Below are 72,089 nucleotides of genomic sequence, written 5' to 3' on the forward strand. Positions count from 1 at the left end.
ATTTTAAAGTCTTCTTAGCCCAAAATTGAAACACAACTCATCTAAGTGCAAGATTTAATCCTAGCCATCTATTTCCTTCTGATCCAATGGCCATCATCCCTTCCCACTTCCATATAAAATCCCCAATTATAGAAACCCTACCTAAGTTTTTAATTCCTAGACTTAGACTAAAAAATAAAAGAAAACGGCACATCAACCATAAAAGACGATTGGTCTGTTGGTTTTGCTGATTGTTAGTAAATGAACTCCAAATTGAAATCGAAGCTGATTGGTTGCGGATGTTAGTAGTTTTTCAAAGTGAATGTGTTCAAGGTCCTTGAAGAGAGTGAGTTGATTGAGCCTCTCAAAACTTGTCTTGAAATTGCCTGCATGTACAAATCAATTACTGGAGCCAAATTACAACCACCAATCTTGTCCAATTGTAGCTTCTAAAATTGAGCTCTAACTTCGAAATTATCAGTGAACTAAGGTACTTTCCGGCCACGCTCATTACCAGTAAGAAGAATCAATTTTGGCGTGCCTGGTTAAGGGGAAAGCTAGTCATCCCATAGAGGATTTCCATGTTGCTAAGTTCGTCCAGTTGCAAGGACGTGAACTAGGATTTTTTGCTATTTATGATGGGTATTTGGGAGATAGCGTTCCTGCCTATTTACGGAGGCATTTGTTTTCCAATATCTTAAATGAGATCTTAAAGGGCGTGCTTTGTCAGATTGTTGGAGGTTCTAGTTTATCTGAGTTAGATTGGGGTTTCGAGCTCTCCGGTATCGATTCGAGGTTCCGGTTTGTAATTTCGGTGTTTCAGTCACAGAATCGTTGCCTTGTTTAGCTCAATTGATTTGCAATTTTCAGTTTTGTTCACTAATAAAAGATCAATTTCTCAATTTTCGTTCTCATTTCATTTTATTACAATAGCTTGGTCCGTGTGTTGGTTGATTTGTGATTCTACGTTGTTTGGGTAGCATGTTTTATTTTTTTTCATTTAAATTGTTTGAATTAGTTGTATTTCGATTGTGATGCATGTAGTCTTGGGTATTTGAATAAATACTTTTAATTGGGTAGATGAAAATTGAAGTTGTTTCTTTCTTGACAAGAAATAAGAATGGGTCATAAGGTGTGTCTTGAACTATAAAGAATCTAGGCCAAGTAATAGATCATGTTAGCTAGCCCTTGGCCCCAATAATATCTTATTCATAAATTTGGCCTTATAACAATCTCAAAGATTAGGAAAATAATTCAAATGCGTGGCTTGCTTTAGGCGCGCTAGTTAATAATTTACCTTCCTAAACTCGGGTGTGCATTTCATGCGACCCAAATCCAAATCTCAACAACGTTAACTAAAATGTGTCGTGGACCGCGGGTGCATTTCATGTGGTGTGGTTCAAGATGTATTTTAGATAACGTTGAATCTTCCTAAAATTAATTAAAAGCTGTTAATAAGTTAAAAATGTACCATAGGCTAAAACATGTATTAAAATCAGATAATAGGCCAATTATAACAGTTGAGCGACCTGCTAAAACCACGGAACTCGGGAATGCCTAACACCTTCTCCTGGGTTAACAGAATTCCTTACCCGGATTTCTGTGTTCGCGGACTGTAAAACAGAGTCAATCTTTTCCTCGATTCGGGATTCTAAACCAGTGACTTGGGACACCATAAATTATCCCAAGTGGCGACTCTGAATTTTTAATAAAATGATCCCTTTTCGATTGTCACTTTAAGTTGGAAAAAACTCCCTTATATACTCCCTTCCGGGGTGTAGTGAAAAAGGAGGTGTGACAGTAACGAAAATTAATGACATCCCTCTGAAAATGAGGGAAGTTCTTTCCCATCATTTGATAGAAAATTTTTCTTATCCATCAACCAAACACCATAAAATGATTTTGTTGTACCAAACAGATCCTTAGTTGCATTGAAATTATATGAAGGAATAACTAGGATGAAAATGTTGCTGATTAATTTGCATGTAAATGGAAATGAGTTGGAGAAAAAGAAAGAAAAGAGAAAAGGTGAAAATGTAGTCTCACTTGGAAAAGTAAAGCATCAGGTACTTATCTGTGTAATAACTGAGACATGATTCTTAAAGGAACTAATTTGGTTCCCTTAGAATAGAACTACTCATAAAGATTCTATGAATCTAATAGTATCTGATCCTTCTGTTATTTTTCTTTTTCTTTTGTTGCTGTTAATTAAGTACATAGACTTAAATAGTGGTCCTAAGTGATATATAAGTCTTGCTTCCTTTTCACTGTTCTTGACCCGAGAGTCCTAAGGAAGGAGTAATATCTGCGTACACATTACCCTCCCCAGACTTGACTGGGTTTGAGAGTTCAGTTTAATGACTAGGGCTACTGTTACTTGCACTCAGGTGACCTCTCACCGGGCTGACCATCAGCTGCAGGTGTTGAGGCACACAAGACGGCCTACAGGTTTGATCGAACCCAGTAGTTTTTATTCAATCAGTGTATTTGAATTCATGAAATATGTATAAATATTAAATCTAGAACCCAGTCATTAACACTTGAAGTCGTGGTCCCAAAATCCAGAACCCATAGGGTTGAAATCCTGGCTCCGCCTTCCACTCCTCAGGTAGAAGAGGAATAAGTAAGCATGTCAAAGGTTTATAGAGGAGATGAAGTAAACTTGAGCAAACAAAACAAAAACGAACCATGGATTATACCTTGCGCACAGCAGATGACTGCAGTAATGTTTGAAACAAAAAAGAGGAAAATGGTTAGCACTAACGGATAACCCCAGTAAACCATGAAACTTGCATGTGGAATAATCTTATCTCGAATAGTTGACCTGCATAAATTATAAGCATATGGATCTTCAACTAAAATGGGCATATGGATATTTAACAACTAAAATGGACATATAATTGACATTTTAGTTTGTTTATATTCTGAATGTGCAACATCCACATCCAAGAATTGCTTGACTTACCCCAATATCATAAGTCTTGTTCCAACAGCCTATACAAGAAAAGAAAATGAGTTACAAACCACTTTAAACTGTACATTTGTGTGTGTTTGGTTACTGTTAGAGCATTTCATACAGCATCTTCGTCAATATCCTCTTCGTCATCGAGGTGGACTAAACAAGTTGAAGAAACTTTCACATCCTTCTGTTTTAGTGATCGATAGGTTTGGAGTTCTTTGGCTTCTTCTTCAGAATCTTTTGTACATGTCAAGCATTTACCTGGATACCATTCAATCAAAATTCAGAGAGATAAGAAGCCATGGTGGCAAATAGTATTGTGAATGGCACTACATGTTTCCTAGTAACTACCATTTACCCAAACAGATACAGATGGTGGAGGGGATAATTACCACACACTTGACCAAAACCTACACATCCATTAGATTCTACAATTTGTGCTTTCATTTAGTACAATCAACGACTAAATGACAAAGAAACTCTTATAAATAAAAGGTTAGGGAGCGGAGGCAAAAAAATTTAGAAAGCCCCATTCTTTTCATTTTTAATCAACTTCTCCGCAATTAAACAGATGGGTTGACCTCGTACAAACAAGCTCCAAAATCTGTTTTTTGAACCATATAAATGAATTTAAATGTCTAATAGGATAACAGTTATCACAATCATTAACAAGAACCATGTTTGGCAAGAGGCACACAATTGCGGCAAAAACTAGACAACTTCATTAAAACAGCAAAAACAAAATGATTATATGCAACAGTCAAAATGTAGCCTAGTTGTTCGATTACAAACCCTCCCAACCCATTATTTCCTCTCTTTTTTCCCCTTAGTAATCAAAAGCCAGCAGCTTCATCATCTTGTGTTCCATTTTTTTTTCGTACTTATTCAGATGTTCTTCTTTATAATGGAAAAAATCCCCGAGGATCAATAGCACATGGTTTGAAATTCGATAGATAACACGCCAGCCCTCCTTGTTCAGAGTTGACAACCATCTATCTGCAGTTTGCTCCCTTCTGAACAACCATATTTAAGCATATTAAACCTGTACATCAGTCTCATTTCTTTATCCAGCAACATAAAGACATCTTTACAAGATTCTCCGACAAAGCAACAATTTAATACTTGCCATTATACTAGTGCCAGACTTTCAAACTCTATATCTGACTAAGAAATATAATGGTTTTAGCTCATATCAGTACACTCAGCCCATGTAGGGGACAAAAAGTATCATGTATGATTTTAACTCCAAAAACATCCATGCTTTTTGGAAAGATGGATATTATTCCTAGTTCCTACTACCAATGTAAGATATTCATCATCAGACTATCCTGCAACTTTTACTAGCTTTTCTACACCATCCATTTATTACCATCAGAAGGCAAAATGAGAAAGCAAAGGATGATACATGATCACATAGTTTCTAGAGACCACTGACAACAGCATCTTTAACGATGATATGTCCTTGGATATCAAGTTTTAACCCCAGCAATCAAGAGCAACAAACAGATATTAGCTCTGTAATTATCACATATCAACAGATCACTATTGGAACAAACATTAGCTATTCAAGTTGAAGTTGTATAAAATATAACTAGTCGGGTTCTAAGCTTTGTCATCTCCATCAACTTCAGAACTAACTTTTGGATCAGCAATTTTGACACTTTCCGGTGCCATGACACGTCCAGTCATAGGATGAACTGGACAAGTGTCCCGTGGACCACCTTTTTGTCCCATAGCTAGCATAGGTGGAGGAGGTAATACGCCTGCTCGGAAAAGAAGACGTTCAACCAGTTCTGACGGCTGTGCACCAACGGATAACCAATATCTACAGAACAGCAAAGATTAGGTAAACAATACATGATTGTGTCATCTTAATAGCTATCTGATGATCAGAGAGTATAAGAATCAACAAGGTCTTGCAGCAACTAAAAGCAAAGTCAAGAGTATAACCATTTCATTTGAGCACTATTTTCCTTTTGGACCTTTGCAAGAGTAGCAAAATTAAGAAAGTTCATGAGACAGCAGCACAGTGCTACTGTAATTTCTACAAATTGGAAGAAATAGGTCCTACAAATATCAGCTATAATTTTACTCCCTGCTCGACCCAGCCAAAATGAAGTCTTCGACCAAAATAAAAGGTTTAAAAAAGAGATAGATAAACTAACAAGCGTTATTTCTTAATCTGTCTTTATGCGTTGCTGATAATTAGCCTTTCAAAATCGCAGCCACACGCTCCTAATTCCCCAGACAAAGTGTACAAACACATATCAACTTGTTGCACAAATGAACCATTCTATCATGTTTATGGTCCATGTCCCCAGTAACAGAATAAACAACAGAGGATCTTTGATTATACAAAACACTTCACTCACATATGTCTCTCTCCCTCAGCAGCAGGACAAGTTCTACATGATTATTGTCAGTTAAAGTACACAATGCAGCAAACCATTTATTCCCATCATTATTTGTTAATGGAAAACATCATTCCTAAAACTTAAAAGAACACAAATCCTCTCTGTTGGTAGCAAAAAATCTCACGAACTTCTAAGACAGCAAACTGTTAACGAATTCCCAGATGAGTTAGCATATTGTTCTATCCACTTGTTACACTCTCAACAAAAGGTAGACATTAAAATATCTCATAAGAAAATTATAACCCAAGTACTCATAATTATAAGTTTCTTTTATAAGTAAATAACTTCTTACATGAAACATCTAAGGGGATGCAACAAATATACAACAAAGTATATAAACCACCGCCCACCAGAAAAAAAGTGGCCACTTTACAGTGGTCTAATGCTTCTGATCCCTAACATTAACTATGCTCGCATAGTCAAGTGAATCTTAATTGCACCGTTTTCCTTGTCTCTTCGCCATCATAGTTAGCATTGGTCCACAACCTCCTTAGATTCAGTTGCATCTTCATACAATTACCTGGATAACTCGATTCAAACAGCTTGGTTGTTCCCTCATACATACCTTCAATAGTCGCCCCAAAAATTACCCAAATTCTTTAAATTGCTTCCTTGTATATATCAGCATTAGTCACCTTAGAAATTCCCCAAACACTTTAAATTGATCCATTCAATCAGACATCCCCTCTTACACACTCACGTCATTGTTAGCAGCTCATGAGAAATTTTTGTACATGTTTTGCTACTGATCCAGGGATTTGATTTCTGCTTCATGCATCTTACAGCAATCTTTTTTGGCCAGCGTATTCAGTCATTTCATATGAGATGATATTCTTTTTGAAGGATTGCCGACCAGATGAACAGAAATTTAAAGTTACAAGTTAGCAAAATTAATTTTAAATTTATTTACCACACCCTTAGGCTAGTAGTCTTTTAAATTTATGTAGTTAGGGATAGTTTGTCCCTGTAGACTCTCATGTCAAACTTTTGGACTTTGTCAGCTTTTATCCTTAGCATAGGCCTCATTGCAACAGAGCTAACAAACTCTCACTTTTGTACTTCTGCTATCATGCATCTACTTGATGCCATTTATAATACCACTTACTTCATCAAAACAAGTTAGCAAAATCTGTTTTACGTGACTACAATGTTATTCTTGATCCTACAGCTATAAACTAGTCTTAACTATTCGCATTCATAGCCATTAAAAATTTTCAATGATCCTGTAGATCAAACAAGCTTTACCTAACTAGAAAAGCTATACTCGAGCTTCCACATTTTGCATAAGCAGCTGAATTATCACTTTAAGTAGTCTTACAATGTTCTTTGTCAGACAGCAAAAGGTAAAAACATGATACGTGAACTGAATATTTATCAATATATGATTGTCTAGTATCTACTATACCTATTAATTTTATCCATCTTATCTGAACTTTAACAAGAGACCAGAAAATGAAAATAAAACATCTCTAAGTTATAAATGGAAATCATCCTGTTGGGAATGATAACAAAAACAACACCTTCTGGAAATGTACTTACTTCACCCGGTCAAAATTAAGACCCATCCGTTTGCCACCATCTTGACCTGTACAAATGAAAATTGTACAAGATATTCATCAGCACCTCAAAAAAATATTACTTCCTGATTATAAAATACTTTTTTTTTAATGAAGTAAGATGTTAAATTGCTAGCATCAAGAAGATGCAATGAGGACAAAAGTGAGACGTTAGCTCCATTACAGCATGTTCCAAACTAAGATCAGGGAGCTAACAAAAAATATAGTAAAATACTACTATATGTCCCCTACCAGCCTAAATCGAACACAGTTCCTTGATAACTCCAAACTCTTAATTCAACATTAACCAACTGAGGTTTCTTGTCAACAAAACCTTTACACTACACAAGGATAAGAACCCAAAATCAATCAGTTAAAGGAATAGAAAATCAAGCTGAAAGATGACAATTTAAAAATGGGTTAATCCAAACAAAGTGAAATTACTAACGCTTATTATGTCACAACAATAACAAATACAGTAGTACTTAACAACTTCCTATTGAAGAATAAGGTGGGCTGCTGCTTAACCTGGTCTAATTAAGCTCACATGAGGTTTTGGGAGATAGGGTTTACCTGGGAGAGGATTGTAGTAACCGAGGACTTCCAAGTGCTTGCCATCTCGGGGAGATCTGCTATCCGCCGCCATTACTCTGTAAAATGGTTTGTTTTTGCATCCAAACCTCGACAACCGCAATCTTACCACCATTTTTCTCTACCTCTTCTTAGCTCCAAATGTGCCGGCTGAGTTTTTTTGTAAACAGGGAATGCAAATTGTGAGAGACTAGGGTAAGAGACTACGGCTCGTTACTGTATACATAGGTAAACATCACTTCACTCACTATTACATACTCCTCGCTCCCAATTTATATGTGATTTTGTTTTGATAAAATGCATAAAGACTCCATTTAACTTATAGTGGAAAATCACTTACCCACATAAACTTTACGAGTTCTAACACTCCACTACTATTTAACAAATTGTATTTATTTATTCCCTCCTAAACCCTACCCCAACTATAATAACTTGAGTGAGAAACACGCATTTTTATTGTGAGGCCACGTAATTAAATTGTTCAGTAAATAAATATAACACCTTCAAAGACTCTCATTCACCCTGTTAGTAAAAAATTCCCAAATTGAAGAACCCTAATGCCCCACCTTCAAAGATTCGATTTGCCTCGCCAAAATCGATTTGCCTGACCAAAATCGAAGGGACCTGTTACAAAATCCTTCGATTTCGTTGTTCCTTAGGGTTTCATTTGTTCTCAATTGTTTCATTTGACGATTTGGTGGAAGACCCGTTCGAAGTTGAAGGTCTTTGAAGAATCAAGTTCAAACGTTATCTCTGTTTTAGTTTGGAGGTAAATACATCAATCCTAGCCTTTTCTATTGTCAAAATGTTATCTATGTTTTAGTTTGTTTAATATCATTCGTATCTAGGGTTTTGAACTTGCTTCAAATTTCTTCACCGTAACGTTTTCAATGTAAAATCGAGTAACAGAAATACAATTTTTAAGGTGTAATAATAACCAAATTTCAGTTTTTTCTTGTTGCATGTATTGTGACTTCTTATGTCGGGGTCTAATAGTAACTATTAATCCTTAATTAGTTTATCTTCTACTATATTCAGGTATTTCAATGTCTTTTGTACTTGTTACACTGAGGTTTTTTCATGGTGGAAAAATCTCCATGGATAAGTTACATTACTTTTCAGTGGAGGATTATGTTGGTGGGATAATTATTGATTTTGTTGATGTCAATATTGATATGTTCTCATATTTTGAGTTTTTAGGTTATGTGAAAGAGTTTGGGTACAATAGTTCTTCTGTTGTTATTTATATTAGACCACCTAATTGTCCTGATTTGGTAGTAATTAAGGTTGATAGGGACCTTATGAGTATTTGTGAAAAGTTAAAAAGTGGGAATATTTTGGAGGTATATGTAGATCACATGGTTGATGATGCTATAATGGTCCCCCCTCTATTAGAATATGTCAGCCAAGTGGGAGGGTGATAGTAATGTTATTTTTTAGAAAGAATCTAGTCAAGATTTGGGGGGCTGTGAGGGTTTGGAAACTTCTGAAAAAGTATCCAATGCTGCTGAAAATAGTGGTACCTACAGCTGTTACTACTGATGATAGTTCAAAGCTCAAACTCCTCATCTGAATCAAACTCATCTGAATTTAGTAGCAGCACTGATAATAACTCAGATTCAGAGCATGAGGAGTTGTTTGAAGAAGGAGAAGCTGATTATGGCAGTGATACACATGAGGAATACAGGGCATTTAGGGCAGAGAGAAGGACTGTAGAGAGGAGGAAGAGGAAAGAAAGTGCTCCTGAACAAGAAAATGTTAAACTAGGTAAGAGAGGGCCAGATGCGGGGTATGATGTATATGAATCTAGGAAGAAGAAGAGTTTAGAAGGTAAGATAGGTGGTGATGAGCCTTATTACCACTCAGATGAAGCTGCTAGTTTTGAGACAGATCCAAATGATGTTGATGATGAAGGGAGGTTCAACAGAAAGTTAAAGCTAGAAGAAGAAAGACTAAAAGAAGAGTAATCTTTGACAAAACTTGCAAGAAAATAGTTTGGTAAACTGGACTTGCATTTGCAAGTGTGAGAGATTTCAGAGAAGCTGTAACTAAATATGTTGTTCAACAAAAGGTTTCTATAGAAAAGTATGTAAATGAACCTACAAGGGTGAGGGTTAAGTGCAAGAAGGCATCTTGTCCTTGGCTTCTAGTTGCTAGTTATGATTCTAAGACTAAGGATTTTGTAGTCAAGAACTACAATCCAGTTCACAAATGTGACCTACTAACAGAAACAAGCTATGTAATTCGAAGTTCTTGGCCAAAAGGTTCAATGAGAGGATAAAAAAACAACCTAATATTAGAATATTCAAGTTTCAAGAGTTGATTAGAAAGAAATTGGGATTATATGTTGGGAGAACAGTTTGTAGGAGGACAAAAAATATTGTGTTGAATGAGATAATGGGTGATCATAAACTGGAGTATGGCAGGATATTAGATTATAGGGATGCGTTGCTTAGATATAATCCAGGGAGTACATGTGTAATGAAGTTTAGTGAAGAAACTTTTGAAGGTGGGAAGAAAATATTTATTGGGTTCTACATTTGTTTTGATGCAATGAAGAAGTTATACTTAGCTGGTTGTAGGTCATGCATTGGATTGGATGGATGTTTTCTAAAAGGGGTATGTAGAGGCCAACTACTTGTAGTAGTTTGCAAAGATGAAAATAATCAGATGCTTCCACTTGCTTGGGCTGTTGTTGAGATTGAAAATATTCACACTTGGAGGTGGTTTGTCAACCTGTTAAAGGGTGATCTTCAGCTTGGAGATGGTACAAATCTGACCATAATAACAGACATGCAAAAGGTAAGCACTTGTAGTTTATTGTTATTTTCCTATTACTATTTCACTTAAAACAAACTACCATTGTTCATTTTGCAGGGGCTTGAGAATGCTATAGCAGATCTGCTTCCAAATTCTGAGCATAGGATATGTGTGCAAGGCACATCCTAGCTAACTGGTCTAAGAAATGGAGTGTCATAGAGAGAAGGAACTGCTTCTGGAGGTGTGCAAGGTCTACCTATGAGTGGGAGTTGAAGAAAAATCTGGATGAAATGAAGAAATTGGAGAATAAGATAGTTGATGAAGTGTTGTACTACAACATTAAAAGATGGAGTAAGGTGTATTTCAACACATTGTACAAGTGTGATAGTGTTGACAATAATATGACAGAATGTTTCAATGCTTGGATTTTGGCAGCAAGGCAGAAAACTATAGTGACAATGCTTGAAGAAATATGGGTGAAGATGATGAACAGAATAGGTTAGCTCAGACAGTTTGGAAACACTTGGATTACTGATTTTTCACCAATGGCCATGAAAGTCTTAGAAGAGAACACATAAAGGTCAATGAAATGTAACATTTTCTAGAATGGTGAGTTTGGATTTGAAGTGAAGCAAGGATCAGGTGCAAGTGAAGTGAAGCATCTAGTGGACATCAACAGGCAAACATGCACCTGTAGAGCTTGACTGTTAAAAGGCATACCATGTGCTCATGCAGTTGCTACTCTGCATTATAAAAATCTGGAGCCTTTGAACTATATTTCTCACTGGTACAGTAATGCCACTTACATGAAAACATACAGTTACTTTCTTCAGCCTGTCTTGGGTATGAATATGTGGCCAGAGTCACAAAACCCAATTGTTATACCACCTCATGTCAAGAAGATGCCAGAAAAGCCAAAGAAGGTTAGAAGAAAAGATCCAGGTGAAAATAAGATAAGAGAGTGGAGTGGAAATGACATGTAGCAATTGTCATAACAAGGGTCATAACAAGAGGGGTTGTCATAAAGCTGCTGGAAGTAATATTGTTGCTACTTCAGTAAGTTCTGTGCCTGCAAGTGTTGGTAGTTCAAAGCCACCAAAGCAAAGTACTGGAAGAGGAAGGGGTAGGCCAAAAGGTTCTAAAGAAAAGGTGAAGTTCTTCCCTTTAATGTCTTTTTTTTTTTAAATAATTACCAGATTCTTACTTTTGATTGGTTGATGTAGGATGTTGGTACTAGCACTGATGTAAGAACACAATATAAGAAGCCAATGATGGTTGGAATGGGAGTTTTACACACTCAAAGTGGCTTCAAAATTCAAAATGTAAGTCTAACACAACCTCTCATATTTAGGCGAATTCATTGTCTGATTTTCTGTTGGATCTTGGCAGCATGGAATGTCACCTACAAACTTTAAGAATGTGAGGTCTTCGGCAGAAGTAACTGGACATCTAGTCCATCAACCAGTGTAAAATGGAAAGGTAAAGAAGCTATGACATCAAGGCAGCTTCAACAATTGAGAGGCAAGAAACTCATTCAAACAAGGTCTAGGGCTGCTAAGTTGAGCCAGGAAAGCACCACTACAAATCAACCCAATTGATGAAGATATTGTTTTGTTGATGACTGTATTGCAATAGACTGCATTATGCTAAAATTTTAAGCAGCTATAGACTGCAATTCTATATTATGATAAGGATTTTTAGGTAGCTAGAGACTGCATTTTGCATTTTGTTACATTTGGTATATGTTTTGTTGCTGCTACAATGACAACAAACAGCTGTTTTGTCAACTCATTTTTGTGACTTTTATTATGTTTGTTTCGTTTAGGTCAATGAGACCAAATATGTGTTTCAATATAGTTTATGCATCTGCCATATTAAATCTTTTGTGTGTCTATTGTTGATTGCCAAGTTCTGAAGTTTATGCAGTTTACTTCACAATGTAAAAACAACGCTTCATTAGAAACAACAATTGATAAGCAACAACTATATACATATTGAGATGAGAAAACTACAAAAGGCTTACATTCAAATGAAAGGTCTATTGCAAACATACAAAATAAAACCTACAAGCAACAACTACATACATATTGAGATGACAAAACTAGATTCACAATGGCAACCTCATTGCATCTTCTTTCAATGACATTCATGGATACCTACAAGCAACAAGTATAATACACATCCCCAATATAATGAACCAAAGTACATTTTCCCTAGCTTTTGACTTAGCCAATTTACTCTTCCACTTCTTTTCCTTCTCTTTCATCTTCTTCATATCAACTTACAATTTCACCTTGGGTTCTGAGGGGTCCAAGCTGTTAACAAAGGCAGCACATAGCCATGGTTGCATCGAATTTCTCCACTTGACTCATTTTCTTCCTCTTCCGTGCAAAGCCTTATCAAATTCAAGCCTTTTGAAGGCATTGCAACAACTACAACACAAACAGCCAATACAAAGTCAGATAATTTGCATTTGCTTTCAAAGATCAGATAATTGAATTTTAGGAGAAAGACATAACAATAATAAAAGAAAGAAATTAGTGTTCTTAAGAATAAGAAAGATTAACCTTTGCCTTCAAAGATTAAAACTTCAAAGGGCAATACAATTTGATGGAATTTCAGAAGAAGAAGAAGAAGAAGAAGAAAAAGAAGAAGAAGAAGAAATTAGGGTTCTTCAATTGGGTTTGGTAAAATATTGGGGAAGAGGGGATTTTACCATTGATTGGGGGTTATATTAAGGTTAAAAATTTATTTTTTTCTTTTTTTGTGTGGGTATTTTCAACGATTAAAAGAGAGTAAAGACGCGCTCAATTCGGTTGTCTAAGACGTGCGGTTGGCCAGGCCTTAGGAGGGAGTAAATAAATACAATTCTTTAAATAATAGTGGGGTGTTAGGACACCCGTAAAGTTTAGGTGTGTAAATGATTTTCCAGGACAAGTTGAACGGGTCTTTATGCATTTTCTCTTTTCTTTTTAATCTATATATAAAACAAGGAGTATAATTTTATGTTTAAAAAAAATTAGTTTTACACTTCTTATTATCTTTAATGAAATGATTTTAGCCAAATAAATATTTATAATTCTTTTAAATTATAGGTTTCAAACGTTTTTCTTCTTCTTAAATTTCATGATTTTTTAGCATATGTTGGGCTGCTCATAGAAACATTTTTTTTATTGGAATTAGTTAAGTAGCAACTTTTATAGCTAGTTAAAAGTAATAGTACTATATACTTTAACTTCAATTCACGATCATTATGATTAAATTATTTGATTTGGTGTTAATATTGAGTGCAAATACGATTATTTTAGGAATACTATGGTAGGAGTTGGAGTAGGAAGAGCTTGCAGAATTTTTAGTTTCGTATGCTGTGTGTATTAAGGGATGAGCAAGCAGTTTTCTAACTTAAATAAATTACCTAGTCGTGCTAAAATGTTGATAAGTTGCTCATTCCAAATTTTAGGTTTCACCTTAAGCTCGATTGTTAGAAACTGCTTCAACTTCAATTGCTCATTATGGATTTGCTGAAGTTCATAAACTAGAAGAAGCAACCAAAGGAGAAAACCTAGCACCTTACCGGATCATTTTACCTCTTGACATTTCGACAGATAACTCTTAGCATTGTAGGCTCCAACTGTTTTGAGCTGCTCATAGAAGCATTTTTTCTTTGAAGTATCCAAATAAGATGGGGTATGTTATAAAATAATGACTTTAAAATAAATGAATCAAAGACATTATAGAAAAAAAGAGTAATAATTATTCAATTTGAAATTGATGTATATAATGAACTGAATTTATTCTTTTTACATAGAAGAAAAGAAGATGTTGTGTAAGCTGCCATTACAAGCTGCTGTGTAAACTGCTACTGCAAGCTGCTGTGTAAGCTGCTACTGCAAGTTGCTATAGATAATCTTTTACAGGGGGTAATATTTATCCATAATGGAGTACTGAAATGATAAGCTTTTTCAAGAGGCTTATTTCCAATGGAGTACTAAATTGATAAACATATTTAGGGCGGAGTTCAATATGGATAAACTCCTTCAGGAAGTTTATTTACAGCAAAGTATTAAATGGACATCCACAATACAATATATTTATAACAGGGTAGTCCTTAAACAATTTTACTTAATCCCACATTCATTTATCTCAGAGTTCACATAATTGAATCATCCTTCAAGCAATAGCAGAGGTATCAAATTTAAAAAAAAAAAAAATAAGAAAAGAAGTCAAGGAAATTATATATACATAAAGGATAGGTAATAAATAGTATATTATATTATCACACGTTAAACTATATTATGAGTTATAGTATTGGTGAAAGTAAACATAAACTATTTTAAAAGTAAAAGCAAAAAAAGAAAAAGAGTTACAGGCAGGTCTATACGTTTTGGACCATATTTTGAGAAGATGAGGGTTGAAAGAGCAGGGAGGAGTATATTTGGAATGAAAATGATTGTCGGATTGTATCTTCTGTCTTCTTTTCCTTGGTAGTATAGGACCTTAGGTTAGTTTGCACAAAGAGGAATTTTGACTAAGTGCATTTTCAACCTTTACTTCATTTTTTATCTCTAAAATAGGGATTTGCTCATTTTAGGGATAATTTATTTCAACCATTCCCTTATTTTTTTTCCCAAACTTTTTTATATTCTTCTCTCTCTTCTATATTATATTATTATCTTTCATTTTAATTTCTATTAAACAAATTCCATGTTTTATTTTTATTAATTTGTAATTTCCATTAAAACAATTCCATAAAATTTTAAATAATATAATTTGTAAGCAATTATTATAGATTAACTAATTATTCAAATAAAAGTGAAATCATTGACATACATAGCTCCCTACTAAGTTATTATGTTATTTACCGTATTTTCAATTTTTATGTATTTTAATTTAATGTATTTTCAATTTTAATGTATTTTAATTTAATGTATTTTCAATCTTCACTTTTCAATTTTAGCAACATCTGATATTTTATATTCGCACCTTTCAATTTTAGCAACATCTAATATTTTATATTTGTACCATTCATTTTTTGAGATAATTATATATTTTTGGTACAATTATAACTTATAATAAAATTAACTTACAATTTTACATAAAAATAATAAATGCACAAAAATTAATTTATCAAAATTATACACCAAAGTTAAGATGTAAAATTAATATTATAAAGATATTACATAAACACAATTAGGTATATATAAAGTGATAAATTAAAAGATTAAATAATAAAATAATAATAATAAAGTGATGAATAGTAATGAGAGAGATGAATAGTGTATCCTCATATATGAGAGAACACTATTCATCCCCCATTTTTGGGACAAAAATGGGGGAGAGTTGGAGCTAAATTTCCCCAAAAATTGCTCCCATTATGGAAAATGGGGGTAAGGTTGGAGATGGCCTAAAATACTTAATTAAAATTTTTTTTTGTTGAAATTGATTATCATAGGGATATGGATATGTGATTAGCAACAGTAACGATAAACGTAGCAATCTGTCATGATCCAAAATTCAGGAGTCGTGATGACATCTAACCTAACCCGTTAGGTAAGCCAACTGATAGCTATCTAATTTCAATAATATTAATAAGACAATTAAACCAAGGAATTCTCTGAATCTTATACATTTCTCAACGACTGGTAGTACAAATCATGAGCTTCTAAGATTAGAATTTATAAAGCTGGTATGAAATAAATACATCATCTGTTTGAAATGTACATAAACAGATTTGTATGAATCTAAGGCTACCATGAACAATAGGTAGCTACAATCGGAACGCATGTACATCTTCCAATCTGGCAACCATCGAGCACAACAACAACAACAGCCAACATCTGTACGCAATATGCAGAAGTGTAGTATCAGTACAACTGAACCCATGTACTGAGTAAGTAACAAATCTAACCTTAGGTTGAAAGTAGTGACGAGCTGGAACATAGGTCGGGTCTAATACCAATAACTAATAACAGTTCATAATAACGTAGAGCATATAAATAAGGAAGTAATTCAGAGATAAGAATGCTTAGCTTTTTCACAGTTTTCCGAAAATAGTTCCGCTTTTTAAGAATATCAGTGAAAACTCAAATCCTCTACCGAAATCGTTGTAAAATATGAGATAGTTTGAAGACTGTAATTTATCTAAAAAATCCTTTTCACAATAAATAAGATGTTTTATTTTTTTCCAGATAGCAAGTGTGAAATACCTCTCTATGACCACATATCAATGTGTGTAAAAATTCACGAATGACGTGATACCGTACAGCATGAGGAAAATGCATCTCTATGTATGTATGTCATATATGCATGCCAATGCCATGTATCCCAGAGATGAATCATGTACCCACGCTCTCAGAGTACTCAATCTCACTATTTCACTCTTTCCACTTATCACGCTCAACCACTCATTACTGTATATGGCCCATACGACTTAGGAAAATTCATCCCGGAACATATACAACACTGACTATAAGTCATCCAGTACCGAGAAAAAAAGGCCAATCCAACCCTGTGGAGAAATCCATCTCCAAGTATCAAGTACTTCGAACAAATCCATGTCCAGAGAAATCCATCCCTCAATAATATCATCCGCGCTCACTAAGGGTGTGTACATACTCCGGAGGGGCTCCTGCAGCCCAAGCGCTATCATAATTATCAATATAATCACTATGACGTGCAACCCGATCCCATAACTGTCACTCATAATTAGGCTCTCGGCCTCACTCAGTCATCACTCTCTCCAGTCTCACCCACAGGCTCACAATGTCATGAAGACTAACCCGGAATAATGATATGATGTGCCAATAAATAATAACTGAGACTGAGATATGATATAAATGCATGAATATGATTGAGTACGAAATATTAATGGAAACCAGAGAGATGACAGCAAGAAATGACCACTATGGTTCCTAACAATATCAGTATAAAACCTAAACATGATATCTAGCATGATTGACAGCTCAGTTACTTAATCATATGGTGAAAACATAGCTATCAACAAAATAGGGCCATTAAATAGTGCTATGAAAACAACGGAATCCCAATTCACAGGGTGCACGCCCACACTCTCGTCACCTAGTATGTGCATCACCTCATCATCAATCACATAGCATGTAATTCGGGGTTTCATACTCTCAGCACCAAGTTTAGAAGAGTTACTTACCTCGATCAAGCCAATTCCAATACCGAGCAAGCCAATCGATGTTCCAAAAATGCCATCACGTGCATAGCAACCTCCGAACGACTCAAAACTAGCCAAAAGCAACTCAAATATATCAATTAAAGCCCAAGGGAACAATTCTAAATGATAAAGATCGAATCCTAAATCAAATCCCAGATCCGGCCAATAATACACCCGGGCCCGTACCTCAAAATCCAAAAAAACTCACAAAATTCTATAACTCATTCAATTACGAGTCCACCATACTTGTTTCACTCAAATCCGACTCCAAATCGGTGTTCAAAACTCAAAAATTTAAATTATGAAACTTTAGGCCAAAATCCTCAATTTCCTCTTTAAAACTCATCAACCAAAAGCTAAAATCGATGATAGATTCATGGAATATAATCAACTGAGTAGAGAACACTTACCCCAATTCATATGGTAAAAATTGCTCCAAGAATCGCCTCAATCCGAGCTCCATAGCTCCAAAAATGCAAAAATGGCCGAAACCCTCGAAATAGAGTATTATATAATCTGTCCGGCCTCCTCTTTCGCGAACGCGGTAGAAGCCTCGCATTCGTGAAGCTCAATTCCACACTGCTTCACCTTACACTACGATTTCATGGTCGAACCATCGCGAACCCGATGAAGAACACTGCCAGCCCCTCCGCTCAACACTACGCGACCGCATAACCATGTACCCGGACGCAAAGAACACAGCATCAACACAATGTGAATGCGACTGAGGAAAACCGAACGCAAAGAACAAACCTCTGCACTGGCCTAATTACCCTCCGCGAATGCGATACTCCATCCGCGATCGTGAAGCATAGCTGAAACACCAGAAAAGCAGCAAAACATAGTAGCGCTAACTAAAGGAAAAATAGCCCGAAATCAATCCGAAACACGCCCGAGCCCCTCGGGACCCCATCCAAGCATACCAACAAGTTTAATAACATAACACGGACCTACTCGAGGCCTCAAAACACACATAACAATATTAAAACGATGAAACACACCTTAATTCAAAATCTATGAACTTGAAACTTCGAACTTCCACAACCGATACTGAAACCTATCAAATCACGTCCGGTTGACCTCATATTTTGCACACAAGTCACATTTGACATTACGGACCTACTCCAACTTCTGGAATCAAAATTCGACCCCGATATCAAAAAGTCCACTCCCGGTCAAACTTTTCAAAATTCCAACTTTCGCCGTTTCAAGCCAAACTTTACTACGGACCTCCAAATCACAATCTCGACGCGCTTTTAAGTCCAAAATCACTCAACGGAGCTAATGGAACCATCAGAAATCCAATCCGAGGTCAATTACTAAAAATTCAAATTTGGTCAAACTTTTCCAATTTAAAACTTCTAGTTGAGAATCATTCTTCTAAATCAATTCCGAATAACCTGAAAACCAAAATCGACGATTCACATAAGTCATAATACATCATATAGAGCTTCTCATGCCCTCAAACAACCGAGCGAAGTGCAAATGCTCAAAATAACCGGTCGGGTCGTTACATCCTCCCCCATTTAAACACACGTTCGTCCTCGAACGTGCCAAGGGTTGTTCACTACAAGAAAGTTTAGAATTGGCAACAATCTTTTTACAACAACAATAATATTGTTGCAAAATATAATAAATGGCAACAACTTCATTTAGTTGTTGCTATATCATAGAATTTTTACCCATAATTTTTTTTGTTAGCAAAAGTTTTAATATTGTTGCCATATTTAACAAATAATATAATAAATTTTAAATATATATAAATCAGCAACGACTTTTTACCAACAATATTATAGTTGTTGGCTAAGTTTACTAAATGGCAACAATGAAATTAGATTGTTGCTGTATCATATAATTTTTAACTTAGGAGTAATATAATAAATATAAAATATAAAGATAATTGGCAACAATAAATATAAGTTGTTGCTAAACACAAAACTTTCTCTGCAACCCCTTTTAGTTGTGGCCTAAAATTTAGTAAATTTTACGCCAAAATAGTTTTTCGCCAAAACAAACGTGCCAAAATAGTTTTCCCCGTTCTATTACTTTTTCGGTTTTCCCCAAATTCTTAGTTTCCACTGCAACTAGGTTTTCTCTTTTCATTATTTTGCTAAACTAAGATCTTGCATCTGGTGTTCAATTCTTCGATCTCTTCCACTGTGTTCAACCTCAGAATCTGGTGAGTTCTCGCTTTTGAATTCATTTCTACTCAATGTCTGGTACTTTGAGCTTTTGATTTAGTTTAATGTGTATTCTTCTTCTTAATTTGCGATACCTATGGAATCTATTCTATTTTTTTTTCTTTTTATGATACAACTCAAAATTTTTGGACTAAAAAAAAGATGAGAATTGGAGAAGATATGATTTTTGAGAAGAGGGTTTTTATACCTCAAACTGAAGTTTCTCTTGCTGCTATTTGTCGCGCCCCCTTTTTTCCCTTCTTGACGGGAAAAGTCCAGGTTTCGACATTCATCAGGGGAGATAACTCGTTTCCTTTTGGGAATTGGGTATTTGAAGAGTCGTCACCTAACAGATTATGGTGTGTTAGGGCACCTAGATCAATTAACTCATGAACTAGTTTGCATTACCAGAGATTTGGATAAGGACTCGAATAACCTTGAGGGGAAGGTGTTAGGCGCCCCTCGGGGTCCACAACGGTGGGTCCTGGCCGAACATAAACTATGTGAATTAGTCATTTTAATAAATAAACAGTTTTAACACACACTCGCAAATAAAGGCATGTTTTTGACATGTATGATTCAAGTAATGAAAGTAAGGGAAAAGGGTTTGAACAATTTGCACATATGTAAAGAAAGTAAACTCATTTAAACACCGGGAGTTGGGAAAAAGGGTCCTAGGTTGGTTAGCCTACAGGATCATACCCACACAATGCCTTGTAATCACTCCTCAATGAGGGGATACACGTGACATTAGCGCGTAGTCATCATATCCTTACTACCCAATTCCCTCCCCTTGGTCACAACCTAAAGCGTTCTAGCAATCTTAAAAGATACCCTATGCGTGCACTACCTGTCCCTTCCTTGTGGCCCTGGAGGTATTTAGGACCTCTAATTTAGGTAGTTCTAGACCATCCTAAGGTATTTAAAGGATAAAATCTACGGGTCAACCAAAACAACTAGGACTACATTTAAAGAGGGAACAATTAAAGGCTCACATTACCTCCACAAACCGAACAAGTAAGTGCACGTCTCAAACAACAGTTTCAAGTATTTAAGAGAAAACTTTAGAGCATGATATCTAGGTGAGCAGAGAATGGGCAGTACTGAATTTGGACCAAAGTGTCGAAGACCTATTCAGCTTGCCTACTGATTTTAGACCCATTGATTATGAGCAGTCACAGATAACAAGATGCAATTTTATTGTTTGCAGAATTTTAATCGCCCTACAAGCTTGCCTAAACGTATAACAGTAATGTCCTATGAGCATGATATCTATTATTGACCAGGAATGCAGTAAAACAGTAAACGATTTTTAAACGGACAATATGAGATCCTATAGGCATGCTTTCTAGCAATATTAATTAAGGCAGCATTTGAAAACTTATTAAGGAAGCGGACAAATTAGTAAATTAAACTGATTCAGAATAAACTAACATGAATTAAACTGTTTTTCTAACTAAACTGGTTTTAAGTCCTATAGGCATGATTTCTAGTTCAACATAAGGTGAAACAAACATCATTCATTTAACCAAAGTGAAACCCCTATAGGGATAATTTTTATCAGAGCTGATTTTAACCCTATAAGTATGATCTCTATTATTAAAGCCAGTTTAGATCCTATAGGCATGACTTCTAATTGTGTGGAAGTAAAGCAACCAGAACTTATTTTAAACCGAAGCAGATCCTATAGGCATGTTATCTAACAAACACATTTGAATCAATAAAGACCTTATAGGCATGGTATCTACCCAATTTTACACACAATATACAACTACCCTCCCTTTTTTCACTAATCACCCCACTGTTTGTTTACAATTAATTATTACAGACTAATGAATTGAAAAATACATAAATAGACAGAAAATTAATTTATAGGGAGCTTGAGGTAGTCCCAAATGATTTCCAAGCCTCCAGTAGTCTCAAATGCCAAAGTTCCATAGCCAAATTCATGCCTAGGTGTGTCAGAGTTCCCTAAGGACCTTAAGGATCCTGGGCAGTGCTCACACCTAGACCCTTCTCAAATAATAACTGAATTAGGTGTAGTGTGGAAATGCCAGCCCTGACATGCCAGAGTTCAAAGAGATCTTAAGGGTCTCAAGGCAGTACACATATTAGAGGGACAAGACCTAGTATTCTAAGAGTAAGTGGAAGTGCATAATGGTTTGAAAGAGTTTAATAGATAATATAAAGAAAGGTCTTAAGATTGAAAAGAATTTCTGAAAAAAAACAGTGCTGATTTTGGTGATAAAACAGTTTGAGGAAAGTGTAAAGAAATAATTTGCAATCAGAGCACAAGTCATAGAACAAAACAAGCTTTAGGAACAACTTTCACACAAGGGAAGAGGGGTTGGGAACATAGAGAATACACCTCAATGGAACACACAAACAACAAGATAAATAGAGTTTGAAGCGTTCTATAGAACTAGTAGGTTAGGTAGAATGCATCAAAGATTACAGTAGAAGCATGTTGAAGCCATTCTAGGGAGAGTAATTAACTTAACAAGAGTGAGGCAGAACAGACAAAGACTTAGATGGCATGCTAAACAAATATTAACAAATGAAGGCATGCTAATTATATAGAAGCAAAGTTTAGGAAAAATAGTAGTTAGTCAAACAGGCCTAGTTACATATGTAGATCTGTCAAACAAGACAGCAAGCAAGCAAGTATAGTGGAAACATGTTGATCATAGATTTGAGCTGGGTGAGCAGTAAACAGAAGCAAGAATGGACATCAGGTCATATGAACTAAAGTAGTACATAAACACATAGGTTTTGATTCTTAAAAATTAATCAGAAGTATACCTAGATAAAGAAAGAAAACACAAGGTGTGAGCAAGGTGTTGTGCAATTCCCAGCCTTGGCTTGCAGCCGACTAGAATAACAGAGATCACAAGTAGAAAAGAGAGCAAAGAGAGTAGAGAGAGAGCCTTTTAGAGTGTAAAGTGATAGTTTCTGAAATATTGTTCGTGTCCAGCAGTTAAAATAAGAGGGATTTTATATAGTAATCAAGAGTTAAACAAAATAAGGTAAGGGATCAATTAAGTAGCAATTAGAAAAATTCATGGAATCAATCACATGTAAAATCAGTAAGTCTTCCCTTGAATCAAGGGATAATCAATCAACGGTAAGAGCATGACAGATATTTTAAGGAAGGAAATCAAGTAAGGCAATTAGGGGTGAATGAACAGGGGTCCAATTAAGGAAATAGTTAGCACGAATCAGTAAATAACAAATAAGGTAAGAGGAAACTAATTAAGGCAAGAAGTTGAATTAAACTGAGTATAGTAATGAGAATCAAGGACTTTGTTAGGGAAAAGGGCTCAATTTAAACTGAAAATAAGAACTTCAGAATAATCAAGGTTTTAACTAAGGAGAAAATCACGTAAAGAGTCAGCAAATATCGCAGACAACTTAAATAAAGCAAGAAAAGAATAGTCAGAATAAACATAGATATATATAATAAGTAGAAAAGTTGAACCAAGAACTTAGTAGAGGTATATTAGGATAAGAAAATCACGAGACATCTAAATGGCTAAAGAGAAATCACAAGAACCAAGGCAAGAAAAAAGGCAGTACACAAGTAACTCAGAAACCAAACAAAGGAGTCGAAAAAATTAGGGCTTTTAGTGTAAACGAGTTAAAGTTAGAGAAAACCTAACAAAATCGGTTAAAACATATAAAAAACAGAAGATTAAACACCCAAATCATCAAATGTTTTGGAAAAAGAAATTTCAGAAACCCTAGTATAGAGAAAGATGAAAAATAATTAAAATATCAGACAATTCTTGTAAAGAATCAAAAGGTTATTATAAAACTCATATTAAATAGGTTCAAACCATCTCAGATCTGTACAGATCTAAGAAGTTTAGAATGAAGAAATTAGGGTTTCTTGAAGAACAATCACATAGATGAAGAAGCAAGCTTAGAAACCCCTAGATTCATGACGATATTGGGAGATCTTACTTGGAACCAAACCGAAACAGTCTGAAACAGGCGAGAAAGGGCCAGAGATGAAAGCGTACTGACCCTGATCCCTCGAGGACCTTAGAGATGGCAAGACCAGCGTGAGGGAGGCCATTAGAGGCCTGGTGGTGGTGGTGGGGAAACACCATGAAAGGCAGCAGATGACCGGCGATGTGGGTAAATTAGGGTTAGGGTTTGAGAGCTTTTGAGAGGAAAGGGATTTCAGGGCGGCGGTTGGTGAGAAATGAGAGGGTTTGGGGGGTCGTTTGGGACTAAAAAAAGGAAGGGGCCAATTGTGGCCGTTGATCTCTATGATCAACGACTGAGATTAAATGAGATTGGGGCCGGGTAGGGCGTTTAGTTTTGGGCTGGGTAGGTTTAGGTTGAGATTGGGCTGGGTATTGGGTCAAAATTAAGGCCAAAATTGAAATAAAATCATGCCAGGTTTTTAATACCCATTTTTAATTAATAAAATAATTTGTAAAATGACAAATAAAATAGTAAAATATTATTTATGCATAAAAAATGAGTAACAATAATTATTCAACACTGTAAAAATATAAATTTTTTTTTGCATGAATATGAAAATTATAAGTATATATGGGCTATTATTGCAAATGTACAATTCTAGCCTTTAAAAATGCAAATGTATTTATGATAAATATGTTAAAGTATTTAAAACCTAATCTGGGTGTAAATGATGAAATTAAATGATAAATAAAATAATTTATGATGCAATTAGCGAATATTTATATAGTAAAATATAGGAATAAATTGATTTAAAACTCCTTTAAATTATAGAAAATTATGAAAAATGTTTGTATATGTCTTAAAATCAAGTGATGATGCATATGCACTATTTTAGAAGTATATTTGTATATTTTAAAAATGTGAGGAAAAAATTGGGTATCAACACTATTTAGTGGCGTCTTTTCTGGTTGAGGAAAGTAAAGGAACTTTGATTTTCATTGTTTTTACTTTTCTGGAAAAGTTGTACATTATCAAGAGTCAAATTATCAAGAGATATTCCCCTTAAATTTTTCTAGTCATCAATTTCTACCTCTTTCACTCAAAAAGTCTCAAATTTTGTCTTTTAGTTAGTGGGAAAAGAAGTTAGAAATTGAATAAATTGATCAAAAACGTCAATCATCACCTCAATTTGAAATACCCGGCCGACATTCGGAAAAATCATAAATAATTGGTTGTAATTAATGAAGGTCTACTCATTGATTAACCCAATCACTACTAGTATTCCAGTGTTTCCACTCGGTTTGAAGGATTTCATAACTTACTGTTTCTTGAGCTTAATTGGATGGGAACTATGAAATAGTCTTTGTAAGCATGTGATTTTTGTCATATATAAAGATAACTCCTAAAATAAGTTTAAATAATTTTTATTTGATTTTTTTTAGGAATTTTTTTTCTTTTTTAGTTGCATTCATGCATTTTAATATTTCAAAATCAAAATAATAAATACCAAAATACTTGGCATTTGCATTTAGAATTTAATTTTACATTTTAGGATAAATTAATAGTGAGTTACTTTTAGGAAAATAAAAATAACAAAAATGGTCTTTTTTGCATTTTTTTAGTTTTAATCTGTTTAGTTTGCATTTAAAATAGGGAATTAGTGTAATTGGAAATTGGAAGTATAATTTTAGAGTCAATTTGAGTTTTGGTTCTTAATTTAGCATTTAACAAAATCAGAAAATAAAGTACAAAATAACTAAATAAAATACAAAAAGAGGAAGATAAAAAGAAATTGGGAGTAAAAAAAAAAGGGAAGAACCTTCCCCAAAATATCTTCCCCAAATCATTTCTCCCCACCTAAGACCTTCCCCCCAAAATATTTCCCCACCTAAAACCTTCCCCCCAAAATATTACCTCACATAACACCTTCTCCCCAAATAAAACTCCCCCACACAAGACCCCCCCTTCACATTAAAATCATCACACCTACCCATCTATATAATACACACACACATAGAAACAGGGAGGATAGTGAGCAACAACGGATAGAGGGGAGAAGACAAAGAAATTTTATACAAATGCACTGTAATTTCCACTTCAAAATGAGAATTCACTCAAGAATACTTTGAAGGGAAAAGATCAAAGCATAGCTTCTGAAGCAGGTCCCCACTGTGGCTCCACCTATTTCGTCGTCAAGCACCAAAACCAAATTCACCACCGTCGTCCTTTTGCCGGAACTGATTCACTCACGTACGACACCAGACGGAGTCGATTTGGCGTCTTAGTCGAGCTGAGTTTCAGTCCAAGTTCTCGCTCGTACTTGACAAGTTGTCGCGTTTTGGATCGCCGACGAGGTTCCGGTTTGTTAATTTCGGTGTGTCAGTCTGAGGATTGTTGCTTGGTTTAACCCGATTGATTTGCAATTTTTAGCTTTGAAGCAATAAAGGTCCGATTTTCTTAATCACTCTTATTGATACATTACATGTACTTGGTGTTTAATTTGAGTTTATTTTACACTTGTAGCCTAAAGTGACATGTTGTACAATTGTTGGAATTATTCATCTGTTTGTTGGAATTTTTGTCGATGAATATCTTATTTGTTCTTTGGAAATCATATCTAATATACAATCAACTGAATGTTGAAGTAATTGTAAGTAAACGGAATTTTCATTATACTTTACGTATTTTGAAACTACAATATATATTATTAGTTGTTGTTCTTCTCCATTTTGAAATGTTACGAGTTGTCTTAGAAATTGTGCTCAAAATTGTAGTAGAATTCCAAAAGTTGTCAAATGACAGTATTAAAGGAGCAAATTTGGCTTCAAATGTTTAGTTTGAATGTTATAAATACTTGTTGCTTCCGGTCAAGTATATTGATTAATCCTCAATGTATTTTCAATTTCTTAATAACTAAAGGTGATAATTTAGTTAGTTTTATTATTAATATTAGTGCTAAGATCTGTTGCTCCCAGTCACGTGAGCTTTGTTTTTATCTAAGGTTATTAATGTGTTTGGTTGATGATAATCCTTCGGCGTATTTAACTCCTTCATTCATGTCATTCACTGTTTGTCCGCTCCCTTATGGCTTAGGAGATGAAGAACATATGAACATCGTAGCCTGCTTTAGGCGCGATTAATTTTAAATTATTGTGGTCATGGGTACGGTTCCCGTGGCATGGTCATGATACGTAAATCTCAATCGAGGCGTGCCATTAGTTGAATTTCCATGGCCCTCGCAAATTTGGAAGTGCGTAGTTGCTTTAGGAGTGCTATTAAAAATTATTTTCTTAAATTCGGGTGCGCATTGATGCGACCCAAATCCAAATCTCGATGAAGTCGAAATGTGTTGACAATCACGGGCGCATTGATTGCGACGGGGTTCGAAACGCGTTTTCACGACATCGTAATTCTTATAAAATAAATAATGATAGAAAAGAGGTTCACAAATTGAGACAAGCCTCACCGAACAAAAATAAATAAATGTGGGGCTCTCAATAAATGGTTATTAAAAATGATTAGAATTTGGGAGGGCCATTTAGCGAACTTCACGGCCTTCCCCAAAATAATATTACGTTAGAATCTTTAGACGCGATTTTAATTAAATTACCTTCTTAAACTCGGGTGCGCATTGATGCGACCCAAATCCAAATCTCGACGAAGTCGAAATGTGTTGACAACCACGGGTGCATTGATTGCGACGCGGTTCGAAACACGTTTTCACGTCGTCGCAATTCTTTTAAAATAAATAATGATAAAAAGCGGTTTACGAATAAAAGGCACATAAGCTAGCAGGTATTAAAATCAGATAAAATCAAATGCAACAGTTAAGCGACCGTGCTAGAACCACGGAACTCGGGAATGCCTAACACCTTCTCCCGGGTTAACAAAATTCCTTACTCGAATTTTTGGTTCGCAGACTGTAACAGAGTCATGTTTTTCCTCGATTTGTGATTCTACCGGTGACTTGAGACACCATTAATCTCCCAAGTGGCGACTCTGAAATCTCAATAATAAATCCCGTTCCGATTGTCCTTTAAATGGAAAAACTCCTTTACGCCCTCCTCCGGGAATGTAGTAAAAAAGGAGGTGTGACAGTCTTCTTTAGATTTGAGATAGAATCCATTTTTTTTACTGAATGTATTTTTTACATCTTTTCCAATTGATCATTTGCTGGCGTCTAATAATGTGGTCTCTCTTATAAGTTGGAAATTCTAGTCATACTTTAGAACGACAACAGAATACAAAATCATGCAGTGAGATAAACATGAGAGAGACGCGCGTGTCCAAGTTTGATTTTCATTGTTTTTACTTTTCTAGAAAAGTTTGTAAATGCTTTCGTTAGAATTATTTTGTTAGTTTTTGCTTTTTTCTTTGTTTTTTAAGTTATGGAATTTGTAAGTTGATGTTGTAATAGAATAAATTTTTTAGGAGTGGTTAATCCTGTCTGATAATTTCTTCTTTAATGGTACCCAATTTCACTTGCGAAATCACAAGTTATTTTGTTGGATTCTACTGTATACTTATAATATTAAAGATGTTAATAATGTACGTTTTATTATAGTTATTAATTGGTGTCTCGGGTTGAGCCTGAGTGTAACGATCCGACCGGTCGTTTTGGGCTTTTGCACTTCGCTTGTCAGTTTTCGGGCACGACTTGCCCCGTGTGATATACTATGACTTATGTGAATCGTTGGTTTTGGTTTTTAGGGTAATCGGAATGAATTTCGAAGAAACAGTTCTCAGTTTGAAGCTTGAAATTTGAAAGGTTTGACTAAGTTTTGACTTGTTTGTATATAATCTCGGATTGGAATTTTTATGATTTGGTTAGCTCCGTTAGATGATTTGGGACTTAGGATCGTGATCGAAATGCATTTTGGAGGTCCGTGGAAGGTTTAGGCTTGAATTGGCGAAATTAAGATTTTGGCGTTTTCTAATTGATAGGTGAGATTTTGGAATAGGGGTCGGAATGGAATTCCGAAAGTTGCAGTAGTTCCATTGTATCATTTGGGATGTGTGCGCAAAATTTTGGGTCATTCGGACGTGGATTGATTGGATTTTTGATCAAAAGCGTAATTTAGAAGTTCTTGGAGTTCTTAGGCTTGAATCTGATGCAAATTTGGTGTTTTGATGTTGTTTTGAGCGTTCTGAAGGTTGGAACAAGTTTGAATGATGTTATGGGATATGTTGGAATGTTTGGTTGAGGTCCCTAGGGCCTCGGGGGAGTTTCAGGTAATTAAACGAATCAAGTTCATGTTTGAAAAGTTGCAGATTTTTAGGTTTCAGTTGCAGGCATTTTTGTTCATTGCGATCGCGTACGAGGGTTTGAGATCGTGTAGGCTCAGTTGGGCAGGGTGAAAAATTGTTCTATGCAATCGCAGAAGAAAGGTCGCGATCGTAGTCAGTGGAGAGATTGTGATTTGCGAACGCGAGGGCCAGGATGCGTTCGCGTAGAAGAAATAAGGTGGCAGAAGAATCAGGTGTTACCCTTCGCGTAGGGGCAGTCGCGATCGCGTAGCTCAGAGGAATCAATGTATCGTGTTCGCATGTTGGTTAACGCGGTCGTGTAGAGGAATATATCGAGGCAACAAGATTGTTCTTCGCGATCGCGAGGATGTTTCCGCGATCACGATTAAGGAAAAATCTGGGCAGACAGATTATATTTTTAAAATCGAGGGTTTGAGTCCAATATCATAAAAGCCATTGGAGAGCTTAAGAGAAGGTACAATTTGATGGGATTTTCAGTGGAGCAATTGGGGTAAGTATTCTTCACTTATATTTGATTTAATTCCATGATTTAGTCTTGAATTTCATCATTTAATTTGAGAAATTAGAGTGAAAATTGGGGAAAAATGGAAGAAGAGTTTGAGAATTCTTTTGGGGATTTAAATGGGCAATTGAGGTTGAATTTTAATGAATTTTATATGGGTAGACTCGTGAGTGAATGAGGATTTTATTTATGTAATTTTTATCGGACTCTGAGACGTGGGCCTGGGGCTGGGTTTGAGCAATTTCAGAATTTTTTTTATGTAAATTGGATATTTTCGAGTAGGCTTTGTTCCCTTAGCATATTTTAATGGTTATGTACTGATTTTTGGCTAGATTTGGAGCATCCAGAGGTCGATTCGTGCAGGCAAGGGCATCGCAGGCTAGAGTTTGGACCGGATCGAGGTAAGTAATGATTGTAAATGCTGTCCTGAGGTTTGAAACCCTGGATTTCACATCGTTGTGCTACTTTGAGGTGACACACAAGCTAGATGACGCGTGTGGAGTCGTGCACCGTTAGGGATTGTGACTTTGTCCGTCCCGTACGACTGTTAAGTCGCGTATTTGATTTGAAATCTTGTGATATTCCATATTTTAGAGATTGATATTATATTTTGGGCTGTATGCCATGTTTGGGGCCTTGTGCCGACCTGTTGAGGCCTTTAGGGGCATTTTCACTATTTTTCCTCACTCTATTTGTTTTGAAAGCATATCCTCAACCATATTTTACCTATTTATTGTCTAAATCTGGTTTTATCAATTTACTTCTTAAAATGTGTAAACTGTTTGGGCTGAGTTCCCTATTTTACTGATGGTCCGAGTGATTGTGAGGTTGAAGACTGAGATAGACCGAGGTTCTGATTGTGAGGTTGATGACTGAGATAGATCGAGGGTTTGATTGTGAGGTTAATGCCTGAGAGGGGTCGACGGCCTGGTTGTGAGGATTATATATTAATGGATCGGGCTGGTGCAGCCCCATATATATATATATGGGGCTGCACGCAACAACAATATATGGATCGGGCTGCACGCTACAACGATATGATGGATCGGGCTGCACGCCGCAACGATATAACGCTTGGGCTGTAGGAGCCCCTCCGGAGTCTGCACACCCCCAATGAGCGCAGTCGACTATATATATAGATCGGGCTGCACGCCGCAACGATATATTTATCGGGCTGCACGCCGCAGCGGTTACTATATGGTACCTATTGAGTGTGAGTGCTGAATGTGAGCGCTAATTGGTAAGAGTTGAGTCACGAGTGACTGGGAGGCTTGCCCGAGGGGCTAGGTATATACATGTACATGAGTGATGTTTGCCTGAAGGGCCAGTTTATGAACTTACTGTGTTTCACTCCTCTTTAAAGTGAGTTTCTATTGAACATGTTGATTTAATTACTACTTTTACTCATCTTTAGACCAATCCTCTATTGAAAATGTTGAACAAATGTTTTAAATGACTTTCATTTAAACTGATATTTTAAGTTATGAAATGGTTGTGAATTTCTGTTATGCATAGGGGTTGTATACGAACTATGCTTTGCCCGAGGGGCAGATCATGATTTTCATTAATATATATATATTTCATTAAATCTCTATGGGAAAGGTTAGAAAGATATTTTCCAAAGGATTTTACTGAAGATGGAAGTTTAACAAAGTGATTTGATTTGTATCCTGTTTTTGGAAACATGTGGTACCCTCTGTGGTGCCATGATGTGGTATACGTGATTTCTTACTGCTCAGACTTTGTTTACTTTTATTATTTACTGGGTTGGAGTACTCACATTACTCCTTGCACGTTGTATGCAGATTCAGGTATTTCTGAGCTTGGCGGCAGTTTCATCGGAGATAGCAAGGTAGCTGCCTGGCGATCGCGGCTCTGCTTTCTCCCTCTTTATTCTTCCTTATGTATTCTTGTGACTTTTCCCGACCCTATTGGTCTTGATGTGGTTAAACAACTGTAGTAGATGCTTATGACTAGTGACACCCCGATGTAAGGCTTGTATGTTATTTCCGCACTGTTCATTTAGACTTATATTATGAAACATTTGTTTAATTAAAGGCTTAAAAATGACTCTTAGTGATTAAAGGGTTAATATGGGTGTTGTTTCGGCTAGCATTGTCTTCACGAGAGGCGCCATCATGACCAGGCCAATTTGGGGTCGTGACAAGTTGGTATTAGAGCCTAGGTTACATAGGTCTCACGAGTCATGAGCAGGTTTAATAGAGTCTCGCAGATCGGTACGGAGACATCTGTACTTATCCTTGGGAGGCTGTAGAACCTTTAGGAAAAACTTCACATTCTTGAATTCTTATCGTGCATCCTTGATTCAGCTTGGAGTGTAACCCTTTGATTTCCTTCCACGCATTCATATGCGCGCATGAGCGCTCAGTATCAGATGTGCGTCGATGGCTTGTGATTCCCCGATCGAGGGGCGAGATGTGATTTGTCTGTGCGTTGATGTTGGGGCCAGTCCGGAGGACTTGAGGCTAGGTTTTGCCTGCAGCTTGAGCACCAAGGTGCTGCTTGTGTGAGCAAGTGTTTTTGAACTTATACGTTCGGTAGTGCCCCTATTAGTAGAAGTGATGGCTGAATGTCTATGTGATGAGTATGTTATGACTGTGAGATGTATCTATATGATTTGGAAGCAACAAGAAGGGTCTACTGGAGGATAGAAGAACTATTAGGTGCTTGATTTCCATCTTGATTTAAGGTATAGTCCCGAGTTATGGGTATGTGCAGAATCTTTTCATGTTTTCTAGTTGGGGGAGTAAAGTGGATTTCATGTTGTGTTGTGAGTTCAGACTCAGGAAGATTAAGTGACTGCGTAATATCTATGACGGTGGAAGGGTACAAAGAGATGTTAGTTGAGGCGACGCAGGTGGGTTATCTCCTGCGGATTGTTCTGAAGTTTGCATAATCCCTTATGTCATTTATTGAAAGATCTCTGTTACCAGGGAAATATATGTGTTACAATTCGAATTTGGGTTGCTCAAGAGAGTAGGCTTTTCTGCTACGAGAGTGAATACGAGATTTGCAGAAGATTTAAAGTACCAGATGGTCTGTGTTTCACGAGTTTATGAAGGATTGAGTTTAATCTCACTATGGTATTATGGCAGCAATAAAGTATATGTGTTATGAGTTATTGTGTGTGTTTTGGTCTATGGCTTCGAGCCAAGTGGGGAGTCCGCTATTAATTAGTTGATTGCACAGTTATGTGCTATGTTGGTTCTAGTTTGAGGCGTGCAGGTGAATCAGTTATGGCTTACGAAGATTGAGACCGAGGATGGCTCGAGTAAAGGAAAATGTTGACAAAGGTTATGTCATGATTCATAAGTGTATGAGAATCACAGAGTGTCTTGAGTGGTTATTGGTGAAGGATGCTCGGGGCATGGGGCAGGAAGTTGCTTGGCTGCATTAAGGTGAGGTTACATTCTGCGGTGTCGGAGTGCTAATGAGGCACAAGTGGCTCGGTTCATTTGATCAGACTAATTGCAGTTTGAGTAGAGTGGATGACTCTAGAAAATGGTTCTAATGTGTTTAAGATTTTACCTGTAATAATTGGAGATCTTCAAGTTGTACTTTTGGCTAGAAACCGAGGTTTGCATTTGGAGGGTGTCAAGATTTGTGGTATTTTGATATCAATTAGGGAATTTTATATACATCAGCATCAGGAAGATAAAGGTAATAGATTTAGATTCGCATGAAGTCTCTTCAGAGTAGAGTATTTCGAATATTTTGCTTTGAGGATATTTAAGAGGGTATTTAGCGGGTTATGAGCCTTAGACGGTGTGGTTTTATGCTTGGGTCTCGTGTGATAAGTCTGGATTGAGGAATGGTGATGTTGTAGCAAGAATGAGTATCAAGTTGAAGGTAAATCAGAATGAAACTCGGATAGATGAGATAGCTTGGTAGTAGGCCGAGTCGGTTTGGTAAGGATATGATTAGTTCTTTGGATGCTTATGAGGTAATGAGTTTCTACATGTGTTTCACGACAATTCTCTTGGGTTTTAGTGACCTACGTATCTCGGTTGAGTTAGAAGGATTTAATCCTGACGATTTAGTTTTGTGCAAATGGAATTCGGAGAGTTCTAGATGGTTTCTACCATAGTTAGAGAGGTATATATTTCCTATTGGCGTGAGGAGCATGGGATGTATAGTGATTTTCTTCTAGATGGGATCAATAGGAAGTTCTTGGCTAGTAGAGTACATAGTTGCTTGTGGATTGGAAGAGATATGAAGTTGTCGTGGTTATCTTAGGATGGTACAATTTATGCGGTATGTTGTGTAGGATTGAGATTTGCATGCGTAAGGTCACGATTCAGATTTGAAATGAAGGTCACAAATTCTTAGATAGCATGGGTAGCTTCAGGTGACTGGATAAATGAGATCACTAATTGGTGTGGCTTGATGACAGTATAACATTTCAGAAAGGGCAATATGTTTGATTTATGGATGCTTTATCGGTATTGCGGCACTATCTTGTTTGATCGACTGATGATATTCGAGTTTGCTTGGTGGCTCAGAAGAATTATAGGTATACCTCTCATGGGATGATTGAGTACTAGAGGTGTGTTGTATATTCGAGCGGCGAAATTAGGATCAGATATGGTAATTCATGTGCTTTATGGACTTGGAGACTGAAAGTTCTCATAAACAAGTTAGCTTGTAGTTGTGGACAGTAAAGATGTGGGTAAGTTAGTCAGATGATAGTATGTGCTATGATTCAGTCATTGTGAACCTTCAGAGGGTTATTTATCTGTTGTGGGTGACTAAAGTTGATGTGTGGTTCATTGGTAGACCTATATGCATGGGTGTTCTGCATCGAGATGGCTTTGTTGACTTCGAGCTGCTATTGGTGAGGGATGTGTTGATTCGGTAGTTATTGAGCTATTAGTAATCAGGGGATCTATGAGTTATCTTTTCGTATTGCAAAATATTAGGATTTGTTGGTTATAGGCACATGTGGTGCGGTGTTATTGGGGCCTCTCAGTGGAATTCGAGCGGGAAGAGTACTAGGCATTGCTCGGTGGATGACGTATCGGTTATGTCCTTTCGAGTTGTGTGAAGTTATGTAATTGCTTCGCTGTGGTTATGAGGATTGCTTTGGTTTTAGACATCATATTGCGCACGATTATCGATTTTGAGCGTAGTGACTTAAGGTTTTTCATGTGGACCAGTGTTTGGAAGAGGTCGCGCATTGGAGCGAAGCTATGTGGAGGTATGATCCTGCAGGTTAGATTTGTGTGTTCTGTTTCTACGATGTGTGACGGGTTCTCAGCCTGGTGTTGTGGCGGTACTGGTGGGCTTGCGGTACAACTCTTTCATTTGAGTCATTTTCATGATTTGAGTATGTTCGGATTGTTGCCTATCGGTGTGCAGATTGTACGAGTTGTGGCTTTAGATGGTATTAATGTGTCAGGCCACCAGAGTAGTTGTGTTGAATTAGATATGATCGTCGGGATCTAGAATGAATACAAACGGATTCGATTTCAGTATGTTGGAAGGATAATATCAAGGTTAGGCTCAGAAATTTGCTATGGTCTTCGCCAAAGGAGAAGTGGCTTCATGAATGGTAGATCTGAGAATTGGTTATGGCTTACTGCGTATTTCGTTTATCATTGGCAGTATATGAAGGTGTTAGAATGAGACTTTAGTTGATAAGAGGTTTTCTATTGATATTCGGTTGTTGTGTGCAGCTGCCGTGATTAGAAGTTATCAATACAAGTGTTTGAGTTATGTGGTATATCATATAATTGCACCTAAGATTGTGGGTATGGGTTGTTACAGCTTGTTCGGGCTTATTCAGAGTATAGATGTGAGATTTCGATCTTGTGGATGATTTTAGAAGTGGAAATGTAGTTCTAAGGTTCATGGGCTAGGTTGGATTGTGAGATTTCAGTTACATTGTGTAACGGACCTATATGAGATAAGGTGACATGGGATTACCCCCGGGTATGTGCATGGTAAGGTTATTCAGCGATGGGTTGGCTCTTGAAACAACTCTGGGCACGTTCGAGGACGAACGTATGTTTAAATGGGGAAGGACGTAACGACCCGACCGGTCGTTTTGAGCTTTTGCACTTTGCTCGCCAGCTCTCGGGCATGACTTGCCCCGTGTGATATACTATGACTTATGTGAATCGTTGGTTTTGATTTCCAGGGTAATCAGAATGAATTTGGAAGAAATAGTTCTCAGTTTGAAGCTTGAAATTTGAAAGGTTTGACCAAGTTTTGAGTTGTTTGTATATGATTCGGATTGGAATTTTTATGATTTGATTAGCTCCGTTAGATGATTTGGGACTTAGGAGAGTGATCAGAATGCATTTTGGAGGTCCGTGGAAGGTTTAGGCTTGAATTGGCGAAATTAAGATTTGGCGTTTTCCGATTGATAGGTAAGATTTTGAAATAAGGGTCGGAATAGAATTCTGGAAGTTACAGTAGTTCCGTTGTATCATTTGGGATGTGTTTGCAAAATTTCAGGTCATTCGGACATGGTTTGGTTGGTTTTTTTTATCAAAAGCGTAATTTGGAAGTTCTTAGGCTTGAATCCGATGCATATTTGGTGTTTTGATATTGTTTTGAGCGTTCCGAAGGTTGGAACAAGTTTGAATGATGTTATGGGATTTGTTGGAATGTTTGGTTGAGGTCCCGAGGGCCTCGGGAGAGTTTCGGCTGGTTAAACGAATCAAGTTCATGTTTGAAAAGTTGCAGATTTTCTGGTTTCAGTTGCAGGCATTTTTGTTTATTGCGATCATGTATGAGGGTTCGCGGTCGCATAGGCTCAGTTGGGCAGGGTGAAGAATTGTTCTATGCAAACACAGAAGAAAGGTCGCGATCGCGGCCAGTGGAGAGATTGTGATTTGCGAACGCGAGGGCCAGGACGCGTTCTTGTAGAAGAAAATAAGGTGGCAGAAGAATCAAGTGTTACCCTTTGCGTTCGCGTAGGGGCAGTCACGATCGCTTAGCTCAAAGGAATCAATGTATCGTGGTCGTATGTTGGTTAACGCGGTCGCGTAGAGTAATATATTGAGGCAGCAAAATTGTTCTTCGCAATCGCGAGGATGTTTTCGCGATCGCGATTAAAGAAAAATCTGGGCAGACAGATTATATTTTTAAAATCGAGGGTTTGTGTCCAATATCATAAAAGCCATTGGAGAGCTCAGGAGAAGGTGCAATTTGATGGGATTTTTAGTGGAGCAATTGGAGTAAGTATTCTTCACTCATATTTGATTTAATTCCATGATTTAGTCTTGAATTTCATCATTTAATTTGAGAAATTAGAGTGGAACTTGGGAAAATATGGAAGAAGAGTTCGAGAATTCTTTTGGGGATTTGAATGGGCAATTGAGGTCGGATTTTAATGAATTTGATATGGGTAGACTCGTGAGTTAACGAGAATTTTATTGATGTGATTTTTATCGGATTCCGAGACGTGAGCCCGAGAGCCGGGTTTGAGCAATTTCAGGATTTTTAATGTAAATTAGATATTTTCGAGTGGGTCCCTTAGCATATTTTAATAGTTATGTACTGATTGTGGCTAGATTTAGAGCATTCGGAGGTCGATTCGTGCCGGAAAGGGCATCGCGGGCTAGAGTTTGGACCGGATCGAGGTAAGTAATGATTATAAATACTGTCCTGAGGGTTTGAAACCCTGGATTTCACATCGTTGTACTACTTTGAGGTGACGCACACGCTAGATGACGAGCGTGGAGTTGTGCACCGTTAGGGATTGTGACTTGGTCCGTCCCGTACGACTATTAAGTCGCGTATTTGATTTGAAATCTTGTGATATTCCATATTTTAGAGATTAATATTATATTTTGGGTTGTATGCCATGTTTGGGGCCTTGTGCCGATCTGTTGAGAACTTTAGGGGCATTTTCACTATTTTTCCTCACTCTATTTGTTTTGAAAGCATATCCGCAGTCATGTTTTACCTGTTTATTGTCTAGATCTGGTTTTATCACTTTATTTCTTAAAATGTGAAAACCGTTTGGGCTGCGTTCCCTGTTTTACTGATGGTCCGAGTGATTGTGAGGTTGATGATTGAGATAGACCGAGGGTCTGATTGTGAGGTTGATGACTGAGATAGACCGAGGGTCTGATTGTGAGGTTAATGACTGAGAGGGGTTGAGGGCCTGGTTGTGAGGATTATATATTTATGGATCGGGCTGCACGCCACAACAATATATATATATATACATATATATATATATATATACATACATACATATACATATATATATATATATATACATACATACATATATATATATATATATATATATATATATATATATATATATATATATGGATCGGCATACACGACACAACAATATATGGATCGGGCTGCACGCCGCAACGATATAGCGCTTGGGCTGTAGGAGCCCCTTTGGAGTCTGCACACCCCCAGTGAGCGCAGTCAACTATATATATGGATCGGGCTATACGTCGCAGCGGTTACTATATGGTACCTATTAAGGGTGAGCGCTGAGTGTGAGCGCTGATTGGTAAGAGTTGAGTCACGAGTGACTAGGAGGCTTGCCCAAGGGGCTAAGTATATACATGTACATGAGTGATGCTTTACCTGAGGGGCCAGTTTATGAACTTACTATTTTTCGCTCCTCTTTAAATTGAGTTTCTATTGCACATGTTGATTTAATTACTGCTTTCACTCATCTTTAGACCGAGTCTCTATTGAAAATGTTGAACAAATGTTTTAAATGACTTTCATTTAAACTGAAGTTTTAAGTTATGAAATGGTTGTGAATTTCTGTTATACCGAGGGGCTGTATACGAACTATGCTTTGCCCGAGGGGCCGATCATGATTTTCATCACTTTCACTATATATATATTTCATTAAAACTCTATGGGAAAGGTTAGAAAGATATTTTCCAAAGGATTTTACTAAAGATGGAAGTTTAACGAAGTGATTTGATTTGTATCCTGTTTTTGGAAACATGCGGTACCCTCTGTGGTTCCATGATGTGATATACGTGATTTCTTACTGCTCAGACTTTATTTACTTTTATTACTTACTGGATTGGAGTACTCTCATTACTCCCTGCACCTTATGTGCAGATTCGGGTATTTCTGAGCTTGGTGGCAGTTTCTTCGGAGTTAGCAAGATAGCTGTCTGGCGATTGCAGCTCTGCTTTCTCCCTCTTTATTCTTCCTTATGTATTCTTGTGACTTTTCCCGACCATATTGGTCTTGATGTGGTTAGACATCTGTAGTAGATGCTCATGACTAGTGACACCCCGATGTAGGACGTGTATGTTATTTTTGCACTGTTCATTTAAACTTATATTATGAAACATTTATTTAATTAAAGGCTTAAAAATGACTCTTAATGATTAAAGGGTTAATATGGGTGTTGTGTCGGTTAGCCTCGTCTTCACGAGAGGCGCCATCACGACCAGGCCGGTTTGGGGTCGTGACATTGAATATGAAGTTCGGGAGTAAATCTGCATAATCTTGAAGAGGTTAATAATGTGCATTTTTTAGTTTTTAATTAGTGTTTGTTCTTGCATTGTGGCCCTATTAAATTGCATTTGCGCTATTAATTGCAGCGAGAGAAAGTTAAATATATAGTTTTATATTTCGTATTTTATATTTCATTGTAGGTAAGTATATGATGGATAAGAATTGGGTACTTATTAACCGTAGGACATTACCGGAATACTTGAATGATGTGGAATATTTTTTGAACTTTGTATTTTCTAATCCTGAGGTTGGTGTAAGAATCCAGTGTCCGTGCATTAAATGTAATAATGTGCTTAGAAAATCATGCGATGAGGCTTAGGTGGGGAATAGATCCAACCTATAATAGGTGAATTTATCATTGCGAGGCAGATTTATCTTCAGATGATGAATAAATTCTGATACAGATTCAAATTTAGGGAATGATGATGCTCACACTTTTGAAATGTTGCATGACATGTATCATGGTATTCCCTCTAATAGTCATGAGTTTGATGAGACCACTGAGTCTAGGTATGAAGAGCCAAATATAGAAGCTAAAAGTTTTTATAGGTTACTAAAGGATGCAGAGGAAAAGCCTATATCCAGATTGTGAAAAGTTCTCCAAACTCTCATTTGTAATGCGTCTTTTTCAGATGAAGTGCCTACATGGCTGGAGTAATACTTCTTTTGACTCTTTATTGAAATTATTGAGTGAAGCTTTTCCCAAAGAAAATGTGCTCCCTAATTCTATCTATGAAGTTCAAAAGATCATAAAAGATTTGGGTCTAGATTATGTGAAGATAGATGCATGTGTTAATAATTATATTTTATATAGAAAGGAATATGCTGATCTTAAGCAATGCCCTAAATGTAATGAAAAAAGATGGATAGTAAGGAAGAGAGGAGATATTGATGATGAAGTTGCTTCAAGAAAATTGAATAAGAGAAATAAAAGAATTCCTAGAAAGATTCTTAGATACTTTCCTTTGATGCCAAGATTAAAACGATTATTTATGACAAAACAAATTGGAGAAAATATGCGATGGAATAAAAATAAGAGAGTTGGTGATGGAGTATTACGGCATCCAGCTGACTCATTGGCATGGAAAACGTTTGATGAAAAGCATTCAAGTTTTGCTTTAGGTCCACGTAATGTAAGACTTGGACTTGCTTCAGATGGTTTTAATCCTTTTGGTTCGATGAGTAATGCCTATAGCATGTGGCCAGTAGTTTTAATTCTATATAATCTCCCCCCGTGGCTATGCATAAAACAATCTAATATTTTATTATCCTTGCTTATTCCTGGACCAAAAAGTCCTGGTATGAATATTGACGTGTACCTCCAACCCTTGATTAATGATTTAAAAACCTTACGGGAGAGTGGAATTAAGACTCATGATGCTTTTAAGAAACAAAATTTCTACTTGCATGCTGCTTTGTTGTGGACGATTAATGACTTTCCAGCTTATGGTATATTATCCGGTTGGAACACTAAAGGTAAATTAGCTTGTCCAGTTTTTCATGTACATACTTGTTCTATTTACTTGAACCATGGTAGAAAATATTGCTATATGGGTAATCGTAGGTTCCTGGATATAAATCATCCTTATCGCCGTAATAAAAGTTCTTTTGCTAATACAAAGAAAGAAAGACTTGCACCACAAGCTTTGAGTGGAGATGATATTCTTGCACAACTTAATACATCTTCACAAGGGTTTGTTGGTGGTAGCACAAAAAAAAAAGATGCCGAAAGATGTGACAATTGGAAGAACAACAGTATATTTTTTGAACTCCCATATTGGAGGACTTTGTTGTTGAGACATAATTTGGATGTAATGCATATTGAAAAGAACATTAATGAAAGTGTGATAGGAACTTTGTTGGACATTGAAGGGAAAACAAAGGTTACATTGAAATCTCGATTGGACATACAAGAGATGAAAATCATAAAGCCCCTTCATCCAATAAAAAGTGGGGATAAGTACATACTTTCTCCGGCAAGCTATACAATGTCTAAGGCTGAGAAGATTTAATTTTGTCAACTCGTCAAAGAAGTCAAGTTTCCTGATGCTTATGCTTCTAACATTGGTCGTTGTATCAATGTTAATGAAGCTAGAATATTTGGACTTAAAAGTCATGATCACCATATCCTTTTTCAGCGTATTGTTCCACTTGTCATCAAAGGAATTTTGCCAAAGGATGCATATGATCCCTTAATTGAATAGTCATTATTCTTTAGTGATTTGTGCGCCAAAGAACTTCATGTGGAGAGGTTAGAGAAACTAAATAAAAGTATACGGATGACAATTTGTAAATTAGAACGTGTGTTCCTGCCAATGTTCTTTGATGTTATGATTCATTTGGCAAATGAGGCAATAGTGGGTAGTCCTATTCAATATCAATGGATGTATTACATTGAAAGGTTAGATTTTTACTTATTTGAATTGTTCTTTTAGAAGAAATTTGTTATAAAACTGATTTATCTTTACTTAATAGATATCTGTGCATGTTAAAAGGTTATGTACGCAACCAAACTCGTCCTAAAGGATCAATTGCTAAGGGCTATCTTGCGGAGGAATGCATGATATTTTGTTCTAAATATTTGACTGATATGGAGACAAAGCAAAATCGTGCGGATAGAAATTTTGATTCTCCAAACATAAATCCCAATGGCTTGTCCATATTTAATTGTCATGGTAAGTCATTAGCAGAGGGTGATTGGAAAAGTTTGAGTAATCTTGAAATCAACCAAGCTCATTTTTATATCCTCCAAAATTGTGAGGAAGTCAGACCTTGGATTGAGTAAGATAACTTTTTATTTAATTGCATCCTTTTCTTCTTATGAATATCTTTAATGACTATGATGTAATATTCTTTATTTTTTTCTAATCCTCCAATCCATAGAGAACATCTAGATATATTAGCAAAGGAAAATAATAAAAATGTAGCCAAGAGGCACAAGGAGGAATTTCCTTTTTGGTTTGAAGAAAAGGCAAACTATATCATTTGATGCTAGTTTATCTTTATTTAGGATAATTTTTGAATTTACTTTCATAAAGAGTATTAAAGTTTTTGACTTTGTACACAAAATATTATAGGTGATCCAGTTAAAAAAGAATGGTGATGGTCAAGTTACCAATGAATTGCTAGCTTTGGCAAGACTTCCGGATAATCGTGTTTATTGCCATAAAGGATATATCTTAAATGGTTTTAGGTTTCGAACATTGGAATCTGAGCTACATTTAAAAACTCAAAATAGTGGTGTAGTTGTAAAGAGTGGCGAGCATATAGAAAATATTGATTATTAGGAAAGATAAGAGAGATTTTAGAGATCCAATAAAGGGGTAATTCAGTCATATTATTCCAGTGTGACTGGTTTGAAGTCCCTCTCCAAGGTCAAAGTCTAAGCAGAGGCTACAAAAAGGATGAATATGGATTCATACGTGTAGATGTGACGCGACTCCACTACACAAATGATCCACTCATTTTAGGGTCGCAGGCTCAATCTGTATATTATGTTAAACATGGTCAAAGTGAGAAATGACATGTAGTGATAAAGGTAAGACCACGAAATTTGTATGATATTCCCGAACAAGAAGATGAAACGGAGCCATATCAATTAATTGACTTAGTTGAAAGGGAAGAAGCAAGCTTTCAAGCAGAGTCGGACAATGATGTCATAAACAAAGAGAAGATATTGATGGAGTGAGTGTTGCAGCACATTCTCTTAATAATAAGGAAGAAGTAGATTTAGAAGTTGGGGATGAATCTGATCATGAAAATGGGGATGACTTCAGTTCTCTTGCAACAGATACAGAATATGTTTCTGAGGAAGAATATAATGAAAATGAGGATAGTGATTGGTTATGATCTTCAATTAGTCTTCAAGAGAACTTTGTTTATTTCAATCGCTTTTGCCACATGACTTTTGTTTCTCCATCACCTTACCGAAATGGATAATTTATATTTTCTACTACTTCTTTTATTTTTGTGATTTTTGTGTTGTAACTTTATTTGTTTCACATTATTTCTGGACATATCTTGCATTTTTTCTTATCATTTTACTGCCTTCACTTTGACATTTGACTAATGTCCAATAATATAATTTTTTTGAATATGTTACAGCCTATCATGACAACAAATATGCATGTTTCTAATAATATTGAACTTGCTGCCGATGTAGTTTCAAATTCACAGCCAGGTAAGTTATTTCATTTATTAAAATTCTAGCCCTTTAAAATCCCTAGCTTGTATATGTTTAATTTGCCATATACCTAAATGTTTTCCTATGTTGCTGAAGGAAAAAAGAGAAAGGGAAAGGAAAAGACAACAGGGCTTTCAGTTCAAAAGAAACAGAAAGACATTGACAATGGAAAGTTGAAGGTGATTGTCACCACCCTAAAACTAACCCGATGGTGATGGCGCCTACCGTGAATTTAGGCCAACCGACACCAAACCCCAAACAAACCAGAAATTCATAATAAGTCGTTTTGAGCCATTAATTAACTAAATTCCATAATATAAGTTAAGAGAAACAGTGCGGAAAATATATAACACAGCCCGACATCGGGGTGTCACTAGTCATGAGCAACTACAACTCGTCTAGGAATAAGTAAAGACAATATAGTCTAAAATCAAATGCTAATACAAAGCTGAATAAGATAGGAAAGAGAAGCATTGGGCTGCGAATGCCAAGCAGCTACCTAGTCAACTCCGGAGACCTGCTGGATGACTGATCAACACTCACTATCGCGCCTCGAGACTCCTGGATCTGCACACAAGGTGCAGGGAGTAATGTGAGTATGCCAACTCAGTAAGTAATAAAAGTAAAAGCAATTGAGCAGTACAAAAATACGTAAACCACGTCATAACGCTACATCAAAATAGTATAAGTCCAGAACAATACAGTAAAGCAATAAAACTCGTAAAAAAACTCAGTTCAATAAAAACCTTTTAAAATAACTTTCAATAGTTTCAAACGAGTGATGAAAACAGCGAGTAAAAGGATAGAAATGTAGACAGCCCCTCGGGCAAAACATGTACCATAACCGCCCTTTGGGCAAAATATCAACAGAACCAGCCCCTCGGGCTACCTCACAATCACTCGTAATTAGCCCCTCGGTCAATAGCATGAAATAACAACAGCCCCTCGGGCAATATCACATCTCACACTGGGTACCTGCGCTCACTGGGGGTGTTCAGACTCCGGAGCCCAAGCGCTATCCCAAACCATCTCGTGGCATAACAACTCAGGCCCTCGACCTCTCCTATATCACAAATCAGTACATATGCTGCGGTGCAGCCTGATCCCCTAATGTCCTCACAATACCGATCCTCTGCCTCACTCAATCAAAATCTCTCAAGGCACTCGGGCAACAGTAAAACATGATGCTCAGCCAAGATATCATTTAAAAATATCAAAATGAAGTAAATACGACTGAGTTATGAAAACATTAGAATACAACATGACTAAGTAGAACTATGAAGTTAAAACAGTGAGGAATAACAGTAAAAAGCCCCTAAGGGTCCAAAATAGTTGGCACGAGGCCCAAATATGACATTTAACTCAAAATATGGTAATAATTTCCAAAACACAATGATATCAAACAGGTTTTAATCAAACACGCGACTTAACAGTCGTACAGGATGGACCAAGGCACAATCCCCAATGGTACACGACCCCATGCTCGTCATCTAGCGTGTGCGTCACCTCAAAGTAGCACAACGATGTAAAATTCGGGGTTTCATACCCTCAGGACAACATTTACAATCATTACTTACCTCAATCCGGTCCAAACTTTAGCCCACGATGCCTTTGCCTCTCGACTCGGCCTCCGAATGCTCCAAATTTAACCAAAAACCAGATTCATACCATCAAAATATGCTAAGAGAAGAAAGCCCACTCGAAAATAATCAATTTACATAAAAAATCCAGAAATTGGCCAAACCCGACCCCCCGACCCACGTCTTGGATTTCGGTAAAAATCACAAAATTAGAATCCTTACACTCTCACGAGTTCATACATATCAAATACATCAAAATCCGACCACAAACGACCCCTCAAATCCCTAAATCAAAGTCTCAAATTTCAAGTCCTAATTCTCCAATTTAAAGTTGTAATTCTCCAATTTAAGGCTTTAAATCCCATAAATTTCATGTCTAATTAGGTAGAAATTACCATAGAACCGAGTATTGAGTTCAAAAATCTTACCTCCAAGTGTTTCCCTTTGATTTCCTCTTCAATCCTTCTCAAAAAGATCCAAAATCGCTCAACAATGGTGGAAATAGACCAAAAATCGCAAAGGCCACTATTTAAACATTCTGCCCAGGCAAAAATTCCTTTTTTGCGAACGCGGTCAAAGCCTAGAATTCGTGAAGCACAATATTCCATTGACCAATTAATCCTCTTACGCGAACACGACTTCCATATCGCAAACGCAAAGCTTCGGCTTACCAGGCCTTCGCGAACGCGACACACCAACGCGAAGAACAAACTACCAGGGCCCCCAGCTGCTCCAGCTCCCCTACGTGACGCAGGACCTACATCGCGTTCGCGATGCACACTCAGCCTCAACCTTTGCGAATGCAGGACCAACATCACCAATGCGAAAGGAAACTGGCCGTCCTCACTTAACATCTCTTCGTGAACGTGAGGGTCCTCTTGTGAACGCGAAGAGCAAAACTATGCAACACAGAACTGAAGAAAATGTGCAACTTCTAAAAATAAGGATTTGATATGTTAACCACCCGAAACTCACCCGAGGCCCTCGGGACCTCAACCTAACATGCCAACATATCCCATAACATCATTCAAACTTAGTCGATCCTTTGAATCACTCAAAACAACACTAAAACACCAAATCAACCTCGAATTCAAGCCTAAGAATTCCAAGACTTCCAAATTCCGCTTTCGATCAAAAAGTCTACCAAACCTCGTCCGAATGACCTGAAATTTTGCACACATCTCCCAAATGACACAACAGACCTACTCCAATTTCCGGAATTCCATTTCGACCCCGATATCCAAATCTCCACTACCAACTAGAAAACATCAAAATTTCAATTTCGCCAATTCAAGCCTAAATCTATCCCGGACCTCCAAAACCCGTTCCGATCACGCTCCTAAGTCCCAAATCACCTCCCGAAGCTATCCGAATCATCGAAATTCACATCTGAGACCTTTTTCGCATAAGTCAATATCCAGTTGACTTTTTCAACTTAAGCTTACTCAAAAGAGACTAAGTGTCTCATTCCTTTCCAAAACCACTCCGAACCCGAACCAACCAACCCGATAACACATAATACAGTTGAAAAAGACATAAAGAAGAAGAAATGGGGGAAACGGAGCGGTAACTCATGAAATGACCGACTGGGTCGTTACCTCCTCCCCCTCTTAAACAAAAGTTCATCCTCGAATGAGTCAAGAAACATACCTGAAGCCTCAAATAGGTGAGGATATCTACTCCGCATCTCCCGCTCAGTCTCCCAGGTAGTCTCCTCCATAGGCCGACCTCTCCACTACACTTTCACGAAAGCTATATCCATTGATCTCAACTTTCGAACAAGATGCTCCAAAATAGCCGCTAGCTCCACATCATAAATCAAATCACCATTTAACTGAACCGTGCTAAAATCCAATACATGAGACGGATCACCAATATACTTCCGGAGCATAGAAACATGAAATACCGGATGCACACTCGACAAGCTGGGTGGCAAAGTAAGCTCATAAGCCACCTCCCCAATCCTCCAAAGCACCTCAAAAGGCCCAATGAACCGAGGGCTCAATTTTCCCTTCTTTCCAAATTTCATAACACCCTTCATGGGTGAAACCTTCAATAGAACCTTCTCCCGAACCATGTAGTACACATCATGAACCCTCCTATCGGAATAACTCTTTTGTCTCAACTGCGCTGTACGAAGCCGCTCATGGATCACCTTCACCTTGTCTAAAGCATCCTGCATCAAGTCTGCACCCAAAAGCCTAGCCTCACCCGGCTCAAACCAACCAACTAGAGATCTATACCGTCTCCCATATAAAACTTCATATGGAGCCATCTGAATATTCGACTAATAATGTTGTTATATGCAAACTCCACGAGCGGTAGAAACTGATCCCATGAACCACCGAAATTAATGACACAAGCACACAAGATGTCCTCCAATATCTGAATAGTGCGCTCGGACTGCCCGTTCGTCTAGGGGTAAAAGGTTGTGCTCAACTCGACCTGAGTACCCAACTCTCGCTGTACAGCTCTCCAAAACTGCAAAGTAAACTGAGTACCTCTATCTAAAATGATGGAAACTAGGACACCATGCAAATGAACAATCTCTTGGATATAGATCTCTGCCAACCGCTCTGAAGAATAGGTAGTACAAATAGGAATGAAGTGCGCTGACTTTGTCAGCCGATCAACAATCACCAAAATAGCATCAAACTTCTTCAAAGTTCTTGGGAGCCCAACTACAAAATTCATGGTGATACGCTCCCACTTCTACTCTGGAATATCCATCTACTGAAGCAAGCCACCCAGTCTCTGATGCTTATATTTCACTTGTTGACAATTGAGATACCGAGCTATAAATCCCACAATGTCCTTCTTCATTCTCCTCTACCAATAATGCTATCTCAGATCTAGATACATCTTCGCGGCACCCGGATGGATGGAATACCGCGAGCTATGGGCCTCCTCCAGAATCAACTCCCGAAGCTCGTCGACATTGGGCACACATATCTGGCCCTGCATCCTCAATACTCCATCATCACCAATAGTCACATCTCTGGCATTGTCGTGCTGAACTCTGTCCTTAAGGACAAACAAATGAGGATCATCATACTGGCGCTCTCTGATGTGATCAAACAAGGAAGACCGAGAAACTATACAAGCTAAGACCTGACTGGGCTACGAAATATCCAACCTTACAAACCGATTGGCCAAGGCCTGAACATCAACTATGAGAGGTCTCTCCCCAACAGGAATAAATGCAAGACTGTCCATACTCACCGCCTTCCTACTCATAGCATCGACCACTACATTGGCCTTTTCCGGATGGTACAAGATAGTAATATCATAATCCTTTAGCAGCTCTAACCATCTCTGCTGCCTCAAATTGAGATCTTTCTGTTTGAACAAGTGTTGGAGGCTACGATGATCAGTAAACACATCAGAAGACACACCATAGAGATAATGCCTCCAAATCTTCAATGCGTGAATAATGGCAGACAACTCTAGATCGTGAAGAGGGTAGTTCTTCTCATGGGGCTTCAACTGATCAGTAAACACCTCACAAGATACACCATAGAGATAATGCCTCCAAATCTTCAACGCGTGAATAATGGCAGCCAACTCTAGATTGTGAAGAGGGTAGTTCTTCTCATGGGGCTTCAACTGACGAGAAGCATAAGTAATCAATTTACCTTCTTTTATCAACATACACCCAATTCCAACTCTCGAAGCATCACAATACACTATATATGAACCTGAAGCTGATGGCAAAACTAACACTGGAGCTGTGGTCAAGGCAGTCTTGAGCTTCTGAAAGATCGCCTCACACTCATCCGACCACTTGAATGGAGCACCCTTTTGAGTCAATTTGGTCAAGGGTGATGCTATAGATGAAAATCCCTGAATAAACCGTAATAACCCGCCAAACCAAGGAAACTGCAAATCTCTGTGGCTGAGGATGACTTGGGCCAACTCTGAACCGCCTCTATCTTCTTCGGATCAACCTGAATACCCTTACTGGACACCACGTGCCCCAAGAAAGCCACTGAACTGAGCCAAAACTTACATTTGGAGAATTTTGCATAAAGCTTCTCCTCCCTCAATCTCTGCAACACTAGATGCTCTGCGTGCTCCTCCTAACTATGCTAGTATACCGGAATATCATCAATGAAAACAATCACAAATGAGTCGAGATAAGGCCGAAACACGATGTTCATCAAATGCATGAACGCTATTGGGGCATTGGTCAGCCCAAAAGACATCACAAGGAACTCATAATGACCATAGCACGTCCTGAAAGCTATCGTAAGAATATCCGAGTCCCTGGTTGTCAATTGGTGATAACCTGAACGGAGATCAATCTTGGAGAACACTCTCGCTCCCTGAAGCTGGTCAAATAAATCATCGATACGAGGCAAATGATGTTCTTGATTGTGACTTAGTTCAACCGCCTGTAATCAATGCATATCCTCATCGTGCCATCCTTTTTCTTCACAAATACAATAGGCCCACCCCAAGGCGACACACTAGGCCGAATGAACCCCTTATCAAGGAGTTCCTAAAGCTTCTCCTTTAACTCCTTCAACTCCGCTAGTGCCATACGATACGGTGGAATAGAAATGGGCTAAGCGCCCGACACCAGATCAATACCAAAATCAATATCCCTGTCTGGTGGCATGCCCGACAGGTCTGCAGGAAAATCCCTCACTACAGGAACAGAATCAATACTAGGAGTCTCTGCACTGACATACCTCACAAAGGCTAAGTGTCACACCTCCTTTTTTACACCCCGAGGGGATGTAAGGGAGTTTTTCCAATTAAAGTGACATTATTCGAAATGAGATTATTTGAATTATCAGAGTCGCCACTTGGAATAGATTATTTGGTGTCCTAAGTCACCAGTTTAGTTTAAATCTCAAATCGAATAAGTTTTCGACTTTATTTAAAAGTCTGCGAACCAGAAATTTTAAGTAAGGAATTCTGTTAACCTGGGAGAAGGTGTTAGGCATTCCTGGATTTCGTGGTTCTAGCACGGTCGCTTAGCAATTTATACTTGGCTTAAAAATGTATAATTACTTATTTTAGAACCTATGTGTATTTACCTATTAACCGCTTTAAATTATCTGATTTATTCGTAATTAAAGAATTAAGTTACGCGTACGTATACTCTTTTTCTTTGGCGCATCAAAAATCACGTCGCACGAATGTGTCCGCAATTAATAACGCTTTGTTTATTTTATTAAGAAAAGTTTGGTTGAAGGTGCGCGAACGCATCCCTCGAGTCTTTTAGAGTTAAAATTGCAATTACATTATACGAACGTATACATAATCGCAATACCAATTTAAAATCGGGCCTAAAGCAAACTATGATTGTTCAAATTAATAAGAGGTTTGCGAGGGACATAGAAAATTAAATAATGGCACTCCTCGATCTAAAAGAGTTATTACTAATTATACGAGGGCCATGGACTTAGGAATTTTGTTTATCATGGCACACCTCAAATTCACAAATTTTAATTAGGTTCATGAGGGCCATATGTTATAGGTTTTAAAACATGGCACACCTCAAATAATTTTTCCTTTTTAGAAGAAAACTTATTTAATTAAGGTCACCTAGGATGTTCCTATTTAGGACTTAATTTAACAAAGGCTAACTAATCATAAAAAGGTTTTAAAATTATCTTTTGGGGCAAGGGGAATGGGCCAGAAGCAGCCAGCTACGAATCAGCTTTAAGAGCTGAAACTTGGGCTCACGAAGGGCCCAGAAATCAGAAGCCTAAAATGCAATCACGGATTCTGAGACAAACATCCCACGTTGGGCTTAAATTCTAGGCGGGCCTAGTTGTGCATTGGCACCGGCTGGGCCTATCGACCTCTTTGCATTTTTTTAAACCATGGTATACATAAATCATGAGTTACAAAAGAGCTTCTTTTTCGGATTAAAAGATTCGAATTTACAATCACAAAATTGAAGGCTAGTCACGATATATCTTGTTTGCAAGCATAAACTATTCATGGCTAGACTCAAAATATATAACTACTTGTTCATGAGAGCATACAACAAGAAATCAAAGGCACGGCTTAATAGGGCCAAATCCAACCCAAAGAACATTTATCAAGCTTGAGGAAATGGGACATGAGCTCAAAAGCCATTTGGGCCTGAAATTGGGCCCTAAAGGCAAAGAGTAAACTCAAACAAAGGGCAGCCCAAACGCGACTTTCAACAGGCTGCTTTGGCTTAAACCTTAACTAAGTCCAAACCAAACACTCAAATCTCTAAAATTACAGCAAGAAACATCTTAATTTAATGAAGGCTGTTCACAAAATTATACCTTAAACTTACCAAGAACACACACATAGGCGCATTAATTGCAGCCCAGCCTGTGAAACGTAAGTTCAGATTCAGACACTTAGACAGTCCTATTATTACACAACTCTTAGTATTGAATAACAAACTTTACATCAATAACGAGCTTTGCATTGCTGTTAATTCATGCCACTGTTTTCTTGAAATAAGTATGCTAAATGATAAACTAATCTAATTCTAATCCATTAACCAAATATCAGAATAAACTATTACAGACTTGTATGCTAGTAGAACATCCTTGCCCCTTTTTGAACATGGTTTTGTCCATAGCAGCCTCGTCTTCTTTTGTTAACATGTAAATCCCACCTTAAATCTTCTAAGCCAATTGATCCAACCAACTGGTGGCTGAACTAACAGGTTATAGCTCATGACCAAATAAAAAAAGAAAGAAGGTCTTTGAGTGAGGAAATCTGATGGAGGAAAAGAAAAATATTACTTAAAGAAGCATGAACAACATTCTCGACTGTGTGTTTTACTATGAATCAAGGCTGTTGGTATTCAATTTTAATATCATTTTTTCATACTATTGCAATGCATACCAAACTACCAAATAAGCATGACATAAATAAACACACATTGCTCATGTTAACACACTTGCCATTATACTATCCAAAGTCTAAGACTAATCAAACAGTATCCAAAGAACACTCATTCATTGCACATCCATTTGCAAAATTTTGACATTTTTTATAAACTCATGTACAAGAAAACTACATAGAGATCTAAGTAGTACCTGGAACAGTGAGGGTTCAACAAAGAAAAAATAGAAGAGCAAATATCTGAGAATCCAAAAGAGAACAACAGAATAACAACAGTAGATACAGCACAACAAGCCCCAGAAAATCAGAACTTCAGACCCCGAAAATGTACAGCTGAAAACAGAGAGACCAGCTAATGGACTTCAAAACTTGTGAGGACTTAGAGAAAATTTTGAGTTTTCAAGCTGTTTTGAGTATGAACTTTTCCGAGAAGAAGATAAACCTTTTTCAGAAAAATTGCTTAAGAAAATATCTATTAGAATCTGTCTTTTTCAAAAGGATAGAGACTATATATAGGCTGCCTAAGGGGGATCATCTTTTAGCATATTCCTTATCCTAAGGAATAATAGTACAGTCCTTTTTTAACAGCCCTTGGTACAACTGTCCCATTTTCAGCATATTTTTTAAACAGCTAGGACAGCTGTACACTTTCCTAAAAATATCTGATTTTCAGCCCAAGCAAAAACCCTTTTTTGCCCTTTAGGTTATTACTTATTTCAGGTTTTACCTAAACTTTTCAAGTCCAAATGAGCCCCTAAATTTCTACTGATTTTCACATCAGGGCAAACAACTTGAAACAAATCCAAAGATGCAGCAAATGTGAATAGAATAGTGGAAATTTAGGAAAAAACTATTGTTAATTGAATTTGAATCAGCCTATCTTTATTAAAACTGTTCTTCTTAATTAACTACAGCAATCATACGGAACACCTAAAATCTAAACTAATCCAGCATATTATTCAAACACAAAAATCTAAACTTAAAGCTGGAAAAAGAGAACATTTAATCAAGATAGAATCAATACAATTCTGGCATAGAAATTTGAACAGTTACTAATTAAACAATCAATCTAAAACTAAAATCAGATGAACATGTGTCCAGGAGAAGAAATCATAAAAGAACAGCTATTAGCCTAAAATAATGCAGCTATGAACAATCAATTCAACAGAAATTTAAACAAACCTAAACTTAAACGAATTAAGCATGCTTTTAATTGAAATGGATGTCAGAAAATAACTAATTTCACAAGAGGGAAAACAACAGAAGAAAGATAAACATGCTGCTACATAAAAGAAAAATCAAACATGCATAGAAGGAACAAAACCAAAATTTAAACAATCAAAAAGAAAAAGAAAAGGATTTACCCGATAGAAATCAAAACTGGATCAAAACATGAACATTGTCCAAACTTCCTGAGATGTGATATGGACTTTGACTACCATTAATCGACTGTTCTTAACAAGAACAGTCGACTAATGGCAGTCAAAGTCCATTCGACTAACCGTAGACCAGTAAAAGAAGAAGAGGAATTTTAGGGTTCTTCTGAATCACCAGATCTAAGATTCGAGGCACTCAAGGCTGATTTGAAAGGGGTTAACGGTGGTTTGGGGTTCAGATAGGGGTAAGCATCATAGGGTGTGAATTTGAAACGATTTTGAATGATTCAAGTTTTGGCCGGATCTTTGATTTAAGATTCGAACGAAACAGGTTTGATTCGAAGGAAGGGAAGTGAATATTTGGAATGGGGAGATGCAGGGGAGTCTGTGGTATCTTTTTAGGATTGATTTGACCATTGGAACCACAGTGAGGCGATTTCTGGTGGGTGGTTTGTGGCGGAGGCGGTGAGGGAACGAAGGGCGGCTAGGGTTTCGTTGGTGGGGGTGATATACAGAGCAAAGTGAGATGAATTTCAGTCTTTGAGGGGGGGGGGGTTGAACTCAGTTAGGACAGTTATATTATTTTGAAATTTTATAAAATAAATAATTACTGATTAATTCTAAAAAATATAAAAATAAATCCTAAATGCAATGCATGACATTTTTAGTATTTTTCATGATTTAAATAAATTAAACATGCACAGAAAAATACAAATAATTCAGAAAATTCTACATAAAATCCTAAAATGGCCAATAATTAACAAAAATATATTTTTCTTGGGATTTTATAGGAGTATTTTTGTATAGGGCAAAAATCACATGCGCACAACTGCCCCTCTTTGCTTGAAAACACAAAGGATTTTCGGGCAAAGATAAAATTAGCAACTATGAGGGATTTTTGCCCATTTGAAACTCCATGAGAAGTACTTTTGAAAAGAGTCTGACTGAACCTTGCTTCAGAGGTTGCCTACATATCCTTGGCTATAAAAGAATCAGGCCAGTGTAGTTATGGAAGTTTTGGTAGCTGGTACTACCGGGAAGCTGTAATTTCACTGTTGATGTTGCTGCTACTACTTGCTGAACTCCTTATTACACTAAAATAGAAGATAAAAAGCTAAACTAGCTAAGCCTATCAACTACAAGTTACAAGTTTGATCTTGAGTCTTGGCTGGTTCTTCCTGCGGACTCTGATCTGGATCTTGATGCTCGTTAGCTGCAACCGCTAGTTCATTCTTCTTCAGCTTTCTGGATCGAAGCGGGACATGCAAAGCTTGCTACTTAAGTCTTACCTTAAGCAGTCTGTATCTTTTCTCTGCTTCTGCACTTGAAATCCCCTTCTTTTCTTGCTCTTTCTTTTCTTTTATTTGGGCTGAGATTTCTTCTTTTGGTCATCTCAAACCTTGCACCTCATGGTAGAAATCCTGTTCAGGCACCAAAGCAAACAAACGAACGAGATTTTCTGCCCCAGTTTTCACTAGAAAAATTTCGTGAGTTATTGTAACAAAATCTCAGCTATTTCTTTATTGAAACTAAAATCAGGATTGTATATCCTTGGGAAAAGAGATTAGGGAGTAGAGCCCTATATCTATAATGAAATCAACTAGGGATTGGGGCCCTAAATTGGAAAGATTGCCAGGTTATGCTGGAAAAATGGCCGGGTTATGCTGGGAAAGAAAAAGGTCCTGGGGTTATGCCGGGGAGGTCATCGGTTTATGCCGGAAAAAGGGAAAGGTCCTCATATTATGCCGGGAAAGTCATCGAGTTATACCGGAAAGAGTCCACGGGTTATGCCGGGAAAGAAAAAGGTACTCGGGTTATGCTGAGGAAGTCATCGGGTTATGCCGAAAAAGAAAAAGGTTCTCGAGTTATGCCAGGAGGTCATAGGGTTATGCCGGGGAAGCCATCGGGTTATGCCAGAAAAGAAAAGGTCCTTGGGTTATGCCGGGAGGTCATCGGGTTATGCCGAAAAAGAAAAAGGTTCTCGGGTTATGCCGGGAAAGTCATCGGGTTATGCCGGAAAAGAAAGGGTCCTCGGGTCGGGTTATGCCGAAAAAAGAAAAGGTCCTCGGGCTATGCCGGGAGGTCATCAGGTTATGCCGGAAAAGAAAATGTTTCTCGGGCTATGCCGGGAAGTCATCGGGTTATGCCGGAAAAGGTCCACGGGTTATGCCGGGAAAGAAAAAGGTACTCGGGTTATGCCGGGGAAGTCATCGGGTTATGCCGGAAAAACAAAGGTCCTCGAGTTATGTCGGGAAAAAAGGTCCTTGGGTTATGCCGGGGATCAACTAAGGAGTGGATCCTTGTAATGGAAAAGACTTCCAGGTCATGCTGGGAGCGACTAGGGAATGGGACCCTATATTGGGAAGATACAGCTAGAGTCTGGAAGCTCTATGCTAGCATGGTTTTGAATTTTTTATTCAAGAGAATTCATGGAGAGTTTTGAAAGGTACTTCCCTTTTTGGGTTAATTTCTACTGCAGGACCGTTCTGGTCTCTGTGCGCCTTGCTTTTATTGCACCTGCTCCTCGCGAGGTTATCTTGGATTGCACCTGTTTTCAAATCAAAGAACCATTTGTCAGTTTGAAACAGTGGTTGGTTTTGTGGCCTTGATTGTTTGATCATTTCATCCCGGCCCAACCCTTTCTCTGAAATCTTTTACTGCTTGTTGGCTTTCTGGAGACTGATTTTCTTCTAAAACCGAGTAATTTGACTTCTACTAGAATTGCACATGATGGTTCGCCCGTGTGGGCCTTTGGCCTTTTCATCTTATTTTGCCTTTATGGGCACTTTGACTTTGGATTTCTTTTATTTTCGATAATTTAACTTCGGAGCATCGGCCATCACGGCCAGTCGGGATCGACTCGATGCACTCACTGAGGCTAGATGCATTTTTGTTTGGATTTGGCTTTTGTTAAGCAGAACCCTGTAAAACCAATCTTGCTGCCTTTTCTTTGTATTAGTTTCGAAACATAGTTAGACCAAAAGAGATTCACAGAAAAGTAAACAAAGGTCAAGAAAGTGAATTTAAAGAGAAGTGTCCTTTTCGGAGAGGAAAGAAGGACTTATCTGGAGTGCATGCAGACTTCAATAGACATGACATGCCTTTTGGACTGGATACCCGATCTGCACAACTATCTAACTTCTCATAAACCCATTATGACCCGTGTTTTAAATCGAGAAACCTCGCCAGGACTCTTTCAATGCCAATAGTGGCGAGGGATTTATTTTTTTCCATCAACGGCGCCCTTTGTAGGTTTTCGCCAATCAACCTCTCTCATTTCTCTTATCACCGTCGCCTTTTAGTGCTCTTTACGAGTTTTTACTAACAAGACTCTCTCATTTTTCAGTTTCTCTGCTCACCATCGCCTTACGGTGCCCGTAGGTTTTCACCAATAAGACTCTCTCATCTTATTTCTCTCATCTTGATTGCATTGGATCCAAAGACTGCATTCTGCGATTTTGAACACCTTTCACCGATTGATCGGAAGGACTTGAACAAGGTTTGGGTAAAAAGTACTTGAATCAAATTACAACTTTGGAACCAATCAGGCCGGATTATCGCTGAACCATTATAACATCTGCCCCTGTTTCACTTTTGGGGGAAATTGGACTTTTGTTTTGGTGTGACTGAACCCCAGAGAGAGGCTTCCTACGTATCCTTTCGGAATCAAGTCGAACATAGTTCAGGGAAACATGTTGTTTTTTCCTTTTTCTTTTGTTTTGATGAATTTTTTTTACCAAACGTTTTCAAGTTCCAAGGAGGGTAATGAAAGACAGGTAACCGGCTCAAAGGGTTAGCAAAGGATTGGAGTGTTTGGGGTAGTGAGAATGAAAGCCTTCGTCATCCCAATCAAATAATGTTGTTGCTGCAGAAAGACTAGACATATTACCTTTTGACTGCGTCTGCATTTACAGCTGTTTCGGGGTCATTTCCTTCAATGTCTCCCAGGTATAACGCCCCTTTTGGCAACAATTTCCTGATAATGTATGGGCCTTTCCAGTTAGGAGCAAACTTTCCTTTCGCTTCCTGATGATGGGGGAGAATACGCCTTAAAACGAGTTGCCCCATTTTAAAGTTTCTAGGCCGCACTTTCTTGTTATAGGCACGGGCCATTCTCTGTTGATAGAACTGCCCGTGGCAGACTGCGACCATTCGCTTTTCGTCGATCAAGGTTAACTGTTCCAAATGGGTTTTGACACACTCACTGTATTCAATGTCAACTTCAACAATGATCTGAAGAGAAGGGATTTCAACTTCTGCGGGTATTATAGCTTCAGTGCCATAAACCAAAAGATACGGGGTTGCTCCGACTGATGTGCGGACAGTAGTGCGATATCCCAACAATGCAAATGGCAACTTTTTATGCCATTGCCTGAAACTTTAGATCATATTTCTTAGAATCTTCTTGATGTTTTTGTTTGCTGCTTCGACAGCGCCATTGGCTTTGGGCCGATAAGGAGTAGAATTTTGATGCGTGATCTTAAACTGCTCACATATCTCTCTCATCAAGTGACTATTCAAGTTTGCAGCATTATCTGTAATGATAGTTGCAGGAATACCGAAACGACAGATGAGACTAGAGTGCACGAAGTCTACCACAACTTTCTTGGTGACAGATTTGAGAGTAATCGCCTCAACCTACTTCGTGAAATAGTCGATGGCGACCAATATGAATCTATGCCCATTTGAAGCTTTTGGCTCGATCGGCCCAATGACGTCCATACCCCAGGCAACAAATGGCCAAGGTGCTGACATGGGATGCAGTTCTGTAGGCGGTGCATGAATCAAGTCACCGTGCACCTGACACTGATGACATTTTCGGACGAAACTGAAGCAATCTTTTTCCATAGTCATCCAATAGTAGCCTGCTCGAAGGATCTTCTTTGCCAAAACATACCCATTCATGTGGGGTCCGCACACTCCTACATGCACTTCATACATGATTCTTTCGGCCTCTTCGGCATCAACACATCTTAACAAATTTAGATCCGGAGTCTTTTTGTACAAGACCTCACCACTCAAGAAGAAACCACTTGCAAGCCATCTAATGGTTCTCTTTTGGTCTCCATTGGCTTGCTCGGGATATTCTTTCATTTTCAGAAATCTCTTGATATCATGATACCATGCCTGAACATTTGGCTCCACCTCGACCGTATTACAGTAACCATGCCTTTCCCGGATTTGGATTTCCAACGGGTCGATGTGGAGATTGCTTGGATAAGGCAACATCGAGGCCAAAGTAGCAAGTGCATCGACCAACTCATTGCGAAAACGAGGAATGTACCTGAACTCGAGTGACTTGAACCATTTACTAAGATCTTCCACATGTTGCCGGTATAGAATAAGCTTGACATCCCGAGTTTCCCATTCACCCTGAGCTTGTTGGATAATCAAATCCAAATCTCCCATGATCAACAGCTCCTCGACATCTTGGTCAATCGCCATATTCATACCCATAATGTAGGCTTCATACTCGACAGTGTTGTTTGTGCAGAAAAACTGAAGCCGGGTTGTGGCTGGATAGTGCTGACCCGTGCGTGAGATCAAGATTGCCCCAATTCCGACACCTTTTGCGTTCACAGTGCCATCGAAGAACATTTTCCATGCATTGGTGTCTTCTGATGTTACCTCAACTGAATTTACCTCTTCATCCGGAAAGTAGGTATTCAAGGGCTGGTATTCATCATCAACAGGGTTTTCAGCTAGGTGGTATGCTAAAGCCTTGGCTTTCATTGCCGTGAGGGTGACATAGACTATGTCAAATTCGATGAGCAGGATCTGCCATTTTGCTAACCTCCCTGTGGGCATTGGCTTCTGGAATATGTACTTTAAAGGATCCAACCTAGTGATGAGATAAGTGGTATAGGCCAGCAGGTAATGCCTAAGCTTCTGAGCGACCCAAGTTAGGGCGCAACAAGTCCTTACCAACAGGGTATATTTGGCTTCATAACTTGTGAAATTTTTGCTTAAATAGTAGATTGCCTGCTCCCTTCTCCCGGTCACGTCATGTTGCCCGAGGATACATTCGAAAGAATTTTCCAAGACTGTCAAATATAGAAACAAAGGCCTCCCAGGTTCAAGTGGGACCAAAACTGGCGGGTTCGACAGATATTCTTTGATTTTGTCAAAGGCTTCTTGACACTCATCTGTCCATTTAATCGCCGCATCCTTCTTTAACAGCTTAAATATGGGCTCATACGTAGAAGTCAACTGAGCAATGAACCGGCTGATGTAATCCAACCTTCCCAACAGGCTCATGACCTCTTTCTTGGTTCTTGGAGGAGGTAAATCTCAAATAGACTTTATCTTGGTTGGATCTAGCTCGATGCCCCTCCGACTGACTATAAATCCCAAGAGTTTGCCAGATGGAACCCTAAATGCACATTAGCTGGATTCAACTTCAAATCATACTTACGCAGCCGCTTGAAGAACTTTCTCAGATCCCGAACATGGTCATCCTGTGTTCTAGATTTGATGATCACATCGTCCACATACACCTCGATTCTTGGTGCATCATGTCGTGAAAGATGGCAGTCATGACCCTCATATAAATTGCACCAGCATACTTCAAATTAAAAGGCATGACCCTGTAACAGTATGTGCCCCAGGGTGTAGTGAAAGCTGTCTTTTCCGCATCCTCTTCATCCGTCAACACCTGATGATATCCTGCATAACAATCCATGAAATATTGTATCTCATGTTTGGCACAGTTATCAACAAGGATGTGGATGTTTGGCAAAGGGAAATTGTCCTTGGGACTTGCTTTGTTCAGGTCCCTGTAGTCAACACACACTCGGGTCTTCCCGTCTTTCTTTGGTACGGAAACTACATTGGCTAGCCATGTGGTGTATCGGACCACTCGGATCACTCCCACCTTCAACTGTTTTGTGATCTCTTCTTTGATCTTGTCACTGATATCAATTTTAAACTTCCTCTACTTTTGTTTGATAGGGGGACAATCAGGGTAAGTTGGCAGCTTATGGACCACCAAATCGACACTTAGTCCTGGCATGTTGGTAAGACCAAGCAAACACATCTTTAAATTCGAACAAAAGTTGGATCAATGCATCCCTGGTTCTTTCATCCGTGTGAATGCTTATCATGGTTTCTTGGACCTCTTTAGAACTACTCAAATTAACCGGCTCGGTTTCATTTAAGTTCGGCTTAGGTTTATTTTCAAATTGTTCCAATTCTCGGTTTACTTCCCTAAAAGCCTCTTCATCATTGTATTCCGGTTCTTAGTTCATTATTTCACAATTAGACAGTATGTTTGGATCTGGGCATGAAGTCCGCAAGCATGTCATGTTATTTAAAGCTGCATTATTAGAACTGAAAGAAGAAAAAAGTAACAAAAATCAGAAAGAATAAAGAGAGATGAACAATGAAATATTGATTTCATTTCATTGAATTTTGAAGATAACAGGGTTTACATTGGAAATTAAAGACAATAAACTAAAAAAAACATCCGAGTTACACCCTGAAATAACTCATGATGCAGAAAAGGTGGCAAAACTGGACTACCGGGATTCCCGCCTGACTGGGAACGGAGTAGCCTTCCAATTTTGCAACTTGGCATCGGGCCCTATATACAGCACCTCAGCGGTGCTCGAGCCTTCTCCCGGTTGGACCATATGGGTTTCATACAACATCTGCCTTATAGCTCCACATATTTCTTCTATTTTCTCGGTCGTGAATGCCTCATCTTCTTCTTCTTCATTGTACTTGGCCCTGACGAAGGTTTCGAACAGATGCGGGATCGGCTAAGGCAAGACCCAACCATTGTTCTTTCGCTCATTTGCCCATGTTTCATCAGCTGGTGTGGCTTGGAAACCCATACCAAAGAACTTCTCGCTAGCAGCCAGAGTGATAGGGACCATGATTCCTTGCAATGACGTCCCGAGCCCCTTCCCGGGTTTATAACCATGCCTGATCATTTCCTTGGCAACCATAATTAACGCATTTGAAAGACATGAGGACAAGGGTTTTCTTCTTCACATTGGTCTGCGACCACAACCTCGAAAGCTTGATAGACTATGAGTTCACTTCCTTCCCTAGCTTCGAGACATGGGACTGGCGGGTCCCGATAAATCGATTACTCATCTTCTCCGTGAACTACAATCTCCTGATCTTCATATTCAAATTTTACCATCTGGTGGAGAGTAGAAGGTACAACCCCTGCTGCGTGAATCCAAGGTCTTCCCTAGAGGAAATTATAGGAAGTATCCATGTCTAGGATATGAAAGGTCACCTCGAAATCCACCGCACCAATAGTTAGAATCAAATCAATCTCACTTATGGTATCTCTCTTGATGCCATCAAAGGCACGCACACAGACGTTGTTGGGCCTGATTCTCTCAGTACCGATCTCTATTCTTTGCAGAGTTGAGAGATGGCAGATATCTACTCCGGAACCACCATCCAGCATGACCCTTTTCACATAGTACCCCTCACATTTAACTGTCAGATGGAGGGCTTTATTGTGGGCGGCCCCTTCCGGGGGCAAATCATTCTTGCTGAAAGAAATTTGATTGACTGCAAAAAATCTCTCTGCCATCCTTTCCAGCTGTTCCACAATGATTTCAATGGGAACATACACTTTATTGAGGGTTCTTATTAACACCTTCTGATGCTCGGTTGAATTCATTAACAGAGACAATAAAGAGACCTGGGCAGGAGACTTTCGGAGTTGGTCAATTACCTCATAGTCCGTAGTTTTCATTTTCCTGAAGAACTCTTCTGCTTCTTCGGCACTAATTGGCTTCTTGAGTGGGAAACTCTTCTTCGTTGCATTATTCACTTTCTCCAGATTAAGGTACTTCCCAGATGGGTTGGTTTCATTTACTTCCTCTGCAATTTCTTTCCCTTTGTATATCACAATTGCTCTGTTGTAGTTCCAAGGGACTGCAGTGGGGTCTTTCATAGGCCTTTATGCTACGCAGCTAATGATCATGGGCTCGCTCAAATTGGGGGGAATTACTGGTCCTCCTGTCGCTCATACATCTTAAGTCCCTTGTTCAACTCGAGCCTCTTAGGGGGACTCAATGCCAATTATGCTTTCCTATGAGCTCGGGGAACGTAAAGAATGGCGTTTTTAGTAGGTACTACCCCTGTTTTGGTTTCCACAATCTTTTCTTCACTTCGAGGAGTGGAGTTACTCTTCTTCTCCCCCTTATCTTGCTTTGCGGCAGCCTTTGGCTTCTTTTCCACATCGGCTATGGCAATGATGGCTTTTAGAGCTGGGTCAAACTCTTTATCTTCACAAATCATTCCAATGATTGGCCTGTTATTGTGAGATGGCAATGGGTTGTTGGCCACATTGGGAATCTCTTCATCTTTCAACACTACCCTCTTTTGCTCTATCAAGTTTTCAATTGCCCTTTTGAGAGTCCAACAATTTTCAGTGTCATGCCCTTCCACCCTAGAATGATAAGCACATCGGGTGCCCAGTTGGTAAGAAGGTGACTTTGGGTTTTGCCTATTCGGGGGTAGGGTTGTAACAAACCCATTTGGACCAATTTGGGGAGAAGGCTAGAATATGACTCACCAATATGTGTGAAGTTTGTTTTCTTGGGCGGCTCCCGGGCATGGGCATTGTAGGGGAAATTATTTTGTGGAGGTCTGGGATTATACTGAGCTTCGTGAGGAGGCTGATTTCTGGGAAATGGAGCTCGGTTTTGATGAAATTGTTGTTGTGGCCTAGCATATGGTTGGGCATTCATCACCGCGTATGGTTAAGGAGCCATAGCGTAAGCCGCATCTTGATGGGGATAGTAATATTGTGGGGTGCTTGTAGAGAAGTAATTTCTAGGTAGACGGGGTTTTCTTGCACTTGAAGTTGCCATTGCAACTTCTTCCTACTTCCTTCTTCTTTAGGTTTGCTACACCTCCAGACCTGCCTTGAATTGCCTGGGAAGTAGCCCTTATAGCAGATTGACTCAATATGCTCCATGTTTTTAAACCATTCTCGACCATTTCACCAATTTTGATGGCCTCGGCGAACGGTTTCCCCATCGCATACATCATGTTCTAAAAATAATCAGCCTCTTGGGCTTGAAGAAAAATACTAACCATCTCTGTTTCATCCATTGGAGGCTTGACTCTGGCCGCTTGCTCGAGCCATTTGATAGCATATTCTCAGAAGCTTTCCGAGGACTTTTTCTTGAGATTTGACAACGAATTCCTGTCAGGGGCTATGTCGATGTTATATTGAAACTGCATGACAAAATCCCGAGCCAGGTCATCCCAAATATGCCAATGAGCTATATCCCGATCCATGTACCATTCAGAAGCAATGCCGACCAGGCTCTCTCCAAAATAAGCCATGAGAAGCTCCTCTTTTCCACCTGCTCCCTGCAATTGGTTGCAGTACCTCTTGAGGTGGGCTATGGGATCCCCATGCCCGTCATACTTTTCAAACTTCAGAGTTTTGAAACCCAGGGGTAAATGTACGTATGGGAACATACGCTCTTTTGCCCGCTCAAACCCTGTATATTTTTGAGACTCTGCTCCATGCTTCTCATCTTTCGGGTAATCTCCTCTTGTTAAGGGTTTTTATGGTTTTCTCTTGTCCCCCGATAAATGCGTACCGGGGTGGCTGAGGGTAAGCATTGGTAGTGAACTGGGTAGGTTCCACTGGGAAGGATGGTACTTGGAAGGTGAAAGATGATGGATCACAACTAGGCATGGGCAAAGTGGGTTATGCCGTGGCCGAACAAGGTGGCGCAGTGAATATGTTGGAGGCCGCACCTGAAATCAACACCCGGGGAGAACCTCAGAAGGTGTTCCAGCAAAGTGGACTGAGATGGTAGGATATCTTAGTAGGGTATTGGGGTAACTTATTGGGACGTTGGAGGTCCCCCTGCCCTGGGAAATAGCTCAGGGAATCCAGGTATCACACTCGGTGGTTCTCTGCCATTGATCCAGGCGTCCCACATTTCCATCATGCGGAGACGCAAAATTCTGTTTTCCTCAGCAGCTACAGATTCTGAAGTTGGGATGGCTGAGATCGGGCTATCCTCTGGGATAGGAAATGTTGGCAAGTGACTTTCCGACGACATTTCTACACTTCCTTTTGATCTTGTAAAATACGGATATGAAGCCAGATTACCACAAAACCAATCACCTTAATATGGAACCTAAACTCAACAGTAGACAACAAACCGGTTAGTTTGAAGCAAATAACACATAGGTAATCGCACATTGGGGGTGTGATGCACTATACAGTTAAATGTATTTCTACATGTTTCGCAACGATTGCGTGTTTCATCCCGGCTTTTGTTTATCTCTCCACTTTTCCTTTCTTTCCACTTTGGCTCTTTAATGCTTCTCCTCTTATTTCTGTCTTCCTCTCTTTTCTTTCCTCTATTTTCTTGCTTTTCTCGCTTTTCTATTAGTTTTTCTTTTGCTCTCTTCTTTTTGTTCATTTGAGTTATTTTATAAAATCGTGATCGGATCTGATGAGGATTGCCTACGTATCACGACGCCGCATGAATCAGATCATCTCGTAGTTCAAGGAATAAATGTAAAAAATAAAGATACAATTTTTGGGGTTTTCCAAATTTTCATTAATAAAAATTCTACTTTACTGAATTACAAAAGACTCGAAACATACTTTTTCTAGGAATTTAAAACTTCAGACAGAATCGAAACATACTCTAGAACTGAAAATAGAGACTCAAAAAAAGGAAATACAATCAAGAGTACATCAGTGCCTCCAACCCTATCCTAGGAACACCAACTGGTCTTGCAGCGGGCCTATGCGCCATGTCATCTTAGAGACGATAGAGATCCTCCATTATCTAGCGGACAAAGATCATTACCGTGGAGAAGAACATTGACCTAGTCATGTCCTCACACTCAGTGCATTTCATCATGATGTAGTCAGCAATTCTTTTGACCCTTTCCCTTTTGATGCCCTTTTCTTGCAACAAATACCTAATCTGTCGGGATCTAGCCTCTAAGACCTGGGTGTTGGTATGATTCTACTCTTGCAAATGTTGTAGGTCTCTCTCTAGCTGTGCCATCAAAGCGTAGCAATATTCTCTCTCGGCTTTGAAGCTCTTGGCTTGTTTGGCCATTTTAGTTTCGAGGTTGCTAATCTCCTTTTCCCAACCTATGACCCCTCTTTCATATCTTTCTTTTATCTGTTGAACGAAAGCTGCCCGTCTTTCTGCATTTTTAGTCAACTTTGTTCGTACTTTTGCTAGCTCATACTCAGTTTTCTGCAAATCATCTTCACAGTCACTCAACTTTTGTGTAAGGTTGTAGATGAGCCTTTCATCTTTTCTGCTTCTGCCCGGGTTTTTGGCTGCTGTTCTCAATTGTCGAACCTGGGCTCTAAGAGCTTCATTTTCTTAGATCAGCCTTTTTCTTTCACCCTTGGCCTCTCGTGCCTATAGATCATTGTTGAAGGTGACATTTCTTAGCTCTTCTCGCAAAGCGTGAATGCTGGCTTGATATTTCTTTTCTTTTTTTCCCCAGGCCAACCTTTCCTGAATTTTGTCATCAAAAGCTTGAACATGGGGCCTTTTGGTTGGCCTCTCGGGCTTAGGCTCGGGATCTAGCTCATTGTTCACATAAAACCTTTTTTCAAACCAAGCAGCATAAATGGGATCAACTTCGCCCCTAGACGGGTCTTATACCTGGGTGTCACTTTTTAGATACCGACAACCATTCCAATCCCATTGAACTAAAGCCTCGGGTAGCGTTGCTTCTGGGGGTAATTCAATGACTTGGGTACTTAGATCTGCATCTTCGGGTATCACCTGATATCTTCCAAGTTGTCTCAGAACTCTTTGTAGTGCATATGGTTGGATACTCCTCAATCCCATCATCATCAAGTAGCCTTTTGAAGCTGTCATATATATGACTTCTGTTACCAGGAGCTATCCTATGGTCCATTCAATTTGATTTGCTCTTAGATTTCTTAAATAGGAGACCCAAACTTCAACTCCTTCTGGCGGTTTGTAGTCTTCCACCCTTTCCTCATAATTTTTGATGAAATTGTTCCTGTCCGAAGCATATCTCATGAAATTAGGATGATGGCGAAGGTGTTCGATCATCCACATTTGAAGGAGAATATTGCAACCCTCGAAGAATTGAGCCCCAGATTTGCACAAGGTTAATGCTCGGTAAATGTCTGCCAGCACTAATGGTACAAGCGTGTGATCTTTTTTGGTGACGAGGATCTGTCCGATTCTGGCCATACGAGTGTCTATTGTGCCCTCCGCATTTGGAAAGACCATGACTCCTAGAAATGCCAAACCGACGATGAATTTGCCATATGCTCTTGTTTTGTTTGTTATTCAACCCCTTTTCATGTGTTTCAAACCCGACTGAGTGCCCGAACCTGAAGTACAATAAGTAGAAAGAACAACACTCTTTGCTCACGTGGGCCTTATTCATTTGTTTGCTAATATTCAGAAGATCGAAGAACTTATGCACAGAGGGAGCCCTTGGGAATATGAGTTGCTGCTTTCTTAACTCTTGGCCAAAATCAATATACCCGGCCATTTCTTTTTGAGTGGGGGTGAGCTCAAAATCCGAGAAACGGAACACATTATAGATGGGATCCCAAAAGGTTACCAAGGCTTTGACTAAATCCTCCCGGGGTTTGACGTGCATGATGTCTACGTGGGAACCCAACTGTTCTTTCACCCAACCCCGACCATCTTCATCTAAATCATCCCACCACCTGCGAAGCTACAATTGAGCCCGTTCTATGACAGATTGCGATGAGTCCTGGACATTATTCATTTGTACCTGCGGAGGGTTAAGGTTATGGTTGACTCTTGTGGACTCTTTTTGCAAAACAAGTTTTCTAAAGAAAATCAACGGACAAAGACCCCCTTTATTGCTACTTTAGCAAAAATGGTCATTTTTGCAAACGTGGCCCCTTCACAATTCCAAACAAATTTTGAGGCCGGGAGTAAGTATTTAATTGGAAAAAACTCCTTTTAGACAGACTTGCTTGTTCCTCCTGAAAATAGCCTTTCGACAATTGAAATGTAATGTAAGGCTATTCTGGTAAGAAACGACTTAAAATACAACCGAAGCTGAGTCGACTTATTATTTTGACCAAAGCCCTAAACCACACTTTGTTTTATTATTTGTAAAAATAAGGCCGAACCTTATGTGTGTTGCCTACGTATCCCACGTTCGGTAAGAATCAGACTTGCGTAGTTCGGTTAGTTTTGACATAAGAAACATGATATTTGACTCACTCTTTTGAAATACACTTTCCTTTTTCTCTCTTTTCTTTTTTTCAAAAATTTGGCAGAGTTTGGGGACATTTTAAATACCGAAATTTTTAAAAATTGGGTAAATTCTCTCTCCTACCTCACTCCTGGTTTTTCTCTTTATTTCCTTTTCCTAGCCAGTCAACATACAAGCCAAAACAGATAAATATTCACATAGCACGTAGGATGCATTAGGATAGTTTTTATTTTGGGTACACCTGTCCTACACGGACCCAACCCCTGTGTTGAGTCCCCAAGGTCAAATGCACGTGATGCAAATAATCGTTCCTACTAGAGATCCAGCATGAGGTTGCGTTATTCTAGGTTAAAAACCGTTGATTTGTGGTCTAGACTTGGGTTACCCGAGCGGAGAACTGGGGCGAAGAGGGGGCAACGTACCGGGAGCACTAAAGTCTACCCGGCCTTGTTGCTGGCCCAGCCTCGTTCTATTTGGTATAATTTCTATAGAAAAAGCGGGCCACGCGAACGTGTGCACCATTTTCAGAAGACTCAGAGGGGTGGCGTAAGAAGACATTTAAATATAGTTCAAGTAATATCAAAGCGGTAAATGACAATTTGCACATTAGGCTCAACATATAAAATCAGATAAAATAAGCCAACTATAACAGTTATTCTAAGCTCGAATTCTTAAACCCTGAACCAAAGTTCTGGGTTTGTATCCCCAGCAGAGTCGCCAGAGCTGTCACACCTCTTTTTTTACACCCTGAGGGGATGTAAGGGAGTTTTTCCAATTAAAGTGACATTATTCGAAATGAGATTATTTGAATTATCAGAGTCGCCACTTGGAATAGATTATTTGGTGTCCCAAGTCACCAGTTTAGTTTAAATCCCAAATCGAGGAAGTTTTCGACTTTATTTAAAAGTCTGCGAACTAGAAATTCTTAGTAAGGAATTTTGTTAACCCGGGAGAAGGTGTTAGGCATTCTCGGGTTTCGTGGTTCTAGCACGGTCGCTTAGCAATTTATACTTGGCTTAAAAATGTCTAATTACTTATTTTAGAACCTATGTGTATTTACCTATTAACAGCTTTTAATTATCTGATTTATTCGTAATTAAAGAATTGAGTTACGCGTACGTATACTCTTTTCCTTTGGCGCGTCAAAAATCAAGTCACGTGAATGTGTTCACAATTAAAAATGCTTTGTTTATTTTATTAAGAAAAGTTTAGTTGAAGGTGCGCGAACGCATCCCTCGAGTCTTTTAGAGTTAAAATTGCAATTACATTACGCGAACGTATATATAATCGCAATACTAATCTAAAATCGGGCCTAAAGCAAACTACGATTGTTCAAATTAATAAGAGGTTTGCGAGGGCCATGGAAAATTAAATAATGGAACACCTCGATCTAAAAGAGTTATTACTAATTATACGAGGGCCATGGACTTAGGGATTTTGTTTATCATGACACACCTCAAATTCACAAATTTTAATTAGGTTCATGAGGGCCATATGTTATAAGTTTTAAAACATGGCACACCTCAAATGATTTTTCCTTTTTAGAAGAAAACTTATTTAATTAAGTCCACCTAGGATGCTCCTATTTAGGACTTAATTTAACAAAGGCTAACTAATCATGAAAAGGTTTTAAAATTATTTTTTGGGGCAAGGGGAATGGGCCAGAAGCAGCCAGCTACGAATCAGCTTTAAGAGCTGAAAATTGGGCTCATGAAGGGCCCAGAAATCAGAAGCCTAAAATACAATCACGGATTCTGAGACAAACATCCCACATTGGGCTTAAATTCTAGGCGGGCCCAGTTGTGCATTGGCACTGACTGGGCCTATATCCACCTCTTTGCATTTTTTTTAAACCATGGTATACATAAATCATGAATTACGAAAGAGCTTCTTTTCCGGATTAAAAGATTCGAATTTACAATCACAAAATTGAAGGCTAGTCACGATACATCTTGTTTGCATGCATAAACTATTCATGGCTAGACTCAAAATATATAACTACTTGTTAATGAGAGAATACAACAAGAAATCAAAGGCACGGTTTAATAGGGCCAAATCCAGCCCAACTCTAAACAAAAGAACATTTATCAAGCTTGAGGAAGTGGGACATGAGCTCAAAAGCCATTTGGGCCTGAAATTGGGCCCTAAAGGCAAAGAGTGAACTCATCAAATATAGGGCAGCCCAAACACGACTTTCAACAGGCTGCATTGGCTTAAACCTTAACCAAGTCCAAACCAAACACTCAAATCTCTAAAATTACAGCAAGAAACATCTTAATTCAATGAAGGCTGTTCACAGAATTATACCTTAAACATACCAAAAACACACACTTAGGCGCATTAATTGCAACCCAGCCTGTGAAACGTAAGTTCAGATTCAGACACTTAGACAGTCCTATCATTACACAACTCTTAGTATTGAATGACAAACTTTACATCAATAACGAGCTTTGCATTGCTGTTAATTCATGCCACTGTTTTCTTGAAACAGGTATGCTAAATGATAAACTAATCTAATTCTAATCCATTAACCAAATATCAGAATAAACTATTACATACTTGTATGCTAGTAGAACATCCTTGCCCCTTTTTGAACATGGCTTTGTCCATAGCAGCCTCGTCTTCTTTTGTTAAGATGTAAATCCCACCTTAAAGCTTCTAAGTCAATTGATCCAACCAACTGGTGGCTGAACCAACAGGTTATAGCTCATGACCAAATAAAAAAAGAAAGAAGGACTTTAAGTGAGGAAATCTGATGGAGGAAAAGAAAAATGTTACTTAAAGAAGCATGAACAACATTCTCGGTTGTGTCTTTTACTATGAATCAAGTCTGTTGGTATTCAGTTTTAATATCATTTTTTCATACTATTGCAATGCATACCAAACTACCAAACAAGCTCGACATAAATAAGCACACATTGTTCATGTTAACACACTTGCCATTATACTATCCAAAGTCAAAGACTAATCAAACAGTATCCAAAGAACACTCATTCATTGCACATCCATTTGCAAAATTTTGACATTTTTTCATAAACTCATGTACAAGGAAACTACATAGAGATCTAAGTAGTACCTGGAACAATGAGGGTTCAACAAAGAAAAAATAGAAGAGCAAATATCTGAGAATCCAAAAGAGAACAACAGAACAACAGCAGTAGATACAATACAACAAACCCCAGAAAATCAGAACTTCAGACCCCGAAAATGTATGGCTGAAAACAGAGAGACCAGCTAATTGACCAAGAACCTTCTATCTTCAAACCAGGTTTCAAAACTTGTGAGGACTGAGAGAAAATTTTGAGTTTTCAAGCTGTTTTGAGAATGAACTTTTTAGAGAAGAAGATAAACCTTTTTCAGAAAAATTGCTTATGAAAATATCTATCAGAATCTGTCTTTTTCAAAAGGATAGAGACTATATATAGGCTGCCTAAGGGGAAGCATCTTTTAACATATTCCTAAAAACATCTGATTTTCAGCCCAAGTAAAAACCCTTTTTCCCTTTAGGTTATTACTTATTTCAGGTTTTACCTAAACTTTTCTAGTCCAAATGAGCCCCTAAATTTCTACTGATTTTCACATCAGGGCAAAGAACTTGAAACAAATTCAAAGATACAGCAAATGTGAATAGAATAGTGGAAATTTAGGAAAAAATTACTGTCAATTGAATTTGAATCAGCCTATCTTTATTAAAACTGTTCTTTCTAATTAACTACAGCAATCATACGGAACACCTAAAATCTAAACTAATCCAGCATATCATTCAAACACAAAAATCCAAACTTAAAGCTGGAAAAAGAGAACATTTAATCAAGATAGAATCAATGCAATTCTGGTATAGAAATTTGAACAGTTACTAATTAAACAATCAATCTAAAACTAAAATCAGACGAACATGTGGCCAGGAGAAGAAATCATAAAAGAACAGCTATTAGCCTAAAATAATGCAGCTATGAACAATCAATTCAACAAAAACCTAAACAAACCTAAACTTAAACGAATTAAGCATGCTTTTAATTGAAATGGATGTCAGAAAATAACTAACTGTCACAAGAGGGAAAACAACAGAAGAAAGCTAAACATGCTGCTAAAAATAAAGGAAAAATCAAACATACATAGAAGGAACAAAACCAAAATTTAAACAATCAAAAAGAAAAAGAAAAGGATTTACCCGATAGAAATCAAAACTAGATCAAAACATGAACATTGTCCAAACTTTCTGAGATGTGATATGAACTTTGACTACCATTAATCGACTGTTCTTAACAAAAACAGTCGACTAATGGAGGTTTTAAGTCCATTCGACTAAGCGCAGACCAGGAAAAGAAGAAGAAGAATTTTAGGGTTATTCTGAATCACCAGATCTAAGATTCGAGGCACTCAAGGCTGATTCGAAAGGGGTTAAAGGTGGTTTGGGGTTTAGATAGGGGTAAGCATCATAGGGTGTGAATTTAAAATGATTTGGAATGGTTCAAGTTTTGGCTGGATCTTTGATTTAAGATTCGAACGAAACGAGTTTGATTCGAAGGAAGGGAAGTAAAGATTTGGAATGGGGAGATGCAGGGGAGTTTGTGGTATCTTTTTTGGACTGATTTCACCATTGGAACTGCCGTGAGGCAATTTTCGGTGGGTGATTTGCGGCGGAAGTGGTAAGGGAATGAAGGGCGGCTAGGGTTTCGTTGGTGGGGGTGATATACGGAGCAAAGTGAGATGAATTTCAGTCTTGGGGGGGGGGGGTTGACCTCAGTTCAGACAGTTATATTATTAAAAACTAACCAGTTCCAGGCCGTTGTGTGGATAAAATCCAACGACTGAGATCAAGTTGGAACGAAACAGTGTCGTTTGGGAGTTATACGGGGTAGACTGGGTTAAATGGTGTTGGGCTTGGGTTTTGGGGTGGATTTGGCCGAGTTTGGGACAAAATTTGGGCTGGTTTGGAGACCCAATTGCGAAAATTAATACCCTATTTTCATTTTCAGATTCTTTTCTTTTCTTTCTTTTTCCTTTTTCTTTTTTTTTTAAAAAAGAAACTAACAATTAAAAATCCTAAATTACCAAAAATGTGAAATTAAACTA

General features: G+C 38.1%; 3 protein-coding genes and 1 long non-coding RNA gene across 4 annotated transcripts; 2 read left to right on the forward strand and 2 right to left on the reverse strand.

Annotated features, from left to right (window-relative positions):
* Positions 1-4,279: 4,279 nt before the first annotated feature.
* LOC104237628 (small ribosomal subunit protein bS16m/bS16c-like) lies at positions 4,280-7,864 on the reverse strand. The gene is made up of 3 exons (XM_009791807.2): positions 7,482-7,864; positions 6,892-6,937; positions 4,280-4,763 (listed from the first exon to the last, which is right to left on the reverse strand). Exons 1-3 carry the CDS (start codon positions 7,612-7,614, stop codon positions 4,541-4,543), a joined length of 402 nt encoding a protein of 133 aa, XP_009790109.1. The 5' UTR covers positions 7,615-7,864; the 3' UTR covers positions 4,280-4,540.
* A 17,582-nt stretch (positions 7,865-25,446) lies between these two features.
* LOC138872051 (uncharacterized) lies at positions 25,447-31,417 on the forward strand. The gene is made up of 4 exons (XR_011400465.1): positions 25,447-26,001; positions 28,266-29,313; positions 29,658-29,726; positions 31,131-31,417. It is a non-coding gene; the product is annotated as an uncharacterized lncRNA (long non-coding RNA).
* A 7,954-nt stretch (positions 31,418-39,371) lies between these two features.
* Positions 39,372-40,823, forward strand: LOC138871389 (uncharacterized). The gene has a single exon (XM_070149262.1). It carries the CDS (start codon positions 39,372-39,374, stop codon positions 40,821-40,823), a length of 1,452 nt encoding a protein of 483 aa, XP_070005363.1.
* Positions 40,824-56,684: 15,861 nt separating this feature from the next.
* LOC138871390 (uncharacterized) lies at positions 56,685-58,532 on the reverse strand. Its single transcript, XM_070149263.1, has 3 exons — positions 57,697-58,532; positions 56,943-57,171; positions 56,685-56,825 (listed from the first exon to the last, which is right to left on the reverse strand). Exons 1-3 carry the CDS (start codon positions 58,530-58,532, stop codon positions 56,685-56,687), a joined length of 1,206 nt encoding a protein of 401 aa, XP_070005364.1.
* Positions 58,533-72,089: the final 13,557 nt, after the last annotated feature.

This window comes from Nicotiana sylvestris, chromosome 6 (assembly GCF_000393655.2).
Source record: "Nicotiana sylvestris chromosome 6, ASM39365v2, whole genome shotgun sequence".
NCBI classification, from domain to species: domain Eukaryota; kingdom Viridiplantae; phylum Streptophyta; class Magnoliopsida; order Solanales; family Solanaceae; genus Nicotiana; species Nicotiana sylvestris.

Coding starts and splice junctions, on each gene's coding strand:
- LOC138871389 (XM_070149262.1), top strand. CDS start 39,372: ATGCAGAGGAAAAGCCTATATCCAGATTGTGAAAAGTTCTCCAAACTC.
- LOC138871390 (XM_070149263.1), bottom strand. CDS start 58,532: ATGAAAGCCAAGGCTTTAGCATACCACCTAGCTGAAAACCCTGTTGAT. Junction 57,172..57,696: donor TGCGGACCCCACATGAATGG/GTATGTTTTGGC, acceptor CTAAAGTTTCAG/GCAATGGCATAAAAAGTTGC. Junction 56,826..56,942: donor ACGAAAAGCGAATGGTCGCA/GTCTGCCACGGG, acceptor CCCCATCATCAG/GAAGCGAAAGGAAAGTTTGC.
- LOC104237628 (XM_009791807.2), bottom strand. CDS start 7,614: ATGGTGGTAAGATTGCGGTTGTCGAGGTTTGGATGCAAAAACAAACCA. Junction 6,938..7,481: donor TTACTACAATCCTCTCCCAG/GTAAACCCTATC, acceptor TCATTTGTACAG/GTCAAGATGGTGGCAAACGG. Junction 4,764..6,891: donor CTTAATTTTGACCGGGTGAA/GTAAGTACATTT, acceptor GCTGTTCTGTAG/ATATTGGTTATCCGTTGGTG.